Below are 72,089 nucleotides of genomic sequence, written 5' to 3' on the forward strand. Positions count from 1 at the left end.
GGGGCAAAGCACTGTATACAGCCATAGAGGTCAGAAAAAAATGTTTAGAAAACATTGAAAGAACTAAATTCCTAGATATCCTTTCAGCCTAAAACACAGCCATGCCATCAAAAACTGTCTACATTGTATGGGAATAAAACCCTAACCCTAGCTTCGGGTTTTGCTAGTTAGGGTTAGGGTTCAAATATTTCTCAAAGACCATTTTCTCAATATTCCACTCATTTGACTGGAAAATGTGCTTCTCTGAATCAAAATATTAGTCTGAAAAGACAATACAACACTGCCAAAACCAAAAGAGTGTGGCAGGAATGGTCAAATTAATTTTTGAAAGGTATTCTTTCATTGGAAATGTTGGGTTAAACGTAGTGCTGAATGAATGTACGTTTAGGATTAAGTGCCCTAAAAGTCTGAAACATTTAATACATTTTGGCTTCATTTGTTAATATGCCTTTGATTTTAAAGCCCATGGCAAGAGTTTGAAAGTTAAATCAGGTTCTTTCGAACTGTTGCTTGTCGGGCAATTCAGACACCATTCCTTTTTGGGGCAAAGCACTGTAGACAGCCATAGAGGTCAGAAAAAAATGTTTAGAAAACATTGAAAGAACTAAATTCCTAGGTATCCTTTCAGCCCTAAAACACAGCCATGCCATCAAAAACTGTCTACATTGTATGGGAATAAAACCCTAACCCTAGCTTCGGGTTTTGCTAGTTAGGGTTAGGGTTCAAATATTTCTTAAAGACCACTTTCTCAATATTCCACTCATTTGAATGGAAAATGTGCTTCTCTGAATCAAAATATTAGTCTGAAAAGACAATACAACACTGCCAAAACCAAAAGAGTGTGTCAGGAATGGTCAAATTAATTTTTGAAAGGTATTCTTTCATTGGAAATGTTGGGTTAAACGTAGTGCTGAATGAATGTACGTTTAGGCTTAAGTGCCCTAAAAGTCTGAAACATTTAAGACATTTTGGTTTCATTTGTTAATATGCCTTTGATTTTAAAGCCCATGGCAAGAGTTTGAAAGTTAAATCAGGTTCTTTCGAACTGTTGCTTATCAGGCAATTCAGACACCATTCCTTTTTCTGGCAAAGCACTGTATACAGCCATAGAGGTCAGAAAAAATGTTTAGAAAACATTGAAAGAACTATATTCCTAGGTATCCTTTCAGCCCTAAAACACAGCCATGCCATCAAAAACTGTCTACATTGTATGGGAATAAAACCCTAACCCTAGCTTCGGGTTTTGCTAGTTAGGCTTAGAATTCAAATATTTCTCAAAGACCATTTTCTCAATATTCCACTCATTTGACTGGAAAATGTGCTTCTCTGAATCAAAATATTAGTCTGAAAAGACAATACAACACTGCCAAAACCAAAAGAGTGTGGCAGGAATGGTCAAATTAATTTTTGAAAGGTATTCTTTCATTGGAAATGTTTTGTTAAACGTAGTGCAGAATGAATGTATGTTGAGGATTAAGTGCCCTAAAAGTCTGAAACATTTAATACATTTTGGATTCATTTGTTAATATGCCTTTGATTTTAAAGCCCATGGCAAGAGTTTGAAAGTTAAATCAGGTTCTTTCGAACTGCTGCTTGTCGGGCAATTCAGACACCATTCCTTTTTGGGGCAAAGCACTGTATACAGCCATAGAGGTCAGAAAAAAATGTTTAGAAAACATTGAAAGAATTATATTCCTAGGTATCCTTTCAGCCCTAAAACACAGCCATGCCATCAAAAACTGTCTACATTGTATGGGAATAAAACCCTAACCCTAGCTTCGGGTTTTGCTAGTTAGGCTTAGGATTCAAATATTTCTCAAAGACCATTTTCTCAATATTCCACTCATTTGACTGGAAAATGTGCTTCTCTGAATCAAAATATTAGTCTGAAAAGACAATACAACACTGCCAAAACCAAAAGAGTGTGGCAGGAATGGTCAAATTAATTTTTGAAAGGTATTCTTTCATTGGAAATGTTTTGTTAAACGTAGTGCTGAATGAATGTACGTTTAGGATTAAGTGCCCTAAAAGTCTGAAACATTTAATACATTTTGGATTCATTTGTTAATATGCCTTTGATTTTAAAGCCCATGGCAAGAGTTTGAAAGTTAAATCAGGTTCTTTCGAACTGCTGCTTGTCGGGCAATTCAGACACCATTCCTTTTTGGGGCAAAGCACTGTAGACAGCCATAGAGGTCAGAAAAAAATGTTTAGAAAACATTGAAAGAACTAAATTCCTACGTATCCTTTCAGCCCTAAAACACAGCCATGCCATCAAAAACTGTCTACACTGTATGGGAATAAAACCCTAACCCTAGTTTCGGGTTTTGCTAGTTAGGGTTAGGGTTCAAATATTTCTCAAAGACCATTTTCTCAATATTCCACTCATTTGACTGGAAAATGTGCTTCTCTGAATCAAAATATTAGTCTGAAAAGACAATACAACACTGCCAAAACCAAAAGAGTGTGGCAGGAATGGTCAAATTAATTTTTGAAAGGTATTCTTTCATTGGAAATGTTGTGTTAAACGTAGTGCTGAATGAATGTACGTTTAGGATTAAGTGCCCTAAAAGTCTGAAACATTTAATACATTTTGGCTTCATTTGTTAATATGCCTTTGATTTTAAAGCCCATGGCAAGAGTTTGAAAGTTAAATCAGGTTCTTTCGAACTGCTGCTTGTCGGGCAATTCAGACACCATTCCTTTTTGGGGCAAAGCACTGTAGACAGCCATAGAGGTCAGAAAAAAATGTTTAGAAAACATTGAAAGAACTAAATTCCTAGGTATCCTTTCAGCCCTAAAACACAGCCATGCCATCAAAAACTGTCTACATTGTATGGGAATAAAACCCTAACCCTAGCTTCGGGTTTTGCTAGTTAGGGTCAGGGTTCAAATATTTCTCAAAGACCATTTTCTCAATATTCCACTCATTTGACTGGAAAATGTGCTTCTCTGAATCAAAATATTAGTCTGAAAAGACAATACAACACTGCCAAAACCAAAAGAGTGTGTCAGGAATGGTCAAATTAATTTTTGAAAGGTATTCTTTCATTGGAAATGTTGTGTTAAACGTAGTGCTGAATGAATGTACGTTTAGGCTTAAGTGCCCTAAAAGTCTGAAACATTTAATACATTTTGGTTTCATTTGTTAATATGCCTTTGATTTTAAAGCCCATGGCAAGAGTTTGAAAGTTAAATCAGGTTCTTTCGAACTGTTGCTTATCAGGCAATTCAGACACCATTCCTTTTTCTGGTAAAGCACTGTATACAGCCATATAGGTCAGAAAAAAATGTTTAGAAAACATTGAAAGAATTATATTCCTAGGTATCCTTTCAGCCCTAAAACACAGCCATGCCATCAAAAACTGTCTACATTGTATGGGAATAAAACCCTAACCCTAGCTTCGGGTTTTGCTAGTTAGGCTTAGGATTCAAATATTTCTCAAAGACCATTTTCTCAATATTCCACTCATTTGACTGGAAAATGTGCTTCTCTGAATCAAAATATTAGTCTGAAAAGACAATACAACACTGCCAAAACCAAAAGAGTGTGGCAGGAATGGTCAAATTAATTTTTGAAAGGTATTCTTTCATTGGAAATGTTTTGTTAAACGTAGTGCTGAATGAATGTACGTTTAGGATTAAGTGCCCTAAAAGTCTGAAACATTTAATACATTTTGGATTCATTTGTTAATATGCCTTTGATTTTAAAGCCCATGGCAAGAGTTTGAAAGTTAAATCAGGTTCTTTCGAACTGCTGCTTGTCGGGCAATTCAGACACCATTCCTTTTTTGGGGCAAAGCACTGTAGACAGCCATAGAGGTCAGAAAAAAATGTTTAGAAAACATTGAAAGAACTAAATTCCTAGGTATCCTTTCAGCCCTAAAACACAGCCATGCCATCAAAAACTGTCTACATTGTATGGGAATAAAACCCTAACCCTAGCTTCGGGTTTTGCTAGTTAGGGTTAGGGTTCAAATATTTCTCAAAGACCATTTTCTCAATATTCCACTCATTTGACTGGAAAATGTGCTTCTCTGAATCAAAATATTAGTCTGAAAAGACAATACAACACTGCCAAAACCAAAAGAGTGTGGCAGGAATGGTCAAATTAATTTTTGAAAGGTATTCTTTCATTGGAAATGTTGGGTTAAACGTAGTGCTGAATGAATGTAAGTTTAGGATTAAGTGCCCTAAAAGTCTGAAACATTTAATACATTTTGGCTTCATTTGTTAATATGCCTTTGATTTTAAAGCCCATGGCAAGAGTTTGAAAGTTAAATCAGGTTCTTTCGAACTGTTGCTTGTCGGGCAATTCAGACACCATTCCTTTTTGGGGCAAAGCACTGTAGACAGCCATAGAGGTCAGAAAAAAATGTTTAGAAAACATTGAAAGAACTAAATTCCTAGGTATCCTTTCAGCCCTAAAACACAGCCATGCCATCAAAAACTGTCTACATTGTATGGGAATAAAACCCTAACCCTAGCTTCGGGTTTTGCTAGTTAGGGTTAGGGTTCAAATAGTTCTCAAAGACCACTTTCTCAATATTCCACTCATTTGAATGGAAAATGTGCTTCTCTGAATCAAAATATTAGTCTGAAAAGACAATACAACACTGCCAAAACCAAAAGAGTGTGTCAGGAATGGTCAAATTAATTTTTGAAAGGTATTCTTTCATTGGAAATGTTGGGTTAAACGTAGTGCTGAATGAATGTACGTTTAGGCTTAAGTGCCCTAAAAGTCTGAAACATTTAAGACATTTTGGTTTCATTTGTTAATATGCCTTTGATTTTAAAGCCCATGGCAAGAGTTTGAAAGTTAAATCAGGTTCTTTCGAACTGTTGCTTATCAGGCAATTCAGACACCATTCCTTTTTCTGGCAAAGCACTGTATACAGCCATAGAGGTCAGAAAAAATGTTTAGAAAACATTGAAAGAACTATATTCCTAGGTATCCTTTCAGCCCTAAAACACAGCCATGCCATCAAAAACTGTCTACATTGTATGGGAATAAAACCCTAACCCTAGCTTCGGGTTTTGCTAGTCAGGCTTAGAATTCAAATATTTCTCAAAGACCATTTTCTCAATATTCCACTCATTTCACTGGAAAATGTGCTTCTCTGAATCAAAATATTAGTCTGAAAAGACAATACAACACTGCCAAAACCAAAAGAGTGTGGCAGGAATGGTCAAATTAATTTTTGAAAGGTATTCTTTCATTGGAAATGTTGTGTTAAACGTAGTGCTGAATGAATGTACGTTTAGGATTAAGTGCCCTAAAAGTCTGAAACATTTAATACATTTTGGATTCATTTGTTAATATGCCTTTGATTTTAAAGCCCATGGCAAGAGTTTGAAAGTTAAATCAGGTTCTTTCGAACTGCTGCTTGTCGGGCAATTCAGACACCATTCCTTTTTGGGGCAAAGCACTGTATACAGCCATAGAGGTCAGAAAAAAATGTTTAGAAAACATTGAAAGAACTAAATTCCTAGATATCCTTTCAGCCTAAAACACAGCCATGCCATCAAAAACTGTCTACATTGTATGGGAATAAAACCCTAACCCTAGCTTCGGGTTTTGCTAGTTAGGGTTAGGGTTCAAATATTTCTCAAAGACCATTTTCTCAATATTCCACTCATTTGACTGGAAAATGTGCTTCTCTGAATCAAAATATTAGTCTGAAAAGACAATACAACACTGCCAAAACCAAAAGAGTGTGGCAGGAATGGTCAAATTAATTTTTGAAAGGTATTCTTTCATTGGAAATGTTGGGTTAAACGTAGTGCTGAATGAATGTACGTTTAGGATTAAGTGCCCTAAAAGTCTGAAACATTTAATACATTTTGGCTTCATTTGTTAATATGCCTTTGATTTTAAAGCCCATGGCAAGAGTTTGAAAGTTAAATCAGGTTCTTTCGAACTGTTGCTTGTCGGGCAATTCAGACACCATTCCTTTTTGGGGCAAAGCACTGTAGACAGCCATAGAGGTCAGAAAAAAATGTTTAGAAAACATTGAAAGAACTAAATTCCTAGGTATCCTTTCAGCCCTAAAACACAGCCATGCCATCAAAAACTGTCTACATTGTATGGGAATAAAACCCTAACCCTAGCTTCGGGTTTTGCTAGTTAGGGTTAGGGTTCAAATATTTCTTAAAGACCACTTTCTCAATATTCCACTCATTTGAATGGAAAATGTGCTTCTCTGAATCAAAATATTAGTCTGAAAAGACAATACAACACTGCCAAAACCAAAAGAGTGTGTCAGGAATGGTCAAATTAATTTTTGAAAGGTATTCTTTCATTGGAAATGTTGGGTTAAACGTAGTGCTGAATGAATGTACGTTTAGGCTTAAGTGCCCTAAAAGTCTGAAACATTTAAGACATTTTGGTTTCATTTGTTAATATGCCTTTGATTTTAAAGCCCATGGCAAGAGTTTGAAAGTTAAATCAGGTTCTTTCGAACTGTTGCTTATCAGGCAATTCAGACACCATTCCTTTTTCTGGCAAAGCACTGTATACAGCCATAGAGGTCAGAAAAAATGTTTAGAAAACATTGAAAGAACTATATTCCTAGGTATCCTTTCAGCCCTAAAACACAGCCATGCCATCAAAAACTGTCTACATTGTATGGGAATAAAACCCTAACCCTAGCTTCGGGTTTTGCTAGTTAGGCTTAGAATTCAAATATTTCTCAAAGACCATTTTCTCAATATTCCACTCATTTGACTGGAAAATGTGCTTCTCTGAATCAAAATATTAGTCTGAAAAGACAATACAACACTGCCAAAACCAAAAGAGTGTGGCAGGAATGGTCAAATTAATTTTTGAAAGGTATTCTTTCATTGGAAATGTTTTGTTAAACGTAGTGCAGAATGAATGTATGTTTAGGATTAAGTGCCCTAAAAGTCTGAAACATTTAATACATTTTGGATTCATTTGTTAATATGCCTTTGATTTTAAAGCCCATGGCAAGAGTTTGAAAGTTAAATCAGGTTCTTTCGAACTGCTGCTTGTCGGGCAATTCAGACACCATTCCTTTTTGGGGCAAAGCACTGTATACAGCCATAGAGGTCAGAAAAAAATGTTTAGAAAACATTGAAAGAACTAAAATCCTAGGTATCCTTTCAGCCCTAAAACACAGCCATGCCATCAAAAACTGTCTACATTGTATGGGAATAAAACCCTAACCCTAGCTTCGGGTTTTGCTAGTTAGGCTTAGAATTCAAATATTTCTCAAAGACCATTTTCTCAATATTCCACTCATTTGACTGGAAAATGTGCTTCTCTGAATCAAAATATTAGTCTGAAAAGACAATACAACACTGCCAAAACCAAAAGAGTGTGGCAGGAATGGTCAAATTAATTTTTGAAAGGTATTCTTTCATTGGAAATGTTTTGTTAAACGTAGTGCAGAATGAATGTATGTTTAGGATTAAGTGCCCTAAAAGTCTGAAACATTTAATACATTTTGGATTCATTTGTTAATATGCCTTTGATTTTAAAGCCCATGGCAAGAGTTTGAAAGTTAAATCAGGTTCTTTCGAACTGCTGCTTGTCGGGCAATTCAGACACCATTCCTTTTTGGGGCAAAGCACTGTATACAGCCATAGAGGTCAGAAAAAAATGTTTAGAAAACATTGAAAGAACTAAAATCCTAGGTATCCTTTCAGCCCTAAAACACAGCCATGCCATCAAAAACTGTCTACATTGTATGGGAATAAAACCCTAACCCTAGCTTCGGGTTTTGCTAGTTAGGCTTAGAATTCAAATATTTCTCAAAGACCATTTTCTCAATATTCCACTCATTTGACTGGAAAATGTGCTTCTCTGAATCAAAATATTAGTCTGAAAAGACAATACAACACTGCCAAAACCAAAAGAGTGTGGCAGGAATGGTCAAATTAATTTTTGAAAGGTATTCTTTCATTGGAAATGTTTTGTTAAACGTAGTGCTGAATGAATGTACGTTTAGGATTAAGTGCCCTAAAAGTCTGAAACATTTAATACATTTTGGATTAATTTGTTAATATGCCTTTGATTTTAAAGCCCATGGCAAGAGTTTGAAAGTTAAATCAGGTTCTTTCGAACTGCTGCTTGTCGGGCAATTCAGACACCATTCCTTTTTGGGGCAAAGCACTGTAGACAGCCATAGAGGTCAGAAAAAAATGTTTAGAAAACATTGAAAGAACTAAATTCCTAGGTATCCTTTCAGCCCTAAAACACAGCCATGCCATCAAAAACTGTCTACACTGTATGGGAATAAAACCCTAACCCTAGCTTCGGGTTTTGCTAGTTAGGGTTAGGGTTCAAATATTTCTCAAAGACCATTTTCTCAATATTCCACTCATTTGACTGGAAAATGTGCTTCTCTGAATCAAAATATTAGTCTGAAAAGACAATACAACACTGCCAAAACCAAAAGAGTGTGGCAGGAATGGTCAAATTAATTTTTGAAAGGTATTCTTTCATTGGAAATGTTGTGTTAAACGTAGTGCTGAATGAATGTACGTTTAGGATTAAGTGCCCTAAAAGTCTGAAACATTTAATACATTTTGGCTTCATTTGTTAATATGCCTTTGATTTTAAAGCCCATGGCAAGAGTTTGAAAGTTAAATCAGGTTCTTTCGAACTGCTGCTTGTCGGGCAATTCAGACACCATTCCTTTTTGGGGCAAAGCACTGTAGACAGCCATAGAGGTCAGAAAAAAATGTTTAGAAAACATTGAAAGAACTAAATTCCTAGGTATCCTTTCAGCCCTAAAACACAGCCATGCCATCAAAAACTGTCTACATTGTATGGGAATAAAACCCTAACCCTAGCTTCGGGTTTTGCTAGTTAGGGTCAGGGTTCAAATATTTCTCAAAGACCATTTTCTCAATATTCCACTCATTTGACTGGAAAATGTGCTTCTCTGAATCAAAATATTAGTCTGAAAAGACAATACAACACTGCCAAAACCAAAAGAGTGTGTCAGGAATGGTCAAATTAATTTTTGAAAGGTATTCTTTCATTGGAAATGTTGTGTTAAACGTAGTGCTGAATGAATGTACGTTTAGGCTTAAGTGCCCTAAAAGTCTGAAACATTTAATACATTTTGGTTTCATTTGTTAATATGCCTTTGATTTTAAAGCCCATGGCAAGAGTTTGAAAGTTAAATCAGGTTCTTTCGAACTGTTGCTTATCAGGCAATTCAGACACCATTCCTTTTTCTGGTAAAGCACTGTATACAGCCATATAGGTCAGAAAAAAATGTTTAGAAAACATTGAAAGAACTATATTCCTAGGTATCCTTTCAGCCCTAAAACACAGCCATGCCATCAAAAACTGTCTACATTGTATGGGAATAAAACCCTAACCCTAGCTTCGGGTTTTGCTAGTTAGGCTTAGGATTCAAATATTTCTCAAAGACCATTTTCTCAATATTCCACTCATTTGACTGGAAAATGTGCTTCTCTGAATCAAAATATTAGTCTGAAAAGACAATACAACACTGCCAAAACCAAAAGAGTGTGGCAGGAATGGTCAAATTAATTTTTGAAAGGTATTCTTTCATTGGAAATGTTTTGTTAAACGTAGTGCTGAATGAATGTACGTTTAGGATTAAGTGCCCTAAAAGTCTGAAACATTTAATACATTTTGGATTCATTTGTTAATATGCCTTTGATTTTAAAGCCCATGGCAAGAGTTTGAAAGTTAAATCAGGTTCTTTCGAACTGCTGCTTGTCGGGCAATTCAGACACCATTCCTTTTTGGGGCAAAGCACTGTAGACAGCCATAGAGGTCAGAAAAAAATGTTTAGAAAACATTGAAAGAACTAAATTCCTAGGTATCCTTTCAGCCCTAAAACACAGCCATGCCATCAAAAACTGTCTACATTGTATGGGAATAAAACCCTAACCCTAGCTTCGGGTTTTGCTAGTTAGGGTTAGGGTTCAAATATTTCTCAAAGACCATTTTCTCAATATTCCACTCATTTGACTGGAAAATGTGCTTCTCTGAATCAAAATATTAGTGTGAAAAGACAATACAACACTGCCAAAACGAAAAGAGTGTGGCAGGAATGGTCAAATTAATTTTTGAAAGGTATTCTTTCATTGGAAATGTTGGGTTAAACGTAGTGCTGAATGAATGTAAGTTTAGGATTAAGTGCCCTAAAAGTCTGAAACATTTAATACATTTTGGCTTCATTTGTTAATATGCCTTTGATTTTAAAGCCCATGGCAAGAGTTTGAAAGTTAAATCAGGTTCTTTCGAACTGTTGCTTGTCGGGCAATTCAGACACCATTCCTTTTTGGGGCAAAGCACTGTAGACAGCCATAGAGGTCAGAAAAAAATGTTTAGAAAACATTGAAAGAACTAAATTCCTAGGTATCCTTTCAGCCCTAAAACACAGCCATGCCATCAAAAACTGTCTACATTGTATGGGAATAAAACCCTAACCCTAGCTTCGGGTTTTGCTAGTTAGGGTTAGGGTTCAAATAGTTCTCAAAGACCACTTTCTCAATATTCCACTCATTTGAATGGAAAATGTGCTTCTCTGAATCAAAATATTAGTCTGAAAAGACAATACAACACTGCCAAAACCAAAAGAGTGTGTCAGGAATGGTCAAATTAATTTTTGAAAGGTATTCTTTCATTGGAAATGTTGGGTTAAACGTAGTGCTGAATGAATGTACGTTTAGGCTTAAGTGCCCTAAAAGTCTGAAACATTTAAGACATTTTGGTTTCATTTGTTAATATGCCTTTGATTTTAAAGCCCATGGCAAGAGTTTGAAAGTTAAATCAGGTTCTTTCGAACTGTTGCTTATCAGGCAATTCAGACACCATTCCTTTTTCTGGCAAAGCACTGTATACAGCCATAGAGGTCAGAAAAAATGTTTAGAAAACATTGAAAGAACTATATTCCTAGGTATCCTTTCAGCCCTAAAACACAGCCATGCCATCAAAAACTGTCTACATTGTATGGGAATAAAACCCTAACCCTAGCTTCGGGTTTTGCTAGTCAGGCTTAGAATTCAAATATTTCTCAAAGACCATTTTCTCAATATTCCACTCATTTCACTGGAAAATGTGCTTCTCTGAATCAAAATATTAGTCTGAAAAGACAATACAACACTGCCAAAACCAAAAGAGTGTGGCAGGAATGGTCAAATTAATTTTTGAAAGGTATTCTTTCATTGGAAATGTTGTGTTAAACGTAGTGCTGAATGAATGTACGTTTAGGATTAAGTGCCCTAAAAGTCTGAAACATTTAATACATTTTGGATTCATTTGTTAATATGCCTTTGATTTTAAAGCCCATGGCAAGAGTTTGAAAGTTAAATCAGGTTCTTTCGAACTGCTGCTTGTCGGGCAATTCAGACACCATTCCTTTTTGGGGCAAAGCACTGTATACAGCCATAGAGGTCAGAAAAAAATGTTTAGAAAACATTGAAAGAACTAAATTCCTAGATATCCTTTCAGCCTAAAACACAGCCATGCCATCAAAAACTGTCTACATTGTATGGGAATAAAACCCTAACCCTAGCTTCGGGTTTTGCTAGTTAGGGTTAGGGTTCAAATATTTCTCAAAGACCATTTTCTCAATATTCCACTCATTTGACTGGAAAATGTGCTTCTCTGAATCAAAATATTAGTCTGAAAAGACAATACAACACTGCCAAAACCAAAAGAGTGTGGCAGGAATGGTCAAATTAATTTTTGAAAGGTATTCTTTCATTGGAAATGTTGGGTTAAACGTAGTGCTGAATGAATGTACGTTTAGGATTAAGTGCCCTAAAAGTCTGAAACATTTAATACATTTTGGCTTCATTTGTTAATATGCCTTTGATTTTAAAGCCCATGGCAAGAGTTTGAAAGTTAAATCAGGTTCTTTCGAACTGTTGCTTGTCGGGCAATTCAGACACCATTCCTTTTTGGGGCAAAGCACTGTAGACAGCCATAGAGGTCAGAAAAAAATGTTTAGAAAACATTGAAAGAACTAAATTCCTAGGTATCCTTTCAGCCCTAAAACACAGCCATGCCATCAAAAACTGTCTACATTGTATGGGAATAAAACCCTAACCCTAGCTTCGGGTTTTGCTAGTTAGGCTTAGAATTCAAATATTTCTCAAAGACCATTTTCTCAATATTCCACTCATTTGAATGGAAAATGTGCTTCTCTGAATCAAAATATTAGTCTGAAAAGACAATACAACACTGCCAAAACCAAAAGAGTGTGGCAGGAATGGTCAAATTAATTTTTGAAAGGTATTCTTTCATTGGAAATGTTTTGTTAAACGTAGTGCTGAATGAATGTACGTTTAGGATTAAGTGCCCTAAAAGTCTGAAACATTTAATACATTTTGGATTCATTTGTTAATATGCCTTTGATTTTAAAGCCCATGGCAAGAGTTTGAAAGTTAAATCAGGTTCTTTCGAACTGCTGCTTGTCGGGCAATTCAGACACCATTCCTTTTTGGGGCAAAGCACTGTAGACAGCCATAGAGGTCAGAAAAAAATGTTTAGAAAACATTGAAAGAACTAAATTCCTAGGTATCCTTTCAGCCCTAAAACACAGCCATGCCATCAAAAACTGTCTACACTGTATGGGAATAAAACCCTAACCCTAGCTTCGGGTTTTGCTAGTTAGGGTTAGGGTTCAAATATTTCTCAAAGACCATTTTCTCAATATTCCACTCATTTGACTGGAAAATGTGCTTCTCTGAATCAAAATATTAGTCTGAAAAGACAATACAACACTGCCAAAACCAAAAGAGTGTGGCAGGAATGGTCAAATTAATTTTTGAAAGGTATTCTTTCATTGGAAATGTTGTGTTAAACGTAGTGCTGAATGAATGTACGTTTAGGATTAAGTGCCCTAAAAGTCTGAAACATTTAATACATTTTGGCTTCATTTGTTAATATGCCTTTGATTTTAAAGCCCATGGCAAGAGTTTGAAAGTTAAATCAGGTTCTTTCGAACTGCTGCTTGTCGGGCAATTCAGACACCATTCCTTTTTGGGGCAAAGCACTGTAGACAGCCATAGAGGTCAGAAAAAAATGTTTAGAAAACATTGAAAGAACTAAATTCCTAGGTATCCTTTCAGCCCTAAAACACAGCCATGCCATCAAAAACTGTCTACATTGTATGGGAATAAAACCCTAACCCTAGCTTCGGGTTTTGCTAGTTAGGGTTAGGGTTCAAATATTTCTCAAAGACCATTTTCTCAATATTCCACTCATTTGACTGGAAAATGTGCTTCTCTGAATCAAAATATTAGTGTGAAAAGACAATACAACACTGCCAAAACCAAAAGAGTGTGGCAGGAATGGTCAAATTAATTTTTGAAAGGTATTCTTTCATTGGAAATGTTGGGTTAAACGTAGTGCTGAATGAATGTAAGTTTAGGATTAAGTGCCCTAAAAGTCTGAAACATTTAATACATTTTGGCTTCATTTGTTAATATGCCTTTGATTTTAAAGCCCATGGCAAGAGTTTGAAAGTTAAATCAGGTTCTTTCGAACTGTTGCTTGTCGGGCAATTCAGACACCATTCCTTTTTGGGGCAAAGCACTGTAGACAGCCATAGAGGTCAGAAAAAAATGTTTAGAAAACATTGAAAGAACTAAATTCCTAGGTATCCTTTCAGCCCTAAAACACAGCCATGCCATCAAAAACTGTCTACATTGTATGGGAATAAAACCCTAACCCTAGCTTCGGGTTTTGCTAGTTAGGGTTAGGGTTCAAATAGTTCTCAAAGACCACTTTCTCAATATTCCACTCATTTGAATGGAAAATGTGCTTCTCTGAATCAAAATATTAGTCTGAAAAGACAATACAACACTGCCAAAACCAAAAGAGTGTGTCAGGAATGGTCAAATTAATTTTTGAAAGGTATTCTTTCATTGGAAATGTTGGGTTAAACGTAGTGCTGAATGAATGTACGTTTAGGCTTAAGTGCCCTAAAAGTCTGAAACATTTAAGACATTTTGGTTTCATTTGTTAATATGCCTTTGATTTTAAAGCCCATGGCAAGAGTTTGAAAGTTAAATCAGGTTCTTTCGAACTGTTGCTTATCAGGCAATTCAGACACCATTCCTTTTTCTGGCAAAGCACTGTATACAGCCATAGAGGTCAGAAAAAATGTTTAGAAAACATTGAAAGAACTATATTCCTAGGTATCCTTTCAGCCCTAAAACACAGCCATGCCATCAAAAACTGTCTACATTGTATGGGAATAAAACCCTAACCCTAGCTTCGGGTTTTGCTAGTCAGGCTTAGAATTCAAATATTTCTCAAAGACCATTTTCTCAATATTCCACTCATTTCACTGGAAAATGTGCTTCTCTGAATCAAAATATTAGTCTGAAAAGACAATACAACACTGCCAAAACCAAAAGAGTGTGGCAGGAATGGTCAAATTAATTTTTGAAAGGTATTCTTTCATTGGAAATGTTGTGTTAAACGTAGTGCTGAATGAATGTACGTTTAGGATTAAGTGCCCTAAAAGTCTGAAACATTTAATACATTTTGGCTTCATTTGTTAATATGCCTTTGATTTTAAAGCCCATGGCAAGAGTTTGAAAGTTAAATCAGGTTCTTTCGAACTGCTGCTTGTCGGGCAAATCAGACACCATTCCTTTTTGGGGCAAAGCACTGTATACAGCCATAGAGGTCAGAAAAAAATGTTTAGAAAACATTGAAAGAACTAAATTCCTAGGTATCCTTTCAGCCCTAAAACACAGCCATGCCATCAAAAACTGTCTACATTGTATGGGAATAAAACCCTAACCCTAGCTTCGGGTTTTGCTAGTTAGGGTTAGGGTTCAAATATTTCTCAAAGACCATTTTCTCAATATTCCACTCATTTGACTGGAAAATGTGCTTCTCTGAATCAAAATATTAGTCTGAAAAGACAATACAACACTGCCAAAACCAAAAGAGTGTGTCAGGAATGGTTAAATTAATTTTTGAAAGCTATTCTTTGATTGGAAATGTTGTGTTAAACGTACTGCTGAATGAACTTACGTTTGGGCTTAAGTGCCCTAAAAGTCAGAAACATTTAAAACATTTTGGCTTCATTTGTTAATATGCCTTTGATTTTAAAGCCCATGGCAAGAGTTTGAAAGTTAAATCAGGTTCTTTCGAACTGTTGCTTGTCGGGCAATTCAGACACCATTCCTTTTTGGGGCAAAGCACTGTATACAGCCATAGAGGTCAGAAAAAAATGTTTAGAAAACATTGAAAGAACTAAATTCCTAGGTATCCTTTCAGCCCTAAAACACAGCCATGCCATCAAAAACTGTCTACATTGTATGGGAATAAAACCCTAACCCTAGCTTCGGGTTTTGCTAGTTAGGGTTAGGGTTCAAATATTTCTCAAAGACCATTTTCTCAATATTCCACTCATTTGAATGGAAAATGTGCTTCTCTGAATCAAAATATTAGTCTGAAAAGACAATACAACACTGCCAAAACCAAAAGAGTGTGTCAAGAATGGTCAAATTAATTTTTGAAAGGTATTCTTTCATTGGAAATGTTGGGTTAAACGTAGTGCTGAATGAATGTACGTTTAGGCTTAAGTGCCCTAAAAGTCTGAAACATTTAATACATTTTGGTTTCATTTGTTAATATGCCTTTGATTTTAAAGCCCATGGCAAGAGTTTGAAAGTTAAATCAGGTTCTTTCGAACTGTTGCTTATCAGGCAATTCAGACACCATTCCTTTTTCTGGCAAAGCACTGTATACAGCCATATAGGTCAGAAAAAAATGTTTAGAAAACATTGAAAGAACTATATTCCTAGGTATCCTTTCAGCCCTAAAACACAGCCATGCCATCAAAAACTGTCTACATTGTATGGGAATAAAACCCTAACCCTATCTTCGGGTTTTGCTAGTTAGGGTTAGGGTTCAAATATTTCTCAAAGACCATTTTCTCAATATTCCACTCATTTGACTGGAAAATGTGCTTCTCTGAATCAAAATATTAGTCTGAAAAGACAATTCAACACTGCCAAAACCAAAAGAGTGTGTCAGGAATGGTCAAATTAGTTTCTTTCATTGGAAATGTTGGGTTAAACGTAGTGCTGAATGAATGTAAGTTTAGGCTTAAGTGCCCTAAAAGTCTGAAACGTTTAATAAATTTTGACTTCATTTGTTAATATGCCTTTGATTTTAAAGTCCAAGGCAAGAGTTTGAAAGTTAAATCAGGTTCTTTTTAACTGTTGCTTGTCGGGCAATTCAGACACCATTCCTTTTTAGGGCAAAGCACTGTATACAGCCATAGAGGTCAGAAAAAAATGTTTAGAAAACATTGAAAGAACTAAATTCCTAGGTATCCTTTCAGCCCTAAAACACAGCCATGCCATCAAAAACTGTCTACATTGTATGGGAATAAAACCCTAACCCTAGCTTCGGGTTTTGCTAGTTAGGGTTAGGGTTCAAATATTTCTCAAAGACCATTTCCTCAATATTCCACTCATTTGAATGGAAAATGTGCTTCTCTGAATCAAAATATTAGTCTGAAAAGACAATACAACACTGCCAAAACCAAAAGAGTGTGGCAGGAATGGTCAAATTAATTTTTGAAAGGTATTCTTTCATTGGAAATGTTGGGTTAAACGTAGTGCTGAATGAATGTACGTTTAGGATTAAGTGCCCTAAAAGTCTGAAACATTTAATACATTTTGGCTTCATTTGTTAATATGCCTTTGATTTTAAAGCCCATGGCAAGAGTTTGAAAGTTAAATCAGGTTCTTTCGAACTGTTGCTTGTCGGGCAATTCAGACACCATTCCTTTTTGGGGCAAAGCACTGTAGACAGCCATAGAGGTCAGAAAAAAATGTTTAGAAAACATTGAAAGAACTAAATTCCTAGGTATCCTTTCAGCCCTAAAACACAGCCATGCCATCAAAAACTGTCTACATTGTATGGGAATAAAACCCTAACCCTAGCTTCGGGTTTTGCTAGTTAGGGTTAGGGTTCAAATATTTCTTAAAGACCACTTTCTCAATATTCCACTCATTTGAATGGAAAATGTGCTTCTCTGAATCAAAATATTAGTCTGAAAAGACAATACAACACTGCCAAAACCAAAAGAGTGTGTCAGGAATGGTCAAATTAATTTTTGAAAGGTATTCTTTCATTGGAAATGTTGGGTTAAACGTAGTGCTGAATGAATGTACGTTTAGGCTTAAGTGCCCTAAAAGTCTGAAACATTTAAGACATTTTGGTTTCATTTGTTAATATGCCTTTGATTTTAAAGCCCATGGCAAGAGTTTGAAAGTTAAATCAGGTTCTTTCGAACTGTTGCTTATCAGGCAATTCAGACACCATTCCTTTTTCTGGCAAAGCACTGTATACAGCCATAGAGGTCAGAAAAAATGTTTAGAAAACATTGAAAGAACTATATTCCTAGGTATCCTTTCAGCCCTAAAACACAGCCATGCCATCAAAAACTGTCTACATTGTATGGGAATAAAACCCTAACCCTAGCTTCGGGTTTTGCTAGTTAGGCTTAGAATTCAAATATTTCTCAAAGACCATTTTCTCAATATTCCACTCATTTGACTGGAAAATGTGCTTCTCTGAATCAAAATATTAGTCTGAAAAGACAATACAACACTGCCAAAACCAAAAGAGTGTGGCAGGAATGGTCAAATTAATTTTTGAAAGGTATTCTTTCATTGGAAATGTTTTGTTAAACGTAGTGCAGAATGAATGTATGTTTAGGATTAAGTGCCCTAAAAGTCTGAAACATTTAATACATTTTGGATTCATTTGTTAATATGCCTTTGATTTTAAAGCCCATGGCAAGAGTTTGAAAGTTAAATCAGGTTCTTTCGAACTGCTGCTTGTCGGGCAATTCAGACACCATTCCTTTTTGGGGCAAAGCACTGTATACAGCCATAGAGGTCAGAAAAAAATGTTTAGAAAACATTGAAAGAACTAAAATCCTAGGTATCCTTTCAGCCCTAAAACACAGCCATGCCATCAAAAACTGTCTACATTGTATGGGAATAAAACCCTAACCCTAGCTTCGGGTTTTGCTAGTTAGGCTTAGAATTCAAATATTTCTCAAAGACCATTTTCTCAATATTCCACTCATTTGACTGGAAAATGTGCTTCTCTGAATCAAAATATTAGTCTGAAAAGACAATACAACACTGCCAAAACCAAAAGAGTGTGGCAGGAATGGTCAAATTAATTTTTGAAAGGTATTCTTTCATTGGAAATGTTTTGTTAAACGTAGTGCTGAATGAATGTACGTTTAGGATTAAGTGCCCTAAAAGTCTGAAACATTTAATACATTTTGGATTCATTTGTTAATATGCCTTTGATTTTAAAGCCCATGGCAAGAGTTTGAAAGTTAAATCAGGTTCTTTCGAACTGCTGCTTGTCGGGCAATTCAGACACCATTCCTTTTTGGGGCAAAGCACTGTAGACAGCCATAGAGGTCAGAAAAAAATGTTTAGAAAACATTGAAAGAACTAAATTCCTAGGTATCCTTTCAGCCCTAAAACACAGCCATGCCATCAAAAACTGTCTACACTGTATGGGAATAAAACCCTAACCCTAGCTTCGGGTTTTGCTAGTTAGGGTTAGGGTTCAAATATTTCTCAAAGACCATTTTCTCAATATTCCACTCATTTGACTGGAAAATGTGCTTCTCTGAATCAAAATATTAGTCTGAAAAGACAATACAACACTGCCAAAACCAAAAGAGTGTGGCAGGAATGGTCAAATTAATTTTTGAAAGGTATTCTTTCATTGGAAATGTTGTGTTAAACGTAGTGCTGAATGAATGTACGTTTAGGATTAAGTGCCCTAAAAGTCTGAAACATTTAATACATTTTGGCTTCATTTGTTAATATGCCTTTGATTTTAAAGCCCATGGCAAGAGTTTGAAAGTTAAATCAGGTTCTTTCGAACTGCTGCTTGTCGGGCAATTCAGACACCATTCCTTTTTGGGGCAAAGCACTGTAGACAGCCATAGAGGTCAGAAAAAAATGTTTAGAAAACATTGAAAGAACTAAATTCCTAGGTATCCTTTCAGCCCTAAAACACAGCCATGCCATCAAAAACTGTCTACATTGTATGGGAATAAAACCCTAACCCTAGCTTCGGGTTTTGCTAGTTAGGGTTAGGGTTCAAATATTTCTCAAAGACCATTTTCTCAATATTCCACTCATTTGACTGGAAAATGTGCTTCTCTGAATCAAAATATTAGTGTGAAAAGACAATACAACACTGCCAAAACCAAAAGAGTGTGGCAGGAATGGTCAAATTAATTTTTGAAAGGTATTCTTTCATTGGAAATGTTGGGTTAAACGTAGTGCTGAATGAATGTAAGTTTAGGATTAAGTGCCCTAAAAGTCTGAAACATTTAATACATTTTGGCTTCATTTGTTAATATGCCTTTGATTTTAAAGCCCATGGCAAGAGTTTGAAAGTTAAATCAGGTTCTTTCGAACTGTTGCTTGTCGGGCAATTCAGACACCATTCCTTTTTGGGGCAAAGCACTGTAGACAGCCATAGAGGTCAGAAAAAAATGTTTAGAAAACATTGAAAGAACTAAATTCCTAGGTATCCTTTCAGCCCTAAAACACAGCCATGCCATCAAAAACTGTCTACATTGTATGGGAATAAAACCCTAACCCTAGCTTCGGGTTTTGCTAGTTAGGGTTAGGGTTCAAATAGTTCTCAAAGACCACTTTCTCAATATTCCACTCATTTGAATGGAAAATGTGCTTCTCTGAATCAAAATATTAGTCTGAAAAGACAATACAACACTGCCAAAACCAAAAGAGTGTGTCAGGAATGGTCAAATTAATTTTTGAAAGGTATTCTTTCATTGGAAATGTTGGGTTAAACGTAGTGCTGAATGAATGTACGTTTAGGCTTAAGTGCCCTAAAAGTCTGAAACATTTAAGACATTTTGGTTTCATTTGTTAATATGCCTTTGATTTTAAAGCCCATGGCAAGAGTTTGAAAGTTAAATCAGGTTCTTTCGAACTGTTGCTTATCAGGCAATTCAGACACCATTCCTTTTTCTGGCAAAGCACTGTATACAGCCATAGAGGTCAGAAAAAATGTTTAGAAAACATTGAAAGAACTATATTCCTAGGTATCCTTTCAGCCCTAAAACACAGCCATGCCATCAAAAACTGTCTACATTGTATGGGAATAAAACCCTAACCCTAGCTTCGGGTTTTGCTAGTCAGGCTTAGAATTCAAATATTTCTCAAAGACCATTTTCTCAATATTCCACTCATTTCACTGGAAAATGTGCTTCTCTGAATCAAAATATTAGTCTGAAAAGACAATACAACACTGCCAAAACCAAAAGAGTGTGGCAGGAATGGTCAAATTAATTTTTGAAAGGTATTCTTTCATTGGAAATGTTGTGTTAAACGTAGTGCTGAATGAATGTACGTTTAGGATTAAGTGCCCTAAAAGTCTGAAACATTTAATACATTTTGGCTTCATTTGTTAATATGCCTTTGATTTTAAAGCCCATGGCAAGAGTTTGAAAGTTAAATCAGGTTCTTTCGAACTGCTGCTTGTCGGGCAAATCAGACACCATTCCTTTTTGGGGCAAAGCACTGTATACAGCCATAGAGGTCAGAAAAAAATGTTTAGAAAACATTGAAAGAACTAAATTCCTAGGTATCCTTTCAGCCCTAAAACACAGCCATGCCATCAAAAACTGTCTACATTGTATGGGAATAAAACCCTAACCCTAGCTTCGGGTTTTGCTAGTTAGGGTTAGGGTTCAAATATTTCTCAAAGACCATTTTCTCAATATTCCACTCATTTGACTGGAAAATGTGCTTCTCTGAATCAAAATATTAGTCTGAAAAGACAATACAACACTGCCAAAACCAAAAGAGTGTGTCAGGAATGGTTAAATTAATTTTTGAAAGCTATTCTTTGATTGGAAATGTTGTGTTAAACGTACTGCTGAATGAACTTACGTTTGGGCTTAAGTGCCCTAAAAGTCAGAAACATTTAAAACATTTTGGCTTCATTTGTTAATATGCCTTTGATTTTAAAGCCCATGGCAAGAGTTTGAAAGTTAAATCAGGTTCTTTCGAACTGTTGCTTGTCGGGCAATTCAGACACCATTCCTTTTTGGGGCAAAGCACTGTATACAGCCATAGAGGTCAGAAAAAAATGTTTAGAAAACATTGAAAGAACTAAATTCCTAGGTATCCTTTCAGCCCTAAAACACAGCCATGCCATCAAAAACTGTCTACATTGTATGGGAATAAAACCCTAACCCTAGCTTCGGGTTTTGCTAGTTAGGGTTAGGGTTCAAATATTTCTCAAAGACCATTTTCTCAATATTCCACTCATTTGAATGGAAAATGTGCTTCTCTGAATCAAAATATTAGTCTGAAAAGACAATACAACACTGCCAAAACCAAAAGAGTGTGTCAAGAATGGTCAAATTAATTTTTGAAAGGTATTCTTTCATTGGAAATGTTGGGTTAAACGTAGTGCTGAATGAATGTACGTTTAGGCTTAAGTGCCCTAAAAGTCTGAAACATTTAATACATTTTGGTTTCATTTGTTAATATGCCTTTGATTTTAAAGCCCATGGCAAGAGTTTGAAAGTTAAATCAGGTTCTTTCGAACTGTTGCTTATCAGGCAATTCAGACACCATTCCTTTTTCTGGCAAAGCACTGTATACAGCCATATAGGTCAGAAAAAAATGTTTAGAAAACATTGAAAGAACTATATTCCTAGGTATCCTTTCAGCCCTAAAACACAGCCATGCCATCAAAAACTGTCTACATTGTATGGGAATAAAACCCTAACCCTAGCTTCGGGTTTTGCTAGTTAGGGTTAGGGTTCAAATATTTCTCAAAGACCATTTTCTCAATATTCCACTCATTTGACTGGAAAATGTGCTTCTCTGAATCAAAATATTAGTCTGAAAAGACAATTCAACACTGCCAAAACCAAAAGAGTGTGTCAGGAATGGTCAAATTAGTTTCTTTCATTGGAAATGTTGGGTTAAACGTAGTGCTGAATGAATGTAAGTTTAGGCTTAAGTGCCCTAAAAGTCTGAAACGTTTAATAAATTTTGACTTCATTTGTTAATATGCCTTTGATTTTAAAGTCCAAGGCAAGAGTTTGAAAGTTAAATCAGGTTCTTTTTAACTGTTGCTTGTCGGGCAATTCAGACACCATTCCTTTTTAGGGCAAAGCACTGTATACAGCCATAGAGGTCAGAAAAAAATGTTTAGAAAACATTGAAAGAACTAAATTCCTAGGTATCCTTTCAGCCCTAAAACACAGCCATGCCATCAAAAACTGTCTACATTGTATGGGAATAAAACCCTAACCCTAGCTTCGGGTTTTGCTAGTTAGGGTTAGGGTTCAAATATTTCTCAAAGACCATTTCCTCAATATTCCACTCATTTGAATGGAAAATGTGCTTCTCTGAATCAAAATATTAGTCTGAAAAGACAATACAACACTGCCAAAACCAAAAGAGTGTGTCAGGAATGGTCAAATTAATTTCTTTCATTGGAAATGTTGGGTTAAACGTAGTGCTGAATGAATGTAAGTTTAGGCTTAAGTGCCCTAAAAGTCTGAAATATTTAATACATTTTGGCTTAATTTCTTAATATGCCTTTGATTTTAAAGCCCATGGCAAGAGTTTGAAAGTTAAATTAGGTTCTTTCGAACTGTTGCTTGTCGGGTAATTCAGACACTATTCCTTTTTGGGGCAAAGCACTGTATACAACCATAGAGGTCAGAAAAAAATGTTTAGAAAACATTGAAAGAACTATATTCCTAGGTATTCTTTCAGCCCTAAAACACAGCCATGCCATCAAAAACTGTCTACATTGTATGGGAATAAAACCCTAACCCTAGCTTCGGGTTTTGCTAGTTAGGGTTAGGGTTCAAATATTTCTCAAAGACCATTGTCTCAATATTCCACTCATTTGACTGGAAAATGTGCTTCTCTGAATCAAAATATTAGTCTGAAAAGACAATACAACACTGCCAAAACCAAAAGAGTGTGTCAGGAATGGTCAAATTAATTTTTGAAAGGTATTCTTTCATTGGAATGTTGTGTTAAACGTAGTGCTGAATGAACGTACGTTTGGGCTTAAGTGCCCTAAAAGTCAGAAACATTTAATACATTTTGGCTTTATTTGTTAATATGCCTTTGATTTTAAAGCCCATGGCAAGAGTTTGAACGTTAAATCAGGTTCTTTTTAACTGTTGCTTGTCGGGCAATTCAGACACCATTCCTTTTTGGGGCAAAGCACTGTAGACAGCCATACAGGTCAGAAAAAAATGTTTAGAAAACATTGAAAGAACTAAATTCCTAGGTATCCTTTCAGCCCTAAAACACAGCCATGCCATCAAAAACTGTCTACATTGTATGAGAATAAAACCCTAACCCTAGCTTCGGGTTTTGCTAGTTAGGGTTAGGGTTCAAATATTTCTCAAAGACCATTTTCTCAATATTCCACTCATTTGACTGGAAAATGTGCTTCTCTGAATCAAAATATTAGTGTGAAAAGACAATACAACACTGCCAAAACCAAAAGAGTGTGGCAGGAATGGTCAAATTAATTTTTGAAAGGTATTCTTTCATTGGAAATGTTGGGTTAAACGTAGTGCTGAATGAATGTAAGTTTAGGATTAAGTGCCCTAAAAGTCTGAAACATTTAATACATTTTGGCTTCATTTGTTAATATGCCTTTGATTTTAAAGCCCATGGCAAGAGTTTGAAAGTTAAATCAGGTTCTTTCGAACTGTTGCTTGTCGGGCAATTCAGACACCATTCCTTTTTGGGGCAAAGCACTGTAGACAGCCATAGAGGTCAGAAAAAAATGTTTAGAAAACATTGAAAGAACTAAATTCCTAGGTATCCTTTCAGCCCTAAAACACAGCCATGCCATCAAAAACTGTCTACATTGTATGGGAATAAAACCCTAACCCTAGCTTCGGGTTTTGCTAGTTAGGGTTAGGGTTCAAATAGTTCTCAAAGACCACTTTCTCAATATTCCACTCATTTGAATGGAAAATGTGCTTCTCTGAATCAAAATATTAGTCTGAAAAGACAATACAACACTGCCAAAACCAAAAGAGTGTGTCAGGAATGGTCAAATTAATTTTTGAAAGGTATTCTTTCATTGGAAATGTTGGGTTAAACGTAGTGCTGAATGAATGTACGTTTAGGCTTAAGTGCCCTAAAAGTCTGAAACATTTAAGACATTTTGGTTTCATTTGTTAATATGCCTTTGATTTTAAAGCCCATGGCAAGAGTTTGAAAGTTAAATCAGGTTCTTTCGAACTGTTGCTTATCAGGCAATTCAGACACCATTCCTTTTTCTGGCAAAGCACTGTATACAGCCATAGAGGTCAGAAAAAATGTTTAGAAAACATTGAAAGAACTATATTCCTAGGTATCCTTTCAGCCCTAAAACACAGCCATGCCATCAAAAACTGTCTACATTGTATGGGAATAAAACCCTAACCCTAGCTTCGGGTTTTGCTAGTCAGGCTTAGAATTCAAATATTTCTCAAAGACCATTTTCTCAATATTCCACTCATTTCACTGGAAAATGTGCTTCTCTGAATCAAAATATTAGTCTGAAAAGACAATACAACACTGCCAAAACCAAAAGAGTGTGGCAGGAATGGTCAAATTAATTTTTGAAAGGTATTCTTTCATTGGAAATGTTGGGTTAAACGTAGTGCTGAATGAATGTAAGTTTAGGATTAAGTGCCCTAAAAGTCTGAAACATTTAATACATTTTGGCTTCATTTGTTAATATGCCTTTGATTTTAAAGCCCATGGCAAGAGTTTGAAAGTTAAATCAGGTTCTTTCGAACTGTTGCTTGTCGGGCAATTCAGACACCATTCCTTTTTGGGGCAAAGCACTGTAGACAGCCATAGAGGTCAGAAAAAAATGTTTAGAAAACATTGAAAGAACTAAATTCCTAGGTATCCTTTCAGCCCTAAAACACAGCCATGCCATCAAAAACTGTCTACATTGTATGGGAATAAAACCCTAACCCTAGCTTCGGGTTTTGCTAGTTAGGGTTAGGGTTCAAATAGTTCTCAAAGACCACTTTCTCAATATTCCACTCATTTGAATGGAAAATGTGCTTCTCTGAATCAAAATATTAGTCTGAAAAGACAATACAACACTGCCAAAACCAAAAGAGTGTGTCAGGAATGGTCAAATTAATTTTTGAAAGGTATTCTTTCATTGGAAATGTTGGGTTAAACGTAGTGCTGAATGAATGTACGTTTAGGCTTAAGTGCCCTAAAAGTCTGAAACATTTAAGACATTTTGGTTTCATTTGTTAATATGCCTTTGATTTTAAAGCCCATGGCAAGAGTTTGAAAGTTAAATCAGGTTCTTTCGAACTGTTGCTTATCAGGCAATTCAGACACCATTCCTTTTTCTGGCAAAGCACTGTATACAGCCATAGAGGTCAGAAAAAATGTTTAGAAAACATTGAAAGAACTATATTCCTAGGTATCCTTTCAGCCCTAAAACACAGCCATGCCATCAAAAACTGTCTACATTGTATGGGAATAAAACCCTAACCCTAGCTTCGGGTTTTGCTAGTCAGGCTTAGAATTCAAATATTTCTCAAAGACCATTTTCTCAATATTCCACTCATTTCACTGGAAAATGTGCTTCTCTGAATCAAAATATTAGTCTGAAAAGACAATACAACACTGCCAAAACCAAAAGAGTGTGGCAGGAATGGTCAAATTAATTTTTGAAAGGTATTCTTTCATTGGAAATGTTGTGTTAAACGTAGTGCTGAATGAATGTACGTTTAGGATTAAGTGCCCTAAAAGTCTGAAACATTTAATACATTTTGGCTTCATTTGTTAATATGCCTTTGATTTTAAAGCCCATGGCAAGAGTTTGAAAGTTAAATCAGGTTCTTTCGAACTGCTGCTTGTCGGGCAAATCAGACACCATTCCTTTTTGGGGCAAAGCACTGTATACAGCCATAGAGGTCAGAAAAAAATGTTTAGAAAACATTGAAAGAACTAAATTCCTAGGTATCCTTTCAGCCCTAAAACACAGCCATGCCATCAAAAACTGTCTACATTGTATGGGAATAAAACCCTAACCCTAGCTTCGGGTTTTGCTAGTTAGGGTTAGGGTTCAAATATTTCTCAAAGACCATTTTCTCAATATTCCACTCATTTGACTGGAAAATGTGCTTCTCTGAATCAAAATATTAGTCTGAAAAGACAATACAACACTGCCAAAACCAAAAGAGTGTGTCAGGAATGGTTAAATTAATTTTTGAAAGCTATTCTTTCATTGGAAATGTTGTGTTAAACGTACTGCTGAATGAACTTACGTTTGGGCTTAAGTGCCCTAAAAGTCAGAAACATTTAAAACATTTTGGCTTCATTTGTTAATATGCCTTTGATTTTAAAGCCCATGGCAAGAGTTTGAAAGTTAAATCAGGTTCTTTCGAACTGTTGCTTGTCGGGCAATTCAGACACCATTCCTTTTTGGGGCAAAGCACTGTATACAGCCATAGAGGTCAGAAAAAAATGTTTAGAAAACATTGAAAGAACTAAATTCCTAGGTATCCTTTCAGCCCTAAAACACAGCCATGCCATCAAAAACTGTCTACATTGTATGGGAATAAAACCCTAACCCTAGCTTCGGGTTTTGCTAGTTAGGGTTAGGGTTCAAATATTTCTCAAAGACCATTTTCTCAATATTCCACTCATTTGACTGGAAAATGTGCTTCTCTGAATCAAAATATTAGTCTGAAAAGACAATTCAACACTGCCAAAACCAAAAGAGTGTGTCAGGAATGGTCAAATTAGTTTCTTTCATTGGAAATGTTGGGTTAAACGTAGTGCTGAATGAATGTAAGTTTAGGCTTAAGTGCCCTAAAAGTCTGAAACGTTTAATAAATTTTGACTTCATTTGTTAATATGCCTTTGATTTTAAAGTCCAAGGCAAGAGTTTGAAAGTTAAATCAGGTTCTTTTTAACTGTTGCTTGTCGGGCAATTCAGACACCATTCCTTTTTAGGGCAAAGCACTGTATACAGCCATAGAGGTCAGAAAAAAATGTTTAGAAAACATTGAAAGAACTAAATTCCTAGGTATCCTTTCAGCCCTAAAACACAGCCATGCCATCAAAAACTGTCTACATTGTATGGGAATAAAACCCTAACCCTAGCTTCGGGTTTTGCTAGTTAGGGTTAGGGTTCAAATATTTCTCAAAGACCATTTCCTCAATATTCCACTCATTTGAATGGAAAATGTGCTTCTCTGAATCAAAATATTAGTCTGAAAAGACAATACAACACTGCCAAAACCAAAAGAGTGTGTCAGGAATGGTCAAATTAATTTCTTTCATTGGAAATGTTGGGTTAAACGTAGTGCTGAATGAATGTAAGTTTAGGCTTAAGTGCCCTAAAAGTCTGAAACATTTAATACATTTTGGCTTAATTTCTTAATACAGATGCAGCCATTCAAAATGCGCGGGCGATACCGCATTATTTTCCGGTACGCTGTACGCAGTCTACCGCAAGCTACCGGTAAATACCGCGAGTTACCGGTAAATACCGCTAGCAAAATAATAGTATCCGGAATTTCCGCAAGGTGGAGCTAATAAAGCTCAACCTCTCATGTTTGAGCTGTAGCCATCAAAGTCTTTAACGAAGATATTAATAATAGTATTAATAATAAATGACCTTGGACAAGCTGTAAACTCAAAGTATTGCCCTGGTCCACATTCTTTTTTTCATTGACCGTCTTTGTAAAAGTAACGCCACAGCATTTCGCAATCACGCATTTTTTTCCAATCATGCAAAGTACAGTGATTCACCATGCCTTTCACATGCTCATAAAAGAGATTGATTTAGGGACATAAACATATTACCGTATGCAAACTGTACTGTATACAGTATGTATATGTATATTTAATGTCTTAACTGTGCCCGTTTAAGTATTGAATATTCATATCTAATTTTACCACTGAAGGGAAATCTTAGTAGCTGAGCATAAAAACAATAGGAGCATACTGCAACGCGTGTGAAGGCCATAAACGATATTAATTTTGGAACATAAACATACAGTATATGGCTGTTCTCGGTACTTTAAAGAAAACATACACGAAACATGGTTTCATTATGACCAGAATCTTGAGATATTTTTAACTTGATTTACAGTATTTGAGAGGTATGTCTTAACACCGATACTACAGTGCTTAAGTACTACTCACGTATATGTTTCTAGGTTTATATTATGCATTTCATACGGTCAAATTACTTTTGAGCAACTAATAAGAAGCGCGAAACGGTATGCGTTTTACTTTCGTTTCGTGCTGGGACCCGTGGATTGATTAGAGATATCAAGTACATACAAGTCATTTTTTAAATGTTGTAGTTCGTCTTGAAAAAATGTTACGAGTACATCATCTATCAACAATTACACAGGTTCTGTTTCCATATTGCGGATTTTGGTTACGTAATATTATTTTCTAGATTTCACGTTGTGAATATATGATTTGGGCAAACAGAGCCGCAAAGAAGTACATTATGGGTTGTTGTTTTTTTTTGCAGTTTTATCTAGAACAAGCGATGCTTAAACCTTTGTCTGATTCTTGTGAAACTATCCACACGACAGTTACAGTACCTAGGAGTTGACTTCAGTGATGTCACTGATGGGATGTTTCTAAAAATCCATCCTCTGTAAAACGTCTTCTCTAGTTGTCCTGCATATGTATTCGCTAATGAAGCTGTGTGTTCTGAGCCTGGATCTCTACATTTCTGTATGAACCAGCTTAGAGGGCTAAAGACAGCTTGTGTTTAAATTGAGTGTAAGGCAATTTATGCTTCTAAAGTCATGGTCAGCATTTTTGTACTGTGCTGTAAACTTGTTCTGTGCCTAGTCACATTATTTTATAGCGTTTTCATAGCGTTATCAAATCTGGTGGCGCTGTGTTAGTTTCCTGACTCCCATGTCACATGGTCTGTGATTGTAACCTGTAATACCGGTTTAATTCGTCACAGCCAGCACTCCGGTTGTAAAGTAGAAGCAGGCGAGATTTCCAGCGAAAAACACCTCCCCCTTCTTCAGGTGTGAGGGTCTTCTGCTCAGAATGAAACGCTAAAATGTAATGTAGGCTCTGAATGGGTTCTGACTTGCTTTAACAAAATATGTTTACAAATCCTTTCACCTGGCATTTTCGTAGTTAGAAATTATGGAACGCTCTGTTAAAAGCAAGGGAGTTTTTATGTCCGTTGCAGTTCTTTTGCAACATGAATATAATTATATCGTTATTAATTTCTTGAGATACGCGATTCCATATTATATTCCCTTTTAATCAAATTCTAAAAGTATGCTTGTTGACTCCGGTATCGCGTTAGTTAAAGACTTCGATGCTTAAAATGTTTAGGGAGAAATGGAATACTGGTGTGTATGTTTTCTTTAAAGTACCGAGACCAGCCATATACTGTATGTTTAAGTTCCAAAATTAATATCGTTTATGGACTTCACACGCGTTGCAGTATGCTCCTATTCTTTTTATGCTCAGGCACTAAGTAAAAGGAGATGCTTCATATTGCTTGACTAATTTTAAAAACTAAGTTAGAAATGCAGACGCTCCCTCGGTGCGCTGCTCTGGTGCGCCGGCTCTTACACAGTGCCTGTCTGCCGTAAGCGTTACAATATACATACCCAACACTGCTTGTACCCATCTGTCATGCAAATAAAACACCTTGAATTGAATTGAATTGAGGGGAGAGGGGGGAATACTAAAGCCAATACTGGCTCAATACCCTCGATGGGCTTTGACGTGCTAATGCGTTGGTTTAACAGTCCGGGTGTGGCAGGCTTCCAATGTCAACTCGACTCGATTGGAAGACAATGAACGTATTTTGTGATATTTAGAAATATAAATTTGTTTGGTGCGAGTGAGGTTTTATTTAATCTCTGACCAAGGGAAACGTTTCATTTTTTCAAAGAAATGTTTGTTAAAAAATAAAGTCATAGTTCTATGGGATTCAATCACAGACCATGTGACATGGGAGTCAGGAAACTACTGTAACACACAGCGCCACCGGATTTAATAACGCAATAAAAACGCTATAAAATAATGTGACTAGGCACAGAAAAAGTTTACAGCACAGTACAATAATAAATGCTGACCATGACTTTAGAAGCATAAATTACCTTACACTCAATTTAAACACAAGCTGTCTTTCTGTATGAACCTCTAAGCTGGTTCATACAGAAAATGTAGAAATGCATTAGCCTGATTATGATTAAAAAACACATAATTAAACACGCGTTTGCGATTTAAATCAGAACACGATTTAAATCAATATAAATGTTTATATTGTAACGCATACTGTCCAGCCTCCATTTCTCTATAAAAATTTACTCTGTTGCACACACACACACAATAGAAGGAGGAACCGCTGTCAGAAGGGAAGATATGTTCAAAATATCGCAAATATCGTTCATGTTGCGATATTTTGAAATATAAAAGTCAATTGATTGTCCATAATATCGCTATTCTATTTTTTCGAAGAAATGTTTGTTAAAAGAAAAGTCCGGCACCAGCTGGATTCGATCACACAACCTCCCAGTTGCTAGTCACGCACCTAGACCAGTCGGCTAGAAGACAGCTCGCATGAACAGGCAGGCGAAAAAGCCCTACACAGCCCTGTCGCAGCACACGAATACCGTTATTAAATTCTTTAGATACGCGATTCCATATTATATTCCCTTTTAATCAAATTCTAAAAGTATGCTTGTTGACTCCGGTATCATGTTAGTTAAAGACTTCAAAGCTTAAAATGTTTAGGGAGAAATGGAATACTGGTGTGTATTTTTTTCTTTAAAGTACCAAGACCAGCTACAGTATATACTGTATGTTTATGTTCCAAAATTAATATCGTTTATGGCCTTCACACGCGTTACAGTATGCTCCTATTCTTTTTATGCTCAGCTACTAAGATTTCCCTTCAGTGGTAAAATTCAATATCTACAACGGGCACAGCAAAGACGTTTTTACTGTAAGTCTTTCTACGACAGACCAACGGACCACGAGTGCCCCTGTCGGTCAACCAATCACGTACTGCGGTGCCACGCGTCATCTTGCGTCATACTGAGCGACGTCACCTGCGATACGTGTCTGTGACGCGCACTTTGAATGGCTGCATCTGTATGCCTTTGATTTTAAAGCCCATGGCAAGAGTTTGAAAGTTAAATTAGGTTCTTTCGAACTGTTGCTTGTCGGGTAATTCAGACACTATTCCTTTTTGGGGCAAAGCACTGTATACAACCATAGAGGTCAGAAAAAAATGTTTAGAAAACATTGAAAGAACTATATTCCTAGGTATTCTTTCAGCCCTAAAACACAGCCATGCCATCAAAAACTGTCTACATTGTATGGGAATAAAACCCTAACCCTAGCTTCGGGTTTTGCTAGTTAGGGTTAGGGTTCAAATATTTCTCAAAGACCATTGTCTCAATATTCCACTCATTTGACTGGAAAATGTGCTTCTCTGAATCAAAATATTAGTCTGAAAAGACAATACAACACTGCCAAAACCAAAAGAGTGTGTCAGGAATGGTCAAATTAATTTTTGAAAGGTATTCTTTCATTGGAATGTTGTGTTAAACGTAGTGCTGAATGAACGTACGTTTGGGCTTAAGTGCCCTAAAAGTCAGAAACATTTAATACATTTTGGCTTTATTTGTTAATATGCCTTTGATTTTAAAGCCCATGGCAAGAGTTTGAACGTTAAATCAGGTTCTTTTTAACTGTTGCTTGTCGGGCAATTCAGACACCATTCCTTTTTGGGGCAAAGCACTGTAGACAGCCATACAGGTCAGAAAAAAATGTTTAGAAAACATTGAAAGAACTAAATTCCTAGGTATCCTTTCAGCCCTAAAACACAGCCATGCCATCAAAAACTGTCTACATTGTATGAGAATAAAACCCTAACCCTAGCTTCGGGTTTTGCTAGTTAGGGTTAGGGTTCAAATATTTCTCAAAGACCATTTTCTCAATATTCCACTCATTTGACTGGAAAATGTGCTTCTCTGAATCAAAATATTAGTGTGAAAAGACAATACAACACTGCCAAAACCAAAAGAGTGTGGCAGGAATGGTCAAATTAATTTTTGAAAGGTATTCTTTCATTGGAAATGTTGGGTTAAACGTAGTGCTGAATGAATGTAAGTTTAGGATTAAGTGCCCTAAAAGTCTGAAACATTTAATACATTTTGGCTTCATTTGTTAATATGCCTTTGATTTTAAAGCCCATGGCAAGAGTTTGAAAGTTAAATCAGGTTCTTTCGAACTGTTGCTTGTCGGGCAATTCAGACACCATTCCTTTTTGGGGCAAAGCACTGTAGACAGCCATAGAGGTCAGAAAAAAATGTTTAGAAAACATTGAAAGAACTAAATTCCTAGGTATCCTTTCAGCCCTAAAACACAGCCATGCCATCAAAAACTGTCTACATTGTATGGGAATAAAACCCTAACCCTAGCTTCGGGTTTTGCTAGTTAGGGTTAGGGTTCAAATAGTTCTCAAAGACCACTTTCTCAATATTCCACTCATTAGAATGGAAAATGTGCTTCTCTGAATCAAAATATTAGTCTGAAAAGACAATACAACACTGCCAAAACCAAAAGAGTGTGTCAGGAATGGTCAAATTAATTTTTGAAAGGTATTCTTTCATTGGAAATGTTGGGTTAAACGTAGTGCTGAATGAATGTACGTTTAGGCTTAAGTGCCCTAAAAGTCTGAAACATTTAAGACATTTTGGTTTCATTTGTTAATATGCCTTTGATTTTAAAGCCCATGGCAAGAGTTTGAAAGTTAAATCAGGTTCTTTCGAACTGTTGCTTATCAGGCAATTCAGACACCATTCCTTTTTCTGGCAAAGCACTGTATACAGCCATAGAGGTCAGAAAAAATGTTTAGAAAACATTGAAAGAACTATATTCCTAGGTATCCTTTCAGCCCTAAAACACAGCCATGCCATCAAAAACTGTCTACATTGTATGGGAATAAAACCCTAACCCTAGCTTCGGGTTTTGCTAGTCAGGCTTAGAATTCAAATATTTCTCAAAGACCATTTTCTCAATATTCCACTCATTTCACTGGAAAATGTGCTTCTCTGAATCAAAATATTAGTCTGAAAAGACAATACAACACTGCCAAAACCAAAAGAGTGTGGCAGGAATGGTCAAATTAATTTTTGAAAGGTATTCTTTCATTGGAAATGTTGTGTTAAACGTAGTGCTGAATGAATGTACGGTTAGGATTAAGTGCCCTAAAAGTCTGAAACATTTAATACATTTTGGCTTCATTTGTTAATATGCCTTTGATTTTAAAGCCCATGGCAAGAGTTTGAAAGTTAAATCAGGTTCTTTCGAACTGCTGCTTGTCGGGCAAATCAGACACCATTCCTTTTTGGGGCAAAGCACTGTATACAGCCATAGAGGTCAGAAAAAAATGTTTAGAAAACATTGAAAGAACTAAATTCCTAGGTATCCTTTCAGCCCTAAAACACAGCCATGCCATCAAAAACTGTCTACATTGTATGGGAATAAAACCCTAACCCTAGCTTCGGGTTTTGCTAGTTAGGGTTAGGGTTCAAATATTTCTCAAAGACCATTTTCTCAATATTCCACTCATTTGACTGGAAAATGTGCTTCTCTGAATCAAAATATTAGTCTGAAAAGACAATACAACACTGCCAAAACCAAAAGAGTGTGTCAGGAATGGTTAAATTAATTTTTGAAAGCTATTCTTTCATTGGAAATGTTGTGTTAAACGTACTGCTGAATGAACTTACGTTTGGGCTTAAGTGCCCTAAAAGTCAGAAACATTTAAAACATTTTGGCTTCATTTGTTAATATGCCTTTGATTTTAAAGCCCATGGCAAGAGTTTGAAAGTTAAATCAGGTTCTATCGAACTGTTGCTTGTCGGGCAATTCAGACACCATTCCTTTTTGGGGCAAAGCACTGTATACAGCCATAGAGGTCAGAAAAAAATGTTTAGAAAACATTGAAAGAACTAAATTCCTAGGTATCCTTTCAGCCCTAAAACACAGCCATGCCATCAAAAACTGTCTACATTGTATGGGAATAAAACCCTAACCCTAGCTTCGGGTTTTGCTAGTTAGGGTTAGGGTTCAAATATTTCTCAAAGACCATTTTCTCAATATTCCACTCATTTGAATGGAAAATGTGCTTCTCTGAATCAAAATATTAGTCTGAAAAGACAATTCAACACTGCCAAAACCAAAAGAGTGTGTCAGGAATGGTCAAATTAGTTTCTTTAATTGGAAATGTTGGGTTAAACGTAGTGCTGAATGAATGTAAGTTTAGGCTTAAGTGCCCTAAAAGTCTGAAACGTTTAATAAATTTTGACTTCATTTGTTAATATGCCTTTGATTTTAAAGTCCAAGGCAAGAGTTTGAAAGTTAAATCAGGTTCTTTTTAACTGTTGCTTGTCGGGCAATTCAGACACCATTCCTTTTTAGGGCAAAGCACTGTATACAGCCATAGAGGTCAGAAAAAAATGTTTAGAAAACATTGAAAGAACTAAATTCCTAGGTATCCTTTCAGCCCTAAAACACAGCCATGCCATCAAAAACTGTCTACATTGTATGGGAATAAAACCCTAACCCTAGCTTCGGGTTTTGCTAGTTAGGGTTAGGGTTCAAATATTTCTCAAAGACCATTTCCTCAATATTCCACTCATTTGAATGGAAAATGTGCTTCTCTGAATCAAAATATTAGTCTGAAAAGACAATACAACACTGCCAAAACCAAAAGAGTGTGTCAGGAATGGTCAAATTAATTTCTTTCATTGGAAATGTTGGGTTAAACGTAGTGCTGAATGAATGTAAGTTTAGGCTTAAGTGCCCTAAAAGTCTGAAACATTTAATACATTTTGGCTTAATTTCTTAATATGCCTTTGATTTTAAAGCCCATGGCAAGAGTTTGAAAGTTAAATTAGGTTCTTTCGAACTGTTGCTTGTCGGGTAATTCAGACACTATTCCTTTTTGGGGCAAAGCACTGTATACAACCATAGAGGTCAGAAACAAATGTTTAGAAAACATTGAAAGAACTATATTCCTAGGTATTCTTTCAGCCCTAAAACACAGCCATGCCATCAAAAACTGTCTACATTGTATGGGAATAAAACCCTAACCCTAGCTTCGGGTTTTGCTAGTTAGGGTTAGGGTTCAAATATTTCTCAAAGACCATTGTCTCAATATTCCACTCATTTGACTGGAAAATGTGCTTCTCTGAATCAAAATATTAGTCTGAAAAGACAATACAACACTGCCAAAACCAAAAGAGTGTGTCAGGAATGGTCAAATTAATTTTTGAAAGGTATTCTTTCATTGGAATGTTGTGTTAAACGTAGTGCTGAATGAACGTACGTTTGGGCTTAAGTGCCCTAAAAGTCAGAAACATTTAATACATTTTGGCTTTATTTTTTAAAATGCCTTTGATTTTAAAGCCCATGGCAAGAGTTTGAACGTTAAATCAGGTTCTTTTTAACTGTTGCTTGTCGGGCAATTCAGACACCATTCCTTTTTGGGGCAAAGCACTGTAGACAGCCATACAGGTCAGAAAAAAATGTTTAGAAAACATTGAAAGAACTAAATTCCTAGGTATCCTTTCAGCCCTAAAACACAGCCATGCCATCAAAAACTGTCTACATTGTATGAGAATAAAACCCTAACCCTAGCTTCGGGTTTTGCTAGTTAGGGTTAGGGTTCAAATATTTCTCAAAGACCATTTTCTCAATATTCCACTCATTTGAATGGAAAATGTGCTTCTCTGAATCAAAATATTAGTCTGAAAAGACAATACAACACTGTCAAAACCAAAAGAGTGTGTCAGGAATGGTCAAATTAATTTTTGAAAGGTATTCTTTCATTGGAAATGTTGTGTTAAACGTAGTGCTGAATGAACGTACGTTTGGGCTTAAGTGCCGTAAAAGTCAGAAACATTTAATAAATTTTGGCTTTATTTGTTAATATGCCTTTGATTTTAAAGCCCATGGCAAGAGTTTGAAAGTTAAATCAAATTCTTTCGAACTGTTGCTTGTCGGGCAATTCAGACACCATTCCGTTTTGGGGCAAAGTAGTGTATACAGCCATTTAGGTCAGAAAAAAATGTTTAGAAAACATTGAAAGAACTAAATTCCTAGGTATCCTTTCAGCCCTAAAACACAGCCATGCCATCAAAAACTGTCTACATTGTATGGGAATAAAACCCTAACCCTAGCTTCGGGTTTTGCTAGTTAGGGTTAGGGTTCAAATAGTTCTCAAAGACCACTTTCTCAATATTCCACTCATTTGAATGGAAAATGTGCTTCTCTGAATCAAAATATTAGTCTGAAAAGACAATACAACACTGCCAAAACCAAAAGAGTGTGTCAGGAATGGTCAAATTAATTTTTGAAAGGTATTCTTTCATTGGAAATGTTGGGTTAAACGTAGTGCTGAATGAATGTACGTTTAGGCTTAAGTGCCCTAAAAGTCTGAAACATTTAAGACATTTTGGTTTCATTTGTTAATATGCCTTTGATTTTAAAGCCCATGGCAAGAGTTTGAAAGTTAAATCAGGTTCTTTCGAACTGTTGCTTATCAGGCAATTCAGACACCATTCCTTTTTCTGGCAAAGCACTGTATACAGCCATAGAGGTCAGAAAAAATGTTTAGAAAACATTGAAAGAACTATATTCCTAGGTATCCTTTCAGCCCTAAAACACAGCCATGCCATCAAAAACTGTCTACATTGTATGGGAATAAAACCCTAACCCTAGCTTCGGGTTTTGCTAGTCAGGCTTAGAATTCAAATATTTCTCAAAGACCATTTTCTCAATATTCCACTCATTTCACTGGAAAATGTGCTTCTCTAAATCAAAATATTAGTCTGAAAAGACAATACAACACTGCCAAAACCAAAAGAGTGTGGCAGGAATGGTCAAATTAATTTTTGAAAGGTATTCTTTCATTGGAAATGTTGTGTTAAACGTAGTGCTGAATGAATGTACGGTTAGGATTAAGTGCCCTAAAAGTCTGAAACATTTAATACATTTTGGCTTCATTTGTTAATATGCCTTTGATTTTAAAGCCCATGGCAAGAGTTTGAAAGTTAAATCAGGTTCTTTCGAACTGCTGCTTGTCGGGCAAATCAGACACCATTCCTTTTTGGGGCAAAGCACTGTATACAGCCATAGAGGTCAGAAAAAAATGTTTAGAAAACATTGAAAGAACTAAATTCCTAGGTATCCTTTCAGCCCTAAAACACAGCCATGCCATCAAAAACTGTCTACATTGTATGGGAATAAAACCCTAACCCTAGCTTCGGGTTTTGCTAGTTAGGGTTAGGGTTCAAATATTTCTCAAAGACCATTTTCTCAATATTCCACTCATTTGACTGGAAAATGTGCTTCTCTGAATCAAAATATTAGTCTGAAAAGACAATACAACACTGCCAAAACCAAAAGAGTGTGTCAGGAATGGTTAAATTAATTTTTGAAAGCTATTCTTTCATTGGAAATGTTGTGTTAAACGTACTGCTGAATGAACTTACGTTTGGGCTTAAGTGCCCTAAAAGTCAGAAACATTTAAAACATTTTGGCTTCATTTGTTAATATGCCTTTGATTTTAAAGCCCATGGCAAGAGTTTGAAAGTTAAATCAGGTTCTTTCGAACTGTTGCTTGTCGGGCAATTCAGACACCATTCCTTTTTGGGGCAAAGCACTGTATACAGCCATAGAGGTCAGAAAAAAATGTTTAGAAAACATTGAAAGAACTAAATTCCTAGGTATCCTTTCAGCCCTAAAACACAGCCATGCCATCAAAAACTGTCTACATTGTATGGGAATAAAACCCTAACCCTAGCTTCGGGTTTTGCTAGTTAGGGTTAGGGTTCAAATATTTCTCAAAGACCATTTTCTCAATATTCCACTCATTTGAATGGAAAATGTGCTTCTCTGAATCAAAATATTAGTCTGAAAAGACAATTCAACACTGCCAAAACCAAAAGAGTGTGTCAGGAATGATCAAATTAATTTTTGAAAGGTATTCTTTCATTGGAAATGTTGTGTTAAATGTAGTGCTGAATGAATGTAAGTTTAGGCTTAAGTGCCCTAAAAGTCTGAAACGTTTAATAAATTTTGACTTCATTTGTTAATATGCCTTTGATTTTAAAGTCCAAGGCAAGAGTTTGAAAGTTAAATCAGGTTCTTTTTAACTGTTGCTTGTCGGGCAATTCAGACACCATTCCTTTTTAGGGCAAAGCACTGTATACAGCCATAGAGGTCAGAAAAAAATGTTTAGAAAACATTGAAAGAACTAAATTCCTAGGTATCCTTTCAGCCCTAAAACACAGCCATGCCATCAAAAACTGTCTACATTGTATGGGAATAAAACCCTAACCCTAGCTTCGGGTTTTGCTAGTTAGGGTTAGGGTTCAAATATTTCTCAAAGACCATTTCCTCAATATTCCACTCATTTGAATGGAAAATGTGCTTCTCTGAATCAAAATATTAGTCTGAAAAGACAATACAACACTGCCAAAACCAAAAGAGTGTGTCAGGAATGGTCAAATTAATTTCTTTCATTGGAAATGTTGGGTTAAACGTAGTGCTGAATGAATGTAAGTTTAGGCTTAAGTGCCCTAAAAGTCTGAAACATTTAATACATTTTGGCTTAATTTCTTAATATGCCTTTGATTTTAAAGCCCATGGCAAGAGTTTGAAAGTTAAATTAGGTTCTTTCGAACTGTTGCTTGTCGGGTAATTCAGACACTATTCCTTTTTGGGGCAAAGCACTGTATACAACCATAGAGGTCAGAAAAAAATGTTTAGAAAACATTGAAAGAACTATATTCCTAGGTATTCTTTCAGCCCTAAAACACAGCCATGCCATCAAAAACTGTCTACATTGTATGGGAATAAAACCCTAACCCTAGCTTCGGGTTTTGCTAGTTAGGGTTAGGGTTCAAATATTTCTCAAAGACCATTGTCTCAATATTCCACTCATTTGACTGGAAAATGTGCTTCTCTGAATCAAAATATTAGTCTGAAAAGACAATACAACACTGCCAAAACCAAAAGAGTGTGTCAGGAATGGTCAAATTAATTTTTGAAAGGTATTCTTTCATTGGAATGTTGTGTTAAACGTAGTGCTGAATGAACGTACGTTTGGGCTTAAGTGCCCTAAAAGTCAGAAACATTTAATACATTTTGGCTTTATTTGTTAATATGCCTTTGATTTTAAAGCCCATGGCAAGAGTTTGAACGTTAAATCAGGTTCTTTTTAACTGTTGCTTGTCGGGCAATTCAGACACCATTCCTTTTTGGGGCAAAGCACTGTAGACAGCCATACAGGTCAGAAAAAAATGTTTAGAAAACATTGAAAGAACTAAATTCCTAGGTATCCTTTCAGCCCTAAAACACAGCCATGCCATCAAAAACTGTCTACATTGTATGAGAATAAAACCCTAACCCTAGCTTCGGGTTTTGCTAGTTAGGGTTAGGGTTCAAATATTTCTCAAAGACCATTTTCTCAATATTCCACTCATTTGAATGGAAAATGTGCTTCTCTGAATCAAAATATTAGTCTGAAAAGACAATACAACACTGTCAAAACCAAAAGAGTGTGTCAGGAATGGTCAAATTAATTTTTGAAAGGTATTCTTTCATTGGAAATGTTGTGTTAAACGTACTGCTGAATGAATGTACGTTTAGGCTTAAGTGCCCTAAAAGTCTGAAACATTTAATACATTTTGGCTTCATTTGTTAATATGCCTTTGATTTTAAAGCCCATGGCAAGAGTTTGAAAGTTAAATCAGGTTCTTTCGAACTGTTGCTTATCAGGCAATTCAGACACCATTCCTTTTTCTGGCGAAGCACTGTATGCAGCCATATAGGTCAGAAAAAAATGTTTAGAAAACATTGAAAGAACTAAATTCCTAGGTATCCTTTCAGCCGTAAAACACAGCCATGCCATCAAAAACTGTCTACATTGTATGGGAATAAAACCCTAACCCTAGCTTCGGGTTTTGCTAGTTAGGGTCAGGGTTCAAATATTTCTCAAAGACCATTTTCTCAATATTCCACTCATTTGACTGGAAAATGTGCTTCTCTGAATCAAAATATTAGTCTGAAAAGACAATACAACACTGTCAAAACCAAAAGAGTGTGTCAGGAATGGTCAAATTAATTTTTGAATGGTATTCTTTCATTGGAAATGTTGTATTAAACGTAGTGCTGAATGAACGTACGTTTAGGCTTAAGTGCCGTAAAAGTCTGAAACGTTTAATACATTTTGGCTTCATTTGTTAATATGCCTTTGATTTTAAAGCCCAAGGCAAGAGTTTGAAAGTTAAATCAGGTTCTTTCGAACTGTTGCTTGTCGGGCAATTCAGACACCATTCCTTTTTGGGGCAAAGCACTGTATACAGCCATATAGGTCAGAAAAAAATGTTTAGAAAACATTGAAAGAACTATATTCCTAGGTATCCTTTCAGCTCTAAAACACAGCCATGCCATCAAAAACTGTCTACATTGTATGGGAATAAAACCCTAACCATACCTTCGGGTTTTGCTAGTTAGGGTTAGGGTTCAAATATTTCTCAAAGACCATTTTCTCAATATTCCACTCATTTGACTGGAAAATGTGCTTCTCTGAATCAAAATATTAGTCTGAAAAGACAATTCAACACTGCCAAAACCAAAAGAGTGTGTCAGGAATGATCAAATTAATTTTTGAAAGGTATTCTTTCATTGGAAATGTTGTGTTAAACGTAGTGCTGAATGAACGTACGTTTGGGCTTAAGTGCCCTAAAAGTCCGAAACATTTAATACATTTTGGCTTTATTTGTTAATATGCCTTTGATTTTAAAGCCCAAGGCAAGAGTTTGAAAGTTAAATCAGGTTCTTTCGAACTGTTGCTTGTCGGGCAATTCAGACACCATTCCTTTTTGGGGCAAAGCACTGTATACAGCCATAAAGGTCAGAAAAAAATGTTTAGAAAACATTGAAAGAACTATATTCCTAGGTATCCTTTCAGCTCTAAAACAAAGCCATGCCATCAAAAACTGTCTACATTGTATGGGAATAAAACCCTAACCCTAGCTTCGGGTTTTGCTAGTTAGGGTTAGGGTTCAAATATTTCTCAAAGACCATTGTCTCAATATTCCACTCATTTGACTGGAAAATGTGCTTCTCTGAATCAAAATATTAGTCTGAAAAGACAATACAACACTGCCAAAACCAAAAGAGTGTGTCAGGAATGGACAAATTAATTTTTGAAAGGTATTCTTTCATTGGAATGTTGTGTTAAACGTAGTGCTGAATGAACGTACGTTTGGGCTTAAGTGCCGTAAAAGTCAGAAACATTTAATAAATTTTGGCTTTATTTGTTAATATGCCTTTGATTTTAAAGCCCATGGCAAGAGTTTGAAAGTTAAATCAAGTTCTTTCGAACTGTTGCTTGTCGGGCAATTCAGACACCATTCCGTTTTGGGGCAAAGTAGTGTATACAGCCATTTAGGTCAGAAAAAAATGTTTAGAAAACATTGAAAGAACTAAATTCCTAGGTATCCTATCAGCTCTAAAACACAGCCATGCCATCAAAAACTGTCTACATTGTATGGGAATAAAACCCTAACCCTAGCTTCGGGTTTTGCTAGTTAGGGTTAGGGTTCAAATATTTCTCATAGACCATTTTCTCAATATTCCACTCATTTGACTGGAAAATGTGCTTCTCTGAATCAAAATATTAGTCTGAAAAGACAATACAACACTGCCAAAACCAAAAGAGTGTGTCAGGAATGGTCAAATTAATTTCTTTCATTGGAAATGTTGGGTTAAACGTAGTGCTGAATGAATGTAAGTTTAGGCTTAAGTGCCGTAAAAGTCTGAAACGTTTAATACATTTTGGCTTCATTTGTTAATATGCCTTTGATTTTAAAGCCCAAGGCAAGAGTTTGAAAGTTAAATCAGGTTCTTTCGAACTGTTGCTTGTCGGGCAATTCAGACACCATTCCTTTTTGGGGCAAAGCACTGTATACAGCCATAGAGGTCAGAAAAAAATGTTTAGAAAACATTGAAGGAACTAAATTCCTAGGTATCCTTTCAGCCCTAAAACACAGCCATGCCATCAAAAACTGTCTACATTGTATGGGAATAAAACCCTAACCATACCTTCGGGTTTTGCTAGTTAGGGTTAGGGTTCAAATATTTCTCAAAGACCATTTTCTCAATATTCCACTCATTTGACTGGAAAATGTGCTTCTCTGAATCAAAATATTAGTCTGAAAAGACAATTCAACACTGCCAAAACCAAAAGAGTGTGTCAGGAATGGTCAAATTAGTTTCTTTCATTGGAAATGTTGGGTTAAACGTAGTGCTGAATGAATGTAAGTTTAGGCTTAAGTGCCCTAAAAGTCTGAAACGTTTAATAAATTTTGACTTCATTTGTTAATATGCCTTTGATTTTAAAGTCCAAGGCAAGAGTTTGAAAGTTAAATCAGGTTCTTTTTAACTGTTGCTTGTCGGGCAATTCAGACACCATTCCTTTTTAGGGCAAAGCACTGTATACAGCCATAGAGGTCAGAAAAAAATGTTTAGAAAACATTGAAAGAACTAAATTCCTAGGTATCCTTTCAGCCCTAAAACACAGCCATGCCATCAAAAACTGTCTACATTGTATGGGAATAAAACCCTAACCCTAGCTTCGGGTTTTGCTAGTTAGGGTTAGGGTTCAAATATTTCTCAAAGACCATTTCCTCAATATTCCACTCATTTGAATGGAAAATGTGCTTCTCTGAATCAAAATATTAGTCTGAAAAGACAATACAACACTGCCAAAACCAAAAGAGTGTGTCAGGAATGGTCAAATTAATTTCTTTCATTGGAAATGTTGGGTTAAACGTAGTGCTGAATGAATGTAAGTTTAGGCTTAAGTGCCCTAAAAGTCTGAAACATTTAATACATTTTGGCTTAATTTCTTAATATGCCTTTGATTTTAAAGCCCATGGCAAGAGTTTGAAAGTTAAATTAGGTTCTTTCGAACTGTTGCTTGTCGGGTAATTCAGACACTATTCCTTTTTGGGGCAAAGCACTGTATACAACCATAGAGGTCAGAAAAAAATGTTTAGAAAACATTGAAAGAACTATATTCCTAGGTATTCTTTCAGCCCTAAAACACAGCCATGCCATCAAAAACTGTCTACATTGTATGGGAATAAAACCCTAACCCTAGCTTCGGGTTTTGCTAGTTAGGGTTAGGGTTCAAATATTTCTCAAAGACCATTGTCTCAATATTCCACTCATTTGACTGGAAAATGTGCTTCTCTGAATCAAAATATTAGTCTGAAAAGACAATACAACACTGCCAAAACCAAAAGAGTGTGTCAGGAATGGTCAAATTAATTTTTGAAAGGTATTCTTTCATTGGAATGTTGTGTTAAACGTAGTGCTGAATGAACGTACGTTTGGGCTTAAGTGCCCTAAAAGTCAGAAACATTTAATACATTTTGGCTTTATTTGTTAATATGCCTTTGATTTTAAAGCCCATGGCAAGAGTTTGAACGTTAAATCAGGTTCTTTTTAACTGTTGCTTGTCGGGCAATTCAGACACCATTCCTTTTTCTGGCGAAGCACTGTATGCAGCCATATAGGTCAGAAAAAAATGTTTAGAAAACATTGAAAGAACTAAATTCCTAGGTATCCTTTCAGCCGTAAAACACAGCCATGCCATCAAAAACTGTCTACATTGTATGGGAATAAAACCCTAACCCTAGCTTCGGGTTTTGCTAGTTAGGGTCAGGGTTCAAATATTTCTCAAAGACCATTTTCTCAATATTCCACTCATTTGACTGGAAAATGTGCTTCTCTGAATCAAAATATTAGTCTGAAAAGACAATACAACACTGTCAAAACCAAAAGAGTGTGTCAGGAATGGTCAAATTAATTTTTGAATGGTATTCTTTCATTGGAAATGTTGTATTAAACGTAGTGCTGAATGAACGTACGTTTAGGCTTAAGTGCCGTAAAAGTCTGAAACGTTTAATACATTTTGGCTTCATTTGTTAATATGCCTTTGATTTTAAAGCCCAAGGCAAGAGTTTGAAAGTTAAATCAGGTTCTTTCGAACTGTTGCTTGTCGGGCAATTCAGACACCATTCCTTTTTGGGGCAAAGCACTGTATACAGCCATATAGGTCAGAAAAAAATGTTTAGAAAACATTGAAAGAACTATATTCCTAGGTATCCTTTCAGCTCTAAAACACAGCCATGCCATCAAAAACTGTCTACATTGTATGGGAATAAAACCCTAACCATACCTTCGGGTTTTGCTAGTTAGGGTTAGGGTTCAAATATTTCTCAAAGACCATTTTCTCAATATTCCACTCATTTGACTGGAAAATGTGCTTCTCTGAATCAAAATATTAGTCTGAAAAGACAATTCAACACTGCCAAAACCAAAAGAGTGTGTCAGGAATGGTCAAATTAATTTTTGAAAGGTATTCTTTCATTGGAAATGTTGTGTTAAACGTAGTGCTGAATGAACGTACGTTTGGGCTTAAGTGCCGTAAAAGTCAGAAACATTTAATACATTTTGGCTTTATTTGTTAATATGCCTTTGATTTTAAAGCCCATGGCAGGAGTTTGAAAGTTAAATCAAGTTCTTTCGAACTGTTGCTTGTCGGGCAATTCAGACACCATTCCGTTTTGGGGCAAAGTAGTGTATACAGCCATTTAGGTCAGAAAAAAATGTTTAGAAAACATTGAAAGAACTAAATTCCTAGGTATCCTATCAGCTCTAAAACACAGCCATGCCATCAAAAACTGTCTACATTGTATGGGAATAAAACCCTAACCCTAGCTTCGGGTTTTGCTAGTTAGGGTTAGGGTTCAAATATTTCTCAAAGACCATTGTCTCAATATTCCACTCATTTGACTGGAAAATGTGCTTCTCTGAATCAAAATATTAGTCTGAAAAGACAATACAACACTGCCAAAACCAAAAGAGTGTGTCAGGAATGGACAAATTAATTTTTGAAAGGTATTCTTTCATTGGAATGTTGTGTTAAACGTAGTGCTGAATGAACGTACGTTTGGGCTTAAGTGCCGTAAAAGTCAGAAACATTTAATAAATTTTGGCTTTATTTGTTAATATGCCTTTGATTTTAAAGCCCATGGCAAGAGTTTGAAAGTTAAATCAAGTTCTTTCGAACTGTTGCTTGTCGGGCAATTCAGACACCATTCCGTTTTGGGGCAAAGTAGTGTATACAGCCATTTAGGTCAGAAAAAAATGTTTAGAAAACATTGAAAGAACTAAATTCCTAGGTATCCTATCAGCTCTAAAACACAGCCATGCCATCAAAAACTGTCTACATTGTATGGGAATAAAACCCTAACCCTAGCTTCGGGTTTTGCTAGTTAGGGTTAGGGTTCAAATATTTCTCATAGACCATTTTCTCAATATTCCACTCATTTGACTGGAAAATGTGCTTCTCTGAATCAAAATATTAGTCTGAAAAGACAATACAACACTGCCAAAACCAAAAGAGTGTGTCAGGAATGGTCAAATTAATTTCTTTCATTGGAAATGTTGGGTTAAACGTAGTGCTGAATGAATGTAAGTTTAGGCTTAAGTGCCGTAAAAGTCTGAAACGTTTAATACATTTTGGCTTCATTTGTTAATATGCCTTTGATTTTAAAGCCCAAGGCAAGAGTTTGAAAGTTAAATCAGGTTCTTTCGAACTGTTGCTTGTCGGGCAATTCAGACACCATTCCTTTTTGGGGCAAAGCACTGTATACAGCCATAGAGGTCAGAAAAAAATGTTTAGAAAACATTGAAGGAACTAAATTCCTAGGTATCCTTTCAGCCCTAAAACACAGCCATGCCATCAAAAACTGTCTACATTGTATGGGAATAAAACCCTAACCATACCTTCGGGTTTTGCTAGTTAGGGTTAGGGTTCAAATATTTCTCAAAGACCATTTTCTCAATATTCCACTCATTTGACTGGAAAATGTGCTTCTCTGAATCAAAATATTAGTCTGAAAAGACAATTCAACACTGCCAAAACCAAAAGAGTGTGTCAGGAATGATCAAATTAATTTTTGAAAGGTATTCTTTCATTGGAAATGTTGTGTTAAACGTAGTGCTGAATGAACGTACGTTTGGGCTTAAGTGCCCTAAAAGTCCGAAACATTTAATACATTTTGGCTTTATTTGTTAATATGCCTTTGATTTTAAAGCCCAAGGCAAGAGTTTGAAAGTTAAATCAGGTTCTTTCGAACTGTTGCTTGTCGGGCAATTCAGACACCATTCCTTTTTGGGGCAAAGCACTGTATACAGCCATAAAGGTCAGAAAAAAATGTTTAGAAAACATTGAAAGAACTATATTCCTAGGTATCCTTTCAGCTCTAAAACAAAGCCATGCCATCAAAAACTGTCTACATTGTATGGGAATAAAACCCTAACCCTAGCTTCGGGTTTTGCTAGTTAGGGTTAGGGTTCAAATATTTCTCAAAGACCATTTTCTCAATATTCCACTCATTTGACTGGAAAATGTGCTTCTCTGAATCAAAATATTAGTCTGAAAAGACAATTCAACACTGCCAAAACCAAAAGAGTGTGTCAGGAATGGTCAAATTAATTTTTGAAAGGTATTCTTTCATTGGAAATGTTGTGTTAAACGTAGTGCTGAATGAACGTACGTTTGGGCTTAAGTGCCGTAAAAGTCAGAAACATTTAATAAATTTTGGCTTTATTTGTTAATATGCCTTTGATTTTAAAGCCCATGGCAGGAGTTTGAAAGTTAAATCAAGTTCTTTCGAACTGTTGCTTGTCGGGCAATTCAGACACCATTCCGTTTTGGGGCAAAGTAGTGTATACAGCCATTTAGGTCAGAAAAAAATGTTTAGAAAACATTGAAAGAACTAAATTCCTAGGTATCCTATCAGCTCTAAAACACAGCCATGCCATCAAAAACTGTCTACATTGTATGGGAATAAAACCCTAACCCTAGCTTCGGGTTTTGCTAGTTAGGGTTAGGGTTCAAATATTTCTCAAAGACCATTGTCTCAATATTCCACTCATTTGACTGGAAAATGTGCTTCTCTGAATCAAAATATTAGTCTGAAAAGACAATACAACACTGCCAAAACCAAAAGAGTGTGTCAGGAATGGACAAATTAATTTTTGAAAGGTATTCTTTCATTGGAATGTTGTGTTAAACGTAGTGCTGAATGAACGTACGTTTGGGCTTAAGTGCCGTAAAAGTCAGAAACATTTAATAAATTTTGGCTTTATTTGTTAATATGCCTTTGATTTTAAAGCCCATGGCAAGAGTTTGAAAGTTAAATCAAGTTCTTTCGAACTGTTGCTTGTCGGGCAATTCAGACACCATTCCGTTTTGGGGCAAAGTAGTGTATACAGCCATTTAGGTCAGAAAAAAATGTTTAGAAAACATTGAAAGAACTAAATTCCTAGGTATCCTATCAGCTCTAAAACACAGCCATGCCATCAAAAACTGTCTACATTGTATGGGAATAAAACCCTAACCCTAGCTTCGGGTTTTGCTAGTTAGGGTTAGGGTTCAAATATTTCTCATAGACCATTTTCTCAATATTCCACTCATTTGACTGGAAAATGTGCTTCTCTGAATCAAAATATTAGTCTGAAAAGACAATACAACACTGCCAAAACCAAAAGAGTGTGTCAGGAATGGTCAAATTAATTTCTTTCATTGGAAATGTTGGGTTAAACGTAGTGCTGAATGAATGTAAGTTTAGGCTTAAGTGCCGTAAAAGTCTGAAACGTTTAATACATTTTGGCTTCATTTGTTAATATGCCTTTGATTTTAAAGCCCAAGGCAAGAGTTTGAAAGTTAAATCAGGTTCTTTCGAACTGTTGCTTGTCGGGCAATTCAGACACCATTCCTTTTTGGGGCAAAGCACTGTATACAGCCATAGAGGTCAGAAAAAAATGTTTAGAAAACATTGAAGGAACTAAATTCCTAGGTATCCTTTCAGCCCTAAAACACAGCCATGCCATCAAAAACTGTCTACATTTTATGGGAATAAAACCCTAACCCTAGCTTCGGGTTTTGCTAGTTAGGGTTAGGGTTCAAATATTTCTCAAAGACCATTTCCTCAATATTCCACTCATTTGAATGGAAAATGTGCTTCTCTGAATCAAAATATTAGTCTGAAAAGAAAATACAACACTGTCAAAACCAAAAGAGTGTGTCAGGAATGGTTAAATTAATTTTTGAAAGCTATTCTTTCATTTGAAATGTTGTGTTAAACGAAGTGCTGAATGAATGTACGTTTAGGATTAAGTGCCCTAAAAGTCTTAAACATTTAATACATTTTGGCTTCATTTGTTAATATGCCCTTGATTTTAAAGCCCATGGCAAGAGTTTGAAAGTTAAATCAGGTTCTTTCGAACTGTTGCTTGTCGGGCAATTCAGACACCATTCCTTTTTGGGGCAAAGCACTGTATGCAGCCATATAGGTCAGAAAAAAATGTTTAGAAAACATTGAAAGAACTAAATTCCTAGGTATCCTTTCAGCCCTAAAACACAGCCATGCCATCAAAAACTGTCTACATTGTATGGGAATAAAACCCTAACCCTAGCTTCGGGTTTTGCTAATTAGGGTTAGGGTTCAAATATTTCTCAAAGACCATTTTCTCAATATTCCACTCATTTGAATGGAAAATGTGCTTCTCTGAATCAAAATATTAGTCTGAAAAGACAATACAACACTGCCAAAACCAAAAGAGTGTGTCAGGAATGGTCAAATTAATTTTTGAAAGGTATTCTTTCATTGGAAATGTTGTGTTAAACGTACTGCTGAATGAATGTACGTTTAGGCTTAAGTGCCCTAAAAGTCTGAAACATTTAATACATTTTGGCTTCATTTGTTAATATGCCTTTGATTTTAAAGCCCATGGTAAGAGTTTGAAAGTTAAATCAGGTTCTTTTGAACTGTTGCTTATCAGGCAATTCAGACACCATTCCTTTTTCTGGCAAAGCACTGTATGCAGCCATATAGGTCAGAAAAAAATGTTTAGAAAACATTGAAAGAACTAAATTCCTAGGTATCCTTTCAGCCGTAAAACACAGCCATGCCATCAAAAACTGTCTACATTGTATGGGAATAAAACCCTAACCCTAGCTTCGGATTTTGCTAGTTAGGGTCAGGGTTCAAATATTTCTCAAAGACCATTTTCTCAATATTCCACTCATTTGAATGGAAAATGTGCTTATCTGAATCAAAATATTAGTCTGAAAAGACAATACAACACTGCCAAAACCAAAAGAGTGTGTCAGGAATGGTCAAATTAATTTTTGAAAGGTATTCTTTCATTGGAAATGTTGGGTTAAACGTAGTGCTGAATGAATGTACGTTTAGGATTAAGTGCCCTAAAAGTCTGAAACATTTAATACATTTTGTTTTCATTTGTTAATATGCCTTTGATTTTAAAGCCCATGGCAAGAGTTTGAAAGTTAAATCAGGTTCTTTCGAACTGCTGCTTGTCGGGCAATTCAGACACCATTCCTTTTTGGGGCAAAGCACTGTATACAGCCATAGAGGTCAGAAAAAAATGTTTAGAAAACATTGAAAGAACTATATTCCTAGGTATCCTTTCAGCTCTAAAACACAGCCATGCCATCAAAAACTGTCTACATTGTATGAGAATAAAACCCTAACCCTAGCTTCGGGTTTTGCTAGTTAGGGTTAGGGTTCAAATATTTCTCAAAGACCATTTTCTCAATATTCCACTCATTTGAATGGAAAATGTGCTTCTCTGAATCAAAATATTAGTCTGAAAAGACAATACAACACTGCCAAAACCAAAAGAGTGTGTCAGGAATGGTCAAATTAATTTTTGAAAGGTATTCTTTCATTGGAAATGTTGTGTTAAACGTACTGCTGAATGAATGTACGTTTAGGCTTAAGTGCCCTAAAAGTCTGAAACATTTAATACATTTTGGCTTCATTTGTTAATATGCCTTTGATTTTAAAGCCCATGGCAAGAGTTTGAAAGTTAAATCAGGTTCTTTCGAACTGTTGCTTATCAGGCAATTCAGACACCTTTCCTTTTTCTGGCAAAGCACTGTATGCAGCCATATAGGTCAGAAAAAAATGTTTAGAAAACATTGAAAGAACTAAATTCCTAGGTATCCTTTCAGCCGTAAAACACAGCCATGCCATCAAAAACTGTCTACATTGTATGGGAATAAAACCCTAACCCTAGCTTCGGGTTTTGCTAGTTAGGGTTAGGGTTCAAATATTTCTCAAAGACCATTTTCTCAATATTCCACTCATTTGACTGGAAAATGTGCTTCTCTGAATCAAAATATTAGTCTGAAAAGACAATTCAACACTGCCAAAACCAAAAGAGTGTGTCAGGAATGGTCAAATTAATTTTTGAAAGGTATTCTTTCATTGGAAATGTTGTGTTAAACGTAGTGCTGAATGAACGTACGTTTGGGCTTAAGTGCCGTAAAAGTCAGAAACATTTAATAAATTTTGGCTTTATTTGTTAATATGCCTTTGATTTTAAAGCCCATGGCAAGAGTTTGAAAGTTAAATCAAGTTCTTTCGAACTGTTGCTTGTCGGGCAATTCAGACACCATTCCGTTTTGGGGCAAAGTAGTGTATACAGCCATTTAGGTCAGAAAAAAATGTTTAGAAAACATTGAAAGAACTAAATTCCTAGGTATCCTATCAGCTCTAAAACACAGCCATGCCATCAAAAACTGTCTACATTGTATGGGAATAAAACCCTAACCCTAGCTTCGGGTTTTGCTAGTTAGGGTTAGGGTTCAAATATTTCTCATAGACCATTTTCTCAATATTCCACTCATTTGACTGGAAAATGTGCTTCTCTGAATCAAAATATTAGTCTGAAAAGACAATACAACACTGCCAAAACCAAAAGAGTGTGTCAGGAATGGTCAAATTAATTTCTTTCATTGGAAATGTTGGGTTAAACGTAGTGCTGAATGAATGTAAGTTTAGGCTTAAGTGCCGTAAAAGTCTGAAACGTTTAATACATTTTGGCTTCATTTGTTAATATGCCTTTGATTTTAAAGCCCAAGGCAAGAGTTTGAAAGTTAAATCAGGTTCTTTCGAACTGTTGCTTGTCGGGCAATTCAGACACCATTCCTTTTTGGGGCAAAGCACTGTATACAGCCATAGAGGTCAGAAAAAAATGTTTAGAAAACATTGAAGGAACTAAATTCCTAGGTATCCTTTCAGCCCTAAAACACAGCCATGCCATCAAAAACTGTCTACATTTTATGGGAATAAAACCCTAACCCTAGCTTCGGGTTTTGCTAGTTAGGGTTAGGGTTCAAATATTTCTCAAAGACCATTTCCTCAATATTCCACTCATTTGAATGGAAAATGTGCTTCTCTGAATCAAAATATTAGTCTGAAAAGAAAATACAACACTGTCAAAACCAAAAGAGTGTGTCAGGAATGGTTAAATTAATTTTTGAAAGCTATTCTTTCATTTGAAATGTTGTGTTAAACGAAGTGCTGAATGAATGTACGTTTAGGATTAAGTGCCCTAAAAGTCTTAAACATTTAATACATTTTGGCTTCATTTGTTAATATGCCCTTGATTTTAAAGCCCATGGCAAGAGTTTGAAAGTTAAATCAGGTTCTTTCGAACTGTTGCTTGTCGGGCAATTCAGACACCATTCCTTTTTGGGGCAAAGCACTGTATGCAGCCATATAGGTCAGAAAAAAATGTTTAGAAAACATTGAAAGAACTAAATTCCTAGGTATCCTTTCAGCCCTAAAACACAGCCATGCCATCAAAAACTGTCTACATTGTATGGGAATAAAACCCTAACCCTAGCTTCGGGTTTTGCTAATTAGGGTCAGGGTTCAAATATTTCTCAAAGACCATTTTCTCAATATTCCACTCATTTGAATGGAAAATGTGCTTCTCTGAATCAAAATATTAGTCTGAAAAGACAATACAACACTGCCAAAACCAAAAGAGTGTGTCAGGAATGGTCAAATTAATTTTTGAAAGGTATTCTTTCATTGGAAATGTTGGGTTAAACGTAGTGCTGAATGAATGTACGTTTAGGATTAAGTGCCCTAAAAGTCTGAAACATTTAATACATTTTGTTTTCATTTGTTAATATGCCTTTGATTTTAAAGCCCATGGCAAGAGTTTGAAAGTTAAATCAGGTTCTTTCGAACTGCTGCTTGTCGGGCAATTCAGACACCATTCCTTTTTGGGGCAAAGCACTGTATACAGCCATAGAGGTCAGAAAAAAATGTTTAGAAAACATTGAAAGAACTAAATTCCTAGGTATCCTTTCAGCCCTAAAACACAGCCATGCCATCAAAAACTGTCTACATTGTATGGGAATAAAACCCTAACCCTAGCTTCAAGTTTTGCTAGTTAGGGTTAGGGTTCAAATATTTCTCAAAGACCATTTTCTCAATATTCCACTCATTTGACTGGAAAATTTGGTTCTCTGAATCAAAATATTAGTCTGAAAAGACAATACAACACTGCCAAAACCAAAAGAGTGTGTCAGGAATGGTCAAATTAATTTCTTTCATTGGAAAAGTTGGGTTAAACGTAGTGCTGAATGAACGTACATTTGGGCTTAAGTGCCCTAAAAGTCAGAAACATTTAATACATTTTGGCTTTATTTGTTAATATGCCTTTGATTTTAAAGCCCATGGCAAGAGTTTGAACGTTAAATCAGGTTCTTTTTAACTGTTGCTTGTCAGGCAATTCAGACACCATTCCTTTTTGGGGCAAAGCACTGTATGCAGCCATATAGGTCAGAAAAAAATGTTTAGAAAACATTGAAAGAACTATATTCCTAGGTATTCTTTGAGCCCTAAAACACAGCCATGCCATCAAAAACTGTCTACATTGTATGGGAATAAAACCCTAACCCTAGCTTCGGGTTTTGCTAGTTAGGGTTAGGGTTCAAATATTTCTCAAAGACCATTGTCTCAATATTCCACTCATTTGACTGGAAAATGTGCTTCTCTGAATCAAAATATTAGTCTGAAAAGACAATACAACACTGCCAAAACCAAAAGAGTGTGTCAGGAATGGTCAAATTAATTTTTGAAAGGTATTCTTTCATTGGAAATGTTGGGTTAAACGTAGTGCTGAATGAATGTACGTTTAGGATTAAGTGCCCTAAAAGTCTGAAACATTTAATACATTTTGGCTTTATTTGTTAATATGCCTTTGATTTTAAAGCCCATGGCAAGAGTTTGAAAGTTAAATCAAGTTCTTTCGAACTGTTGCTTGTCGGGCAATTCAGACACTATTCCTTTTTTGGGCAAAGCACTGTATACAGCCATATAGGTCAGAAAAAAATGTTTAGAAAACATTGAAAGAACTATATTCCTAGGTATCCTTTCAGCTCTAAAACACAGCCATGCCATCAAAAACTGTCTACATTGTATGGGAATAAAACCCTAACCCTAGCTTCGGGTTTTGCTAGTTAGGGTTAGGGTTCAAATATTTCTCAAAGACCATTTTCTCAATATTCCACTCATTTGACTGGAAAATGTGCTTCTCTGAATCAAAAAATTAGTCTGAAAAGACAATACAACACTGTCAAAAGCAAAAGAGTGTGTCAGGTATGGTCAAATTAATTTCTTTCATTGGAAATGTTGGGTTAAACGTAGTGCTGAATGAATGTAAGTTTAGGCTTAAGTGCCCTAACAGTCTGAAACATTTAATACATTTTGGCTTCATTTGTTAATATGCCTTTGATTTTAAAGCCCATGGCAAGAGTTTGAAAGTTAAATTAGGTTCTTTCGAACTGTTGCTTGTCGGGTAATTCAGACACTATTCCTTTTTGGGGCAAAGCACTGTATACAACCATAGAGGTCAGAAAAAAATGTTTAGAAAACATTGAAAGAACTATATTCCTAGGTATTCTTTCAGCCCTAAAACACAGCCATGCCATCAAAAACTGTCTACATTGTATGGGAATAAAACCCTAACCCTAGCTTCGGGTTTTGCTAGTTAGGGTTAGGGTTCAAATATTTCTCAAAGACCATTGTCTCAATATTCCACTCATTTGACTGGAAAATGTGCTTCTCTGAATCAAAATATTAGTCTGAAAAGACAATACAACACTGCCAAAACCAAAAGAGTGTGTCAGGAATGGTCAAATTAATTTTTGAAAGGTATTCTTTCATTGGAAATGTTGTGTTAAACGTACTGCTGAATGAATGTACGTTTAGGCTTAAGTGCCCTAAAAGTCTGAAACATTTAATACATTTTGGCTTCATTTGTTAATATGCCTTTGATTTTAAAGCCCATGGCAAGAGTTTGAAAGTTAAATCAGGTTCTTTCGAACTGTTGCTTATCAGGCAATTCAGACACCATTCCTTTTTCTGGCAAAGCACTGTATGCAGCCATATAGGTCAGAAAAAAATGTTTAGAAAACATTGAAAGAACTAAATTCCTAGGTATCCTTTCAGCCGTAAAACACAGCCATGCCATCAAAAACTGTCTACATTGTATGGGAATAAAACCCTAACCCTAGCTTCGGGTTTTGCTAGTAAGGGTCAGGGTTCAAGTATTTCTCAAAGACCATTTTCTCAATATTCCACTCATTTGACTGGAAAATGTGCTTCTCTGAATCAAAATATTAGTCTGAAAAGACAATACAACACTGTCAAAACCAAAAGAGTGTGTCAGGAATGGTCAAATTAATTTTTGAATGGTATTCTTTCATTGGAAATGTTGTATTAAACGTAGTGCTGAATGAACGTACGTTTAGGCTTAAGTGCCGTAAAAGTCTGAAACGTTTAATACATTTTGGCTTCATTTGTTAATATGCCTTTGATTTTAAAGCCCAAGGCAAGAGTTTGAAAGTTAAATCAGGTTCTTTCGAACTGTTGCTTGTCGGGCAATTCAGACACCATTCGTTTTTGGGGCAAAGCACTGTATACAGCCATATAGGTCAGAAAAAAATGTTTAGAAAACATTGAAAGAACTATATTCCTAGGTATCCTTTCAGCTCTAAAACAAAGCCATGCCATCAAAAACTGTCTACATTGTATGGGAATAAAACCCTAACCCTAGCTTCGGGTTTTGCTAGTTAGGGTTAGGGTTCAAATATTTCTCAAAGACCATTTTCTCAATATTCCACTCATTTGACTGGAAAATGTGCTTCTCTGAATCAAAATATTAGTCTGAAAAGACAATTCAACACTGCCAAAACCAAAAGAGTGTGTCAGGAATGGTCAAATTAATTTTTGAAAGGTATTCTTTCATTGGAAATGTTGTGTTAAACGTAGTGCTGAATGAACGTACGTTTGGGCTTAAGTGCCGTAAAAGTCAGAAACATTTAATAAATTTTGGCTTTATTTGTTAATATGCCTTTGATTTTAAAGCCCATGGCAAGAGTTTGAAAGTTAAATCAAGTTCTTTCGAACTGTTGCTTGTCGGGCAATTCAGACACCATTCCGTTTTGGGGCAAAGTAGTGTATACAGCCATTTAGGTCAGAAAAAAATGTTTAGAAAACATTGAAAGAACTAAATTCCTAGGTATCCTATCAGCTCTAAAACACAGCCATGCCATCAAAAACTGTCTACATTGTATGGGAATAAAACCCTAACCCTAGCTTCGGGTTTTGCTAGTTAGGGTTAGGGTTCAAATATTTCTCATAGACCATTTTCTCAATATTCCACTCATTTGACTGGAAAATGTGCTTCTCTGAATCAAAATATTAGTCTGAAAAGACAATACAACACTGCCAAAACCAAAAGAGTGTGTCAGGAATGGTCAAATTAATTTTTGAAAGGTATTCTTTCATTGGAAATGTTGTGTTAAACGTACTGCTGAATGAATGTACGTTTAGGCTTAAGTGCCCTAAAAGTCTAAAACATTTAATACATTTTGGCTTCATTTGTTAATATGCTTTTGATTTTAAAGCCCATGGTAAGAGTTTGAAAGTTAAATCAGTTTCTTTTGAACTGTTGCTTATCAGGCAATTCAGACACCATTCCTTTTTCTGGCAAAGCACTGTATGCAGCCATATAGGTCAGAAAAAAATGTTTAGAAAACATTGAAAGAACTAAATTCCTAGGTATCCTTTCAGCCGTAAAACACAGCCATGCCATCAAAAACTGTCTACATTGTATGGGAATAAAACCCTAACCCTAGCTTCGGGTTTTGCTAGTTAGGGTCAGGGTTCAAATATTTCTCAAAGACCATTTCCTCAATATTCCACTCATTTGACTGGAAAATGTGCTTCTCTGAATCAAAATATTAGTCTGAAAAGACAATACAACACTGTCAAAACCAAAAGAGTGTGTCAGGAATGGTAAAATTAATTTTTGAATGGTATTCTTTCATTGGAAATGTTGTATTAAACGTAGTGCTGAATGAACGTACGTTTAGGCTTAGTGCCCTAAAAGTCTGAAACGTTTAATACATTTTGGCTTCATTTGTTAATATGCCTTTGATTTTAAAGCCCAAGGCAAGAGTTTGAAAGTTAAATCAGGTTCTTTCGAACTGTTGCTTGTCGGGCAATTCAGACACCATTCCTTTTTGGGGCAAAGCACTGTATACAGCCATAGAGGTCAGAAAAAAATGTTTAGAAAACATTGAAAGAACTATATTCCTAGGTATTCTTTCAGCCCTAAAACACAGCCATGCCATCAAAAACTGTCTACATTGTATGGGAATAAAACCCTAACCCTAGCTTCGGGTTTTGCTAGTTAGGGTTAGGGTTCAAATATTTCTCAAAGACCATTGTCTCAATATTTCACTCATTTGACTGGAAAATGTGCTTCTCTGAATCAAAATATTAGTCTGAAAAGACAATACAACACTGCCAAAACCAAAAGAGTGTGTCAGGAATGGTCAAATTAATTTTTGAAAGGTATTCTTTCATTGGAATGTTGTGTTAAACGTAGTGCTGAATGAACGTACGTTTGGGCTTAAGTGCCCTAAAAGTCAGAAACATTTAATACATTTTGGCTTTATTTGTTAATATCCTTTGATTTTAAAGCCCATGGCAAGAGTTTGAACGTTAAATCAGGTTCTTTTTAACTTTTGCTTGTCGGGCAATTCAGACACCATTCCTTTTTGGGGCAAAGCACTGTATACAGCCATATAGGTCAGAAAAAAATGTTTAGAAAACATTGAAAGAACTATATTCCTAGGTATCCTTTCAGCTCTAAAACAAAGCCATGCCATCAAAAACTGTCTACATTGTATGGGAATAAAACCCTAACCCTAGCTTCGGGTTTTGCTAGTTAGGGTTAGGGTTCAAATATTTCTCAAAGACCATTTTCTCAATATTCCACTCATTTGACTGGAAAATGTGCTTCTCTGAATCAAAATATTAGTCTGAAAAGACAATTCAACACTGCCAAAACCAAAAGAGTGTGTCAGGAATGGTCAAATTAATTTTTGAAAGGTATTCTTTCATTGGAAATGTTGTGTTAAACGTAGTGCTGAATGAACGTACGTTTGGGCTTAAGTGCCGTAAAAGTCAGAAACATTTAATAAATTTTGGCTTTATTTGTTAATATGCCTTTGATTTTAAAGCCCATGGCAAGAGTTTGAAAGTTAAATCAGGTTCTTTCGAACTGTTGCTTGTCGGGCAATTCAGACACCATTCCGTTTTGGGGCAAAGTAGTGTATACAGCCATTTAGGTCAGAAAAAAATGTTTAGAAAACATTGAAAGAACTAAATTCCTAGGTATCCTATCAGCTCTAAAACACAGCCATGCCATCAAAAACTGTCTACATTGTATGGGAATAAAACCCTAACCCTAGCTTCGGGTTTTGCTAGTTAGGGTTAGGGTTCAAATATTTCTCATAGACCATTTTCTCAATATTCCACTCATTTGACTGGAAAATGTGCTTCTCTGAATCAAAATATTAGTCTGAAAAGACAATACAACACTGCCAATACCAAAAAGTGTGTCAGGAATGGTTAAATTAATTTTTGAAAGGTATTCTTTCATTGGAAATGTTGTGTTAAACATAGTGCTGAATGAACGTACGTTTGGGCTTAAGTGCCCTAAAAGTCAGAAACATTTAATACATTTTGGCTTTATTTGTTAATATGCCTTTGATTTTAAAGCCCATGGCAAGAGTTTGAACGTTAAATCAGGTTCTTTCGAACTGTTGCTTGTCGGGCAATTCAGACACCATTCCTTTTTGGGGCAAAGCACTGTATACAGCCATATAGGTCAGAAAAAAATGTTTAGAAAACATTGAAAGAACTATATTCCTAGGTATCCTTTCAGCTCTAAAACACAGCCATGCCATCAAAAACTGTCTACATTGAATGGGAATAAAACCCTAACCCTAGCTTCGGGTTTTGCTTGTTAGGGTTAGGGTTCAAATATTTCTCAAAGACCATTTTCTCAATATTCCACTCATTTGAATGGAAAATGTGCTTCTCTGAATCAAAATATTAGTCTGAAAAGACAATACAACACTGCCAAAACCAAAAGAGTGTGTCAGGAATGGTCAAATTAATTTTTGAAAGGTATTCTTTCATTGGAAAATGTTGTGTTAAACGTAGTGCTGAATGAATGTACGTTTAGGATTAAGTGCCCCAAAAGTCTGAAACTTTTAATACATTTTGGCTTCATTTGTTAATATGCCTTTGATTTTAAAGCCCATGGCAAGAGTTTGAAATTTAAAACAGGTTCTTTCGAACTGTTGCTTTGCCGGGCAGTTCAGACACTATTCCTTTTTTGGGCAAAGCACTGTACACAGCCATATAGGTCAGAAAAAAATGTTTAGAAACCATTGAAAGAACTATATTCCTAGATATCCTTTCAGCCCTAAAACACAGCCATGCCATCAAAAACTGTCAACATTGTATGGGAATAAAACCCTAACCCTAGCTTCGGGTTTTGCTAGTTAGGGTTAGGGTTCAAATATTTCTCAAAGACCATTTTCTCAATATTCCACTCATTTGAATGGAAAATGTGCTTCTCTGAATCAAAATATTAGTCTGAAAAGACAATACAACACTGCCAAAACCAAAAGAGTGTGTCAGGAATGGTCAAATTAATTTTTGAAAGGTATTCTTTCATTGGAAATGTTGTGTTAAACGTACTGCTGAATGAATGTACGTTTAGGCTTAAGTGCCCTAAAAGTCTGAAACATTTAATACATTTTGGCTTCATTTGTTAATATGCCTTTGATTTTAAAGCCCATGGCAAGAGTTTGAAAGTTAAATCAGGTTCTTTCGAACTGTTGCTTATCAGGCAATTCAGGCACCATTCCTTTTTCTGGCAAAGCACTGTATGCAGCCATATAGGTCAGAAAAAAATGTTTAGAAAACATTGAAAGAACTATATTCCTAGGTATCCTTTCAGCTCTAAAACAAAGCCATGCCATCAAAAACTGTCTACATTGTATGGGAATAAAACCCTAACCCTAGCTTCGGGTTTTGCTAGTTAGGGTTAGGGTTCAAATATTTCTCAAAGACCATTTTCTCAATATTCCACTCATTTGACTGGAAAATGTGCTTCTCTGAATCAAAATATTAGTCTGAAAAGACAATTCAACACTGCCAAAACCAAAAGAGTGTGTCAGGAATGGTCAAATTAATTTTTGAAAGGTATTCTTTCATTGGAAATGTTGTGTTAAACGTAGTGCTGAATGAACGTACGTTTGGGCTTAAGTGCCGTAAAAGTCAGAAACATTTAATAAATTTTGGCTTTATTTGTTAATATGCCTTTGATTTTAAAGCCCATGGCAAGAGTTTGAAAGTTAAATCAAGTTCTTTCGAACTGTTGCTTGTCGGGCAATTCAGACACCATTCCGTTTTGGGGCAAAGTAGTGTATACAGCCATTTAGGTCAGAAAAAAATGTTTAGAAAACATTGAAAGAACTAAATTCCTAGGTATCCTATCAGCTCTAAAACACAGCCATGCCATCAAAAACTGTCTACATTGTATGGGAATAAAACCCTAACCCTAGCTTCGGGTTTTGCTAGTTAGGGTTAGGGTTCAAATATTTCTCATAGACCATTTTCTCAATATTCCACTCATTTGACTGGAAAATGTGCTTCTCTGAATCAAAATATTAGTCTGAAAAGACAATACAACACTGCCAAAACCAAAAGAGTGTGTCAGGAATGGTCAAATTAATTTCTTTCATTGGAAATGTTGGGTTAAACGTAGTGCTGAATGAATGTAAGTTTAGGCTTAAGTGCCGTAAAAGTCTGAAACGTTTAATACATTTTGGCTTCATTTGTTAATATGCCTTTGATTTTAAAGCCCAAGGCAAGAGTTTGAAAGTTAAATCAGGTTCTTTCGAACTGTTGCTTGTCGGGCAATTCAGACACCATTCCTTTTTGGGGCAAAGCACTGTATACAGCCATAGAGGTCAGAAAAAAATGTTTAGAAAACATTGAAGGAACTAAATTCCTAGGTATCCTTTCAGCCCTAAAACACAGCCATGCCATCAAAAACTGTCTACATTTTATGGGAATAAAAACCTAACCCTAGCTTCGGGTTTTGCTAGTTAGGGTTAGGGTTCAAATATTTCTCAAAGACCATTTCCTCAATATTCCACTCATTTGAATGGAAAATGTGCTTCTCTGAATCAAAATAATAGTCTGAAAAGAAAATACAACACTGTCAAAACAAAAAGAGTGTGTCAGGAATGGTTAAATTAATTTTTGAAAGCTATTCTTTCATTTGAAATGTTGTGTTAAACGAAGTGCTGAATGAATGTACGTTTAGGATTAAGTGCCCTAAAAGTCTTAAACATTTAATACATTTTGGCTTCATCTGTTAATATGCCCTTGATTTTAAAGCCCATGGCAAGAGTTTGAAAGTTAAATCAGGTTCTTTCGAACTGTTGCTTGTCGGGCAATTCAGACACCATTCCTTTTTGGGGCAAAGCACTGTATGCAGCCATATAGGTCAGAAAAAAATGTTTAGAAAACATTGAAAGAACTAAATTCCTAGGTATCCTTTCAGCCCTAAAACACAGCCATGCCATCAAAAACTGTCTACATTGTAATGGAAGAAAACCCTAACCCTAGCTTCGGGTTTTGCTAGTTAGGGTTAGGGTTCAAATATTTCTCAAAGACCATTTTCTCAATATTCCACTCATTTGAATGGAAAATGTGCTTCTCTGAATCAAAATATTAGTCTGAAAAGACAATACAACACTGCCAAAACCAAAAGAGTGTGTCAGGAATGGTCAAATTAATTTTTGAAAGGTATTCTTTCATTGGAAATGTTGTGTTAAACGTACTGCTGAATGAATGTACGTTTAGGCTTAAGTGCCCTAAAAGTCTGAAACATTTAATACATTTTGGCTTCATTTGTTAATATGCCTTTGATTTTAAAGCCCATGGTAAGAGTTTGAAAGTTAAATCAGGTTCTTTTGAACTGTTGCTTATCAGGCAATTCAGACACCATTCCTTTTTCTGGCAAAGCACTGTATGCAGCCATATAGGTCAGAAAAAAATGTTTAGAAAACATTGAAAGAACTAAATTCCTAGGTATCCTATCAGCTCTAAAACACAGCCATGCCATCAAAAACTGTCTACATTGTATGGGAATAAAACCCTAACCCTAGCTTCGGGTTTTGCTAGTTAGGGTTAGGGTTCAAATATTTCTCAAAGACCATTTTCTCAATATTCCACTCATTTGAATGGAAAATGTGCTTCTCTGAATCAAAATATTAGTCTGAAAAGACAATACAACACTGCCAAAACCAAAAGAGTGTGTCAGGAATGGTCAAATTAATTTTTGAAAGGTATTCTTTCATTGGAAATGTTGTGTTAAACGTAGTGCTGAATGAATGTACGTTTAGGATTAAGTGCCCCAGAAGTCTGAAACTTTTAATACATTTTGGCTTCATTTGTTAATATGCCTTTGATTTTAAAGCCCATGGCAAGAGTTTGAAATTTAAATCAGGTTCTTTCGAACTGTTGCTTGCCGGGCAGTTCAGACACTATTCCTTTTTTGGGCAAAGCACTGTACACAGCCATATAGGTCAGAAAAAAATGTTTAGAAACCATTGAAAGAACTATATTCCTAGATATCCTTTCAGCCCTAAAACACAGCCATGCCATCAAAAACTGTCAACATTGTATGGGAATAAAACCCTAACCCTAGCTTCGGGTTTTGCTAGTTAGGGTTAGGGTTCAAATATTTCTCAAAGACCATTTTCTCAATATTCCACTCATTTGAATGGAAAATGTGATTCTCTGAATCAAAATATTAGTCTGAAAAGACAATACAACACTGCCAAAACCAAAAGAGTGTGTCAGGAATGGTCAAATTAATTTCTTTCATTGGAAATGTTGGGTTAAACGTAGTGCTGAATGAACGTACGTTTGGGCTTAAGTGCCCTAAAAGTCTGAAACATTTAATACATTTTGGCTTCATTTGTTAATATGCCTTTGATTTTAAAGCCCATGGCAAGAGTTTGAAAGTTAAATTAGGTTCTTTCGAACTGTTGCTTGTCGGGTAATTCAGACACTATTCCTTTTTGGGGCAAAGCACTGTATACAACCATAGAGGTCAGAAAAAAATGTTTAGAAAACATTGAAAGAACTATATTCCTAGGTATTCTTTCAGCCCTAAAACACAGCCATGCCATCAAAAACTGTCTACATTGTATGGGAATAAAACCCTAACCCTAGCTTCGGGTTTTGCTAGTTAGGGTTAGGGTTCAAATATTTCTCAAAGACCATTGTCTCAATATTCCACTCATTTGACTGGAAAATGTGCTTCTCTGAATCAAAATATTAGTCTGAAAAGACAATACAACACTGCCAAAACCAAAAGAGTGTGGCAGGAATGGTCAAATTAATTTTTGAAAGGTATTCTTTCATTGGAAATGTTGTGTTAAACGTAGTGCTGAATGAATGTACGTTTAGGCTTAAGTGCCCTAAAAGTCTGAAACATTTAATACATTTTGGCTTCATTTGTTAATATGCCTTTGATTTTAAAGCCCATGGCAAGAGTTTGAAAGTTAAATCAGGTTCTTTCAAACTGTTGCTTGTCGGGCAATTCAGACACCATTCCTTTTTTGGGCAAAGCACTGTACACAGCCATATAAGTCAGAAAAAAATGTTTAGAAAACATTGAAAGAACTATATTCCTAGATATCCTTTCAGCTCTAAAACACAGCCATGCCATCAAAAACTGTCTACATTTTAGGGGAATAAAACCCAAACCCTAGCTTCGGGTTTTGCTAATAAGGGTTAGGGTTCAAATATTTCTCAAAGACCATTTTCTCAATATTCCACTCATTTGAATGGAAAATGTGCTTCTCTGAATCAAAATATTAGTCTGAAAAGACAATACAATACTGCCAATACCAAAAGAGTGTGTCAGGAATAGTTAAATTAATTTTTGAAAGGTATTCTTTCATTGGAAATGTTGTGTTAAACTTAGTGCTGATTGAACGTACGTTTAGGCTTAAGTGCCCTAAATGTCTGAAACATTTAATACATTTTGGCTTCATTTGTTAATATGCCGTTGATTTTAAAGCCCATGGCAAGAGTTTGAAAGTTAAATCAGGTTCTTTCGAACTGTTGCTTGTCGGGCAATTTAGACACTATTCCTTTTTTGGGCAAAGCACTGTACACAGCCATATAGGTCAGATAAAAATGTTTAGAAAACATTGAAAGAACTATATTCCTAGGTATCCTTTCAGCTCTAAAACACAGCCATGCCATCAAAAACTGTCTACATTGTATGGGAATAAAAACCTAACCCTAGCTTCGGGTTTTGCTAATTAGGGTTAGGGTTCAAATATTTCTCAAAGACCATTTTCTCAATATTCCACTCATTTGAATGGAAAATGTGCTTCTCTGAATCAAAATATTAGTCTGAAAAGACAATACAACACTGCCAAAACCAAAAGAGTGTGTCAGGAATGGTTAAATTAATTTTTGAAAGGTATTCTTTCATTCGAAATGTTGTGTTAAACGTAGTGCTGAATGAATGTACGTTTGGGCTTAAGTGCCCTAAAAGTCAGAAACATTAAATACATTTTGGCTTTATTTGTTAATATGCCTTTGATTTTAAAGCCCATGGCAAGAGTTTGAACGTTAAATCAGGTTCTTTCGAACTGTTGCTTGTCGGGCTATTCAGACACCATTCCTTTTTGGGGCAAAGCACTGTATACAGCCATAGAGGTCAGAAAATTATGTTTAGAAAACATTGAAAGAACTAAATTCCTAGGTATCCTTTCAGCCCTAAAACACAGCCATGCCATCAAAAACTGTCTACATTGTATGGGAATAAAACCCTAACCCTAGCTTCGGGTTTTGCTAGTTAGGGTTAGGGTTCAAATATTTCTCAAAGACCATTTCCTCAATATTCCACTCATTTGAATGGAAAATGTGCTTCTCTGAATCAAAATATTAGTCTGAAAAGAAAAAACAACACTGTCAAAACCAAAAGAGTGTGTCAGGAATGGTTAAATTAATTTTTGAAAGCTATTCTTTCATTTGAAATGTTGTGTTAAACGTAGTGCTGAATGAATGTACGTTTAGGATTAAGTGCCCTAAAAGTCTGAAACATTTAATACATTTTGGCTTCATTTGTTAATAAGCCTTTGATTTTTAAGCCCAAGGCAAGAGTTTGAAAGTTAAATCAGGTTCTTTCGAACTGTTGCTTTTCGGGCAATTCAGACACCATTCCTTTTTGGGGCAAAGCACTGTATACAGCCATAGAGGTCAGAAAAAAATGTTTAGAAAACATTGAAAGAACTAAATTCCTAGGTATCCTTTCAGCCCTATAACACAGCCATGCCATCAAAAACTGTCTACATTGTATGGGAATAAAACCCTAACCCTAGCTTCGGGTTTTGCTAGTTAGGGTTAGGGTTCAAATATTTCTCAAAGACCATTTCCTCAATATTCCACTCATTTGAATGGAAAATGTGCTTCTCTGAATCAAAATATTAGTCTGAAAAGACAATACAACACTGCCAAAACCAAAACAGTGTGTCAGGAATGGTCAACTTAATTTTTGAAAGGTATTCTTTCATTGGAAATGTTGGGTTAAACGTAGTGCTGAATGAATGTACGTTTAGGCTTAAGTGCCGTAAAAGTCAGAAACATTTAATACATTTTGGCTTTATTTGTTAATATGCCTTTGATTTTAAAGCCCATGGCAAGAGTTTGAAAGTTAAATCAGGTTCTTTCGAACTGTTGCTTGTCGGGCAATTCAGACACCATTCCTTTTTGGGGCAAAGCACTGTATACAGCCATAGAGGTCAGAAAAAATTTTTTAGAAAACATTGAAAGAACTATATTCCTAGGTATCCTTTCAGCCCTAAAACACAGCCATGCCATCAAAAACTGTCTACATTGTATGGGAATAAAACCCTAACCCTAGCTTCGGGTTTTGCTAGTTAGGGTTAGGGTTGAAATGTTTCTCAAAGACCATTTTCTCAATATTCCACTCATTTGACTGGAAAATGTGCTTCTCTGAATCAAAATATTAGTTTGAAAAGACAATACAACACTGCCAAAACCAAAAGAGTGTGTCAGGAATGGTCAAATTAATTTTTGAAAGGTATTCTTTCATTGGAAATGTTGGGTTAAACATAGTGCTGAATGAATGTAAGTTTAGGCTTAAGTGCCGTAAAAGTCAGAAACTTTTAATACATTTTGACTTTATTTGTTAATATGCCTTTGATTTTAAAGCCCATGGCAAGAGTTTGAAAGTTAAATCAGGTTCTTTCGAACTGTTGCTTGTCGTGCAATTCAGACACCATTCCTTTTTGGGGCAAAGCACTGTATACAGCCATAGAGGTCAGAAAAAAATGTTTAGAAAACATTGAAAGAACTAAATTCCTAGGTATCCTTTCAGCCCTAAAACACAGCTATGCCATAAAAAACTGTCTACATTGTATGGGAATAAAACCCTAACCCTAGCTTCGGGTTTTGCTAGTTAGGGTTAGGGTTCAAATATTTCTCAAAGACCATTTCCTCAATATTCCACTCATTTGAATGGAAAATGTGCTTCTCTGAATCAAAATATTAGTCTGAAAAGACAATACAACACTGCCAAAACCAAAAGAGTGTGTCAGGAATGGTCAAATTAATTTTTGAAAGGTATTCTTTCATTGGAAATGTTGGGTTAAACGTAGTGCTGAATGAATGTACGTTTAGGCTTAAGTGCCCTAAAAGTCTGAAACATTTAATACATTTTGGCTTCATTTGTTAATATGCCTTTGATTTTAAAGCCCATGGCAAGAGTTTGAAAGTTAAATCAGGTTCTTTCGAACTGTTGCTTATCAGGCAATTCAGACACCATTCCTTTTTCTGGCAAAGCACTGTATACAGCCATATAGGTCAGAAAAAAATGTTTAGAAAACAATGAAAGAACTATATTCCTAGGTATCCTTTCAGCCCTAAAACACAGCCATGCCATCAAAAACTGTCTACATTGTATGGGAATAAAACCCTAACCCTAGCTTCGGGTTTTGCTAGTTAGGCTTAGGATTCAACTATTTCTCAAAGACCATTTTCTGAATATTCCACTCATTTGACTGGAAAATGTGCTTCTCTGAATCAAAATATTAGTCTGAAAAGACAATACAACACTGCCAAAACCAAAAGAGTGTGGCAGGAATGGTCAAATTAATTTTTGAAAGGTATTCTTTCATTGGAAATGTTGTGTTAAACGTAGTGCTGAATGAATGTACGTTTAGGATTAAGTGCCCTAAAAGTCTGAAACATTTAATACATTTTGGCTTCATTTGTTAATATACCTTTGATTTTAAAGCCCATGGCAAGAGTTTGAAAGTTAAATCAGGTTCTTTCGAACTGCTGCTTGTCGGGCAATTCAGACACCATTCCTTTTTGGGGCAAAGCACTGTATACAGCCATAGAGGTCAGAAAAAAATGTTTAGAAAACATTGAAAGAACTAAATTCCTAGATAACCTTTCAGCCCTAAAACACAGCCATGCCATCAAAAACTGTCTACATTGTATGGGAATAAAACCCTAACCCTAGCTTCGGGTTTTGCTAGTTAGGGTTAGGGTTCAAATATTTCTCAAAGACCATTTCCTCAATATTCCACTCATTTGAATGGAAAATTTGCTTCTCTGAATCAAAATATTAGTCTGAAAAGAAAATACAACACTGTCAAAACCAAAAGAGTTTGTCAGGAATGGTTAAATTAATTTTTGAAAGGTATTCTTTCATTTGAAATGTTGTGTTAAACGTAGTGCTGAATGAACGTACGTTTAGGCTTAAGTGCCCTAAAAGTCTGAAACATTTAATACATTTTGGCTTCATTTGTTAATATGCCTTTGATTTTAAAGCCCAAGGCAAGAGTTTGAAAGTTAAATCAGGTTCTTTCGAACTGTTGCTTGTCGGGCAATTCAGACACCATTCCTTTTTGGGGCAAAGCACTGTATACAGCCATAGAGGTCAGAAAAAAATGTTTAGAAAACATTGAAAGAACTAAATTCCTAGGTATCCTTTCAGCCCTAAAACACAGCCATCCCATCAAAAACTGTCTACATTGTATGGGAATAAAACCCTAACCCTAGCTTCGGGTTTTGCTAGTTAGGGTTAGGGTTCAAATATTTCTCAAAGACCATTTCCTCAATATTCCACTCATTTGAATGGAAAATTTGCTTCTCTGAATCAAAATATTAGTCTGAAAAGACAATACAACATTGCCAAAACCAAAAGAGTGTGTCAGGAATGGTTAAATTAATTTTTGAAAGGTATTCTTTCATTTGAAATGTTGTGTTAAACGTAGTGCTGAATGAACGTACGTTTAGGCTTAAGTGCCCTAAAAGTCTGAAACATTTAATACATTTTGGCTTCATTTGTTAATATGCCTTTAATTTTAAAGCCCATGGCAAGAGTTTGAAAGTTAAATCAGGTTCTTTCGAACTGTTGCTTGTTGGGCAATTCAGACACCATTCCTTTTTGGGGCAAAGCACTGTATACAGCCATAGAGGTCAGAAAAAATTTTTTAGAAAACATTGAAAGAACTAAATTCCTAGGTATCCTTTCAGCCCTAAAACACAGCCATGCCATCAAAAACTGTCTACATTGTATGGGAATAAAACCCTAACCCTAGCTTCGGGTTTTGCTAGTTAGGGTTAGGGTTCAAATATTTCTCAAAGACCATTTCCTCAATATTCCATTCATTTGAATGGAAAATGTGCTTCTCTGAATTAAAATATTAGTCTGAAAAGAAAATACAACACTGTCAAAACCAAAAGAGTGTGTCAGGAATGGTCAAATTAATTTTTGAAAGGTATTCTTTCATTGGAATGTTGTGTTAAACGTAGTGCTGAATGAATGTACGTTTAGGATTAAGTGCCCTAAAAGTCTGAAACATTTAATACATTTTGGCTTCATTTGTTAATATGCCTTTGATTTTAAAGCCCATGGCAAGAGTTTGAAAGTTAAATCAGGTTCTTTCGAACTGTTGCTTGTCGGGCAATTCAGACACCATTCCTTTTTGGGGAAAAGCACTGTAGACAGCCATAGAGGTCAGAAAAAAATGTTTAGAAAACATTGAAAGAACTAAATTCCTAGGTATCCTTTCAGCCCTAAAACACAGCTATGCCATAAAAAACTGTCTACATTGTATGGGAATAAAACCCTAACCCTAGCTTCGGGTTTTGCTAGTTAGGGTTCAAATATTTCTCAAAGACCATTTCCTCAATATTCCACTCATTTGAATGGAAAATGTGCTTCTCTGAATCAAAATATTAGTCTGAAAAGACAATACAACACTGCCAAAACCAAAAGAGTGTGTCAGGAATGGTCAAATTAATTTTTGAAAGGTATTCTTTCATTGGAAATGTTGGGTTAAACGTAGTGCTGAATGAATGTACGTTTAGGCTTAAGTGCCCTAAAAGTCTGAAACATTTAATACATTTTGGCTTCATTTGTTAATATGCCTTTGATTTTAAAGCCCATGGCAAGAGTTTGAAAGTTAAATCAGGTTCTTTCGAACTGTTGCTTGTCGGGCAATTCAGACACCATTCCTTTTTGGGGCAAAGCACTGTATACAGCCATAGAGGTCAGAAAAAAATGTTTAGAAAACATTGAAAGAACTAAATTCCTAGTTATCCTTTCAGCCCTAAAACACAGCCATGCCATCAAAAACTGTCTACATTGTATGGGAATAAAACCCTAACCCTAGCTTCGGGTTTTGCTAGTTAGGGTTAGGGTTCAAATATTTCTCAAAGACCATTTTCTCAATATTCCACTCATTTGACTGGAAAATGTGCTTCTCTGAATCAAAATATTAGTCTGAAAAGAAAATACAACACTGTCAAAACCAAAAGAGTTTGTCAGGAATGGTTAAATTAATTTTTGAAAGGTATTCTTTCATTTGAAATGTTGTGTTAAACGTACTGCTGAATGAACGTACGTTTAGGCTTAAGTGCCCTAAAAGTCTGAAACATTTAATACATTTTGGCTTCATTTGTTAATATGCCTTTGATTTTAAAGCCCAAGGCAAGAGTTTGAAAGTTAAATCAGGTTCTTTCGAACAGTTGCTTGTCGGGCAATTCAGACACCATTCCTTTTTGGGGCAAAGCACTGTATACAGCCATAGAGGTCAGAAAAAAATGTTTAGAAAACATTGAAAGAACTAAATTCCTAGGTATCCTTTCAGCCCTAAAACACAGCCATCCCATCAAAAACTGTCTACATTGTATGGGAATAAAACCCTAACCCTAGCTTCGGGTTTTGCTAGTTAGGGTTAGGGTTCAAATATTTCTCAAAGACCATTTCCTCAATATTCCACTCATTTGAATGGAAAATGTGCTTCTCTGAATCAAAATATTAGTCTGAAAAGACAATACAACACTGCCAAAACCAAAAGAGTGTGTCAGGAATGGTTAAATTAATTTTTGAAAGGTATTCTTTCATTTGAAATGTTGTGTTAAACGTAGTGCTGAATGAACGTACGTTTAGGCTTAAGTGCCCTAAAAGTCTGAAACATTTAATACATTTTGGCTTCATTTGTTAATATGCCTTTGATTTTAAAGCCCAAGGCAAGAGTTTGAAAGTTAAATCACGTTCTTTCGAACTGTTGCTTGTCGGGCAATTCAGACACCATTCCTTTTTGGGGCAAAGCACTGTATACAGCCATAGAGGTCAGAAAAAAATGTTTAGAAAACATTGAAAGAACTAAATTCCTAGGTATCCTTTCAGCCCTAAAACAAAGCCATGCCATCAAAAACTGTCTACATTGTATGGGAATAAAACCCTAACCCTAGCTTCGGGTTTTGCTAGTTAGGGTTAGGGTTCAAATATTTCTCAAAGACCATTTTCTCAATATTCCACTCATTTGACTGGAAAATGTGCTTCTCTGAATCAAAATATTAGTCTGAAAAGACAATACAACACTGCCAAAACCAAAAGAGTGTGTCAGGAATGGTCAAATTAATTTTTGAAAGGTATTCTTTCATTGGAAATGTTGGGTTAAACGTAGTGCTGAATGAATGTAAGTTTAGGCTTAGGTGCCGTAAAAGTCAGAAACATTTAATACATTTTGGCTTTATTTGTTAATATGCCTTTGATTTTAAAGCCCATGGCAAGAGTTTGAAAGTTAAATCAGGTTCTTTCGAACTGCTGCTTGTCGGGCAATTCAGACACCATTCCTTTTTGGGGCAAAGCACTGTATACAGCCATAGAGGTCAGAAAAAAATGTTTAGAAAACATTGAAAGAACTAAATTCATAGGTATCCTTTCAGCCCTAAAACACAGCCATGCCATCAAAAACTGTCTACATTGTATGGGAATAAAACCCTAACCCTAGCTTCGGGTTTTGCTAGTTAGGGTTAGGGTTCAAATATTTCTCAAAGACCATTTCCTCAATATTCCACTCATTTGAATGGAAAATTTGCTTCTCTGAATCAAAATATTAGTCTGAAAAGACAATACAACACTGCCAAAACCAAAAGAGTGTGTCAGGAATGGTCAAATTAAGTTTTGAAAGGTATTCTTTCATTAGAAATGTTGGGTTAAACGTAGTGCTGAATGAATGTAAGTTTAGGCTTAAGTGCCGTAAAAGTCAGAAACTTTTAATACATTTTGACTTTATTTGTTAATATGCCTTTGATTTTAAAGCCCATGGCAAGAGTTTGAAAGTTAAATCAGGTTCTTTCGAACTGTTGCTTGTTGGGCAATTCAGACACCATTCCTTTTTGGGGCAAAGCACTGTATACAGCCATAGAGGTCAGAAAAATTTTTTTAGAAAACATTGAAAGAACTCAATTCCTGGGTATCCTTTCAGCCGTAAAACACAGCCATGCCATCAAAAACTGTCTACATTGTATGGGAATAAAACCCTAACCCTAGCTTCGGGTTTTGCTAGTTAGGGTTAGGGTTCAAATATTTCTCAAAGACCATTTCCTCAATATTCCACTCATTTGAATGGAAAATGTGCTTCTCTGAATTAAAATATTAGTCTGAAAAGAAAATACAACACTGTCAAAACCAAAAGAGTGTGTCAGGAATGGTCAAATTAATTTTTGAAAGGTATTCTTTCATTGGAATGTTGTGTTAAACGTAGTGCTGAATGAATGTACGTTTAGGATTAAGTGCCCTAAAAGTCTGAAACATTTAATACATTTTGGCTTCATTTGTTCATATGCCTTTGATTTTAAAGCCCATGGCAAGAGTTTGAAAGTTAAATCAGGTTCTTTCGAACTGTTGCTTGTCGGGCAATTCAGACACCATTCCTTTTTGGGGCAAAGCACTGTATACAGCCATAGAGGTCAGAAAAAAGGTTTAGAAAACATTGAAAGAACTAAATTCCTAGGTATCCTTTCAGCCCTAAAACACAGCTATGCCATAAAAAACTGTCTACATTGTATGGGAATAAAACCCTAACCCTAGCTTCGGGTTTTGCTAGTTAGGGTTAGGGTTCAAATATTTCTCAAAGACCATTTTCTCAATATTCCACTCATTTGACTGGAAAATGTGCTTCTCTGAATCAAAATATTAGTCTGAAAAGACAATACAACACTGCCAAAACCAAAAGAGTGTGTCAGGAATGGTCAAATTAATTTTTG

Source organism: Atractosteus spatula, chromosome 8, assembly GCF_055471065.1.
Source record: "Atractosteus spatula isolate fAtrSpa1 chromosome 8, fAtrSpa1.hap1, whole genome shotgun sequence".
Taxonomy (NCBI): Eukaryota; Metazoa; Chordata; class Actinopteri; order Semionotiformes; family Lepisosteidae; genus Atractosteus; species Atractosteus spatula.